This window comes from Amblyomma maculatum, chromosome 5 (assembly GCF_055883805.1).
Source record: "Amblyomma maculatum isolate TAMU_Amacu chromosome 5, ASM5588380v1, whole genome shotgun sequence".
Taxonomy (NCBI): domain Eukaryota; kingdom Metazoa; phylum Arthropoda; class Arachnida; order Ixodida; family Ixodidae; genus Amblyomma; species Amblyomma maculatum.
This window is the reverse complement of record NC_139348.1, coordinates 34,254,423-34,326,511: the sequence shown is the minus strand read 5'-3', so window position 1 is coordinate 34,326,511 and position 72,089 is coordinate 34,254,423. Positions and strand designations below refer to the sequence as shown.

At 42.4% G+C, this 72,089-nt stretch overlaps 1 protein-coding gene and 1 long non-coding RNA gene across 4 annotated transcripts; one reads left to right on the top strand and one right to left on the bottom strand.

The window, feature by feature from the left end:
- Positions 1-33,039: 33,039 nt before the first annotated feature.
- On the bottom strand, positions 33,040-42,304 carry LOC146187997 (uncharacterized). 2 transcript variants are annotated; one of them, XM_084603582.1, is made up of 4 exons: positions 41,756-42,304; positions 40,441-40,497; positions 36,822-36,896; positions 33,040-36,468 (listed from the first exon to the last, which is right to left on the bottom strand). In XM_084603582.1, the coding sequence occupies exons 1-4, from the start codon at positions 41,965-41,967 to the stop codon at positions 36,462-36,464; spliced, it is 351 nt and encodes a 116-aa protein (XP_084459708.1). In that variant the 5' UTR covers positions 41,968-42,304; the 3' UTR covers positions 33,040-36,461. The 2 variants fall into 2 exon arrangements, with proteins under 2 accessions (XP_084459708.1, XP_084459707.1); XM_084603581.1 differs by having other exon boundaries at positions 36,822-36,899; positions 41,756-42,294.
- A 1,920-nt stretch (positions 42,305-44,224) lies between these two features.
- Positions 44,225-59,940, top strand: LOC146187996 (uncharacterized). Of its 2 annotated transcripts, none has more exons than XR_014707459.1 (5): positions 44,225-44,512; positions 45,650-45,738; positions 46,448-46,502; positions 50,308-50,399; positions 59,793-59,940. It is a non-coding gene; the product is annotated as an uncharacterized LOC146187996 (long non-coding RNA). The 2 variants fall into 2 exon arrangements; XR_014707460.1 differs by having other exon boundaries at positions 44,226-44,512; positions 50,308-50,376.
- Positions 59,941-72,089: the final 12,149 nt, after the last annotated feature.

Below are 72,089 nucleotides of genomic sequence, written 5' to 3'. Positions count from 1 at the left end.
ATTAATAAATGAAACGAAATGAAATTGATGTCTAAACTAATTCGAGTATGGCCAATTCAGTGGGTATTTTTAAATCGGGATTGCTCACTCCCAAAATTTGGCCCCTTGTACACTGAAAATTTGACCTCGTCAGAAAGTGACCAAAAATTGATGTCTGAACTAATTCGGGTATACTCAATTCAGGGGGGATGTCTAAATCGGGATTGCTCACTCCCAATATTTGGCTCCTTGGACACCGAAAATTTGACCTCTTCAGAATGTGACCAAACTTGATGTCTAAACTAATTCGATATGGCCAATTCAGTGGGGATCTCTAAATCGGGATTGCTCACTCCCAAAATTTGACCCCTTGGACACCGAAAATTTGAACTCGTCAGAATGTGACTAAAATTGATGTGTAAACTAAATCAAGTTTGGCCAATTAGCTGGGGATCTCTAAGTCGGGATTTCTCACTCCTAAAATTTTGCACCGTGGACAGCCAATGTTTGACCTCATCAGAATGTGACCAAAATTCGAGTATGGTGTTGTGCCTCGCCAAAGCCGCCCAAAAATTCAGCCGGACGCCAAACTTTTTCGGCTAACGCCTCCTTCACAAATTATGGATTCTGCAAAGCACCAATGCACTGGAGGCGAGCCGTGGCAAAGGGAGAGAAGCGACGTGTTTCAACATGAGCTGAGCATCCAGACAGCATGGCGCCGTGGCCCTGACGGTGAACCCTTCTCGCCCCGCGCCATATTTGAAGCGAGAGCGCCGCAAGCTCTTCCATTGGCCCTGCGAAAGTGCTGCCGTCGGATTGGACCATTTTGAGCGTCAACGGTTCTCGGCGACGGAGTCTCAAGTGCTTCCGTTCGAGACTCCGAGTGTGAGTTCGTCACGAGCGTCTATCGGGAGCAGTTCGCCCCCTGACAGTGCGGACGAGGCGGAATCTCCCCGGCCGTCGCTGCGCGAGAACAGTCGCGTATGGCTATGTTACCTTTCGGCCCCAGAGCCGATCTTGTTGTGTAAATACCTGTAAATAGTGTATAAAGCCTTTTCTTCATCTCACCAACGCCGACTCGGATTCATCGCTACCGCCCAAGGAACTGACAGCCCTTGTTCACGAAACGGGTGACGAGCGCTGCGTTACCAACTCCTTGGCAGAACCCTGTGGACGGTGGGCTACTGTGTGATAACCCTACCGGAACAACAATGGCCAATTCAGTGGGGATCTCTAAATCGGGATTGCTCACTCCCAACATTTGACCCCTTGGACACCGAACATTTGACCTCATCAGAATGTGACTAAAATTGATGTCTAAACTAATTCGAGTATGGCCAATAAAGTGGGGATCTCTGAATCTGGATTGCTTACTCCGAACATTTCGCCACTTGAACACCGAAAATTTGACCTCGTTAGAATATGACTAAAATTGATGTCTAAAGTAATTCGAGTATGGCCAATTCAGTAGGGATCTCTAAGTTGGGATTGCTCACCCCCAAAATTTGACCCCTCGGACTCCGAAAATTTGACCTCATCGGAATGTTAACAAAATTGGTGTCTAAAATAATTCGAGTATGGCAAATTCAGTGGGGATCCCTAAATCGGGATCGCTCACTACCAAAATTTGGCTCCATGGACACCGAAAATTTGACCTTGTCAGAAAGTGACTAAAATTGATGTTAAACTTATTCGAGTTTGGCCAATTCAGCGGGGATCTCTAAATGGGGATTGCTCACTACTAAAATTTGGCTCCATGGACACCGAAAATTTGACCTCATCAAAATGTGACTAAAATTGATGTCTAAACTAATTCGAGTATGGCAAATTTAGTGGGGATCTCTAAATAGGGATTGCTCACGCCCAACATTTGACCCCTTAGACGCTGAAAATTTGACCTCATAAGAGTGTGACTAAAACTGATGTCAAAAATAATTCGATTATGGCCAATTCAGTGTGGATCTCTATGTCGAAATTGCTCACACTCAAAATTTCGCCCCTTGGACACCGAAAATTTCACCTCGTCTGAATGTTACCAAAATCGGTGTCTAAACTAATTCGAGTATGGCCAATTCAGTGGGGATCTCTAAATATCCCAAACTTTGGCCCCTTGAACATCGAAAATTTGACCTCGTCAGAATGTGACCAAAATTAATGTCTTAACTAATCGGGCATGGCCAATTAGCTGGGGATCTCTAAGTCGGGATTGCTCACTCCTTTGCACCGTGGAAAGCCAATGTTTGACCTCATCAGAATGTGACCAAAATTGATGTCTAAACTAATTCGAGTATGGTGTTGTGCCTCGCCAAAGCCGCCCAAAAATTCAGCCGGACGCCAAACTTCTTCGGCTAACGCCTCCTTCACAAATTATGGATATTTCTCTGCAAAGCACTAATGCACTGGAGGCGAGCCGTGGCAAAGGGAGAGAAGCGACGTGTTTCAACATGAGCTGAGCATCCAGACAGCACGGCGCCGTGGCCCTGACGGTGAACCCTTCTCGCCCCGCGCCATATTTGAAGCGAGAGCGCAGCAAGCTCTCCCATTGGCCCTGCGAAAGTGCTGCCGTCGGATTGGACCATTTTGAGCGTCATCGGTTCTCGGCGACGGAGTCTCAAGTGCTTCCGTTCGAAACTCCGAGTGTGAGTTCGTCACGAGCGTCTATCGGGGGTAGTTCGCCCCCTGACAGTGCGGACGCGGCGGAATCTCCCCGGCCGTCGCTGCGCGAGAACAGTCGCGTATGGCTATGTTAGCTTTTGGCCGCAGGGCCGATCTTGTTGTGTAAATACCTGCAAACAGTGTATAAAGCCTTTTCTTCATCTCACCAACGCCGACTCGGATTCATCGTACCGCCCAGGGATCTGACAGCCCTCGTTCACGAAACGGGTGACGAGCGCTGCGTTACCAACTACTTGGCACAACCCTGTTTACGGTGGGCTACTGTGTGATAACCCTACCGGCACAACATTGGTGGCAGCTGTGGGATCCACTGGCACAACATTGGATGGCAGCTACGGGATTGACCGGCGTCAGGCACCTCGGCGCGGTGAGTACCTGAAGTTTCCCTCAAACGCCAGACTTTATGACACACAAGGTTGCTTTGAGAAAGGCTGATCGTAGCATTGTGTGAACCTTGCGTATTTCAAGCCTACAGGAAGTGTTTTGAAAACCGAGGGATGCTGAGAGGGGAATCCGTGTGAGAAAGGTTTGCGCATCTCTTGCTAGGAGCGAGATAGCGAACGTATAGTACACTATTCTAAAAAGGCAAACAACAAGAGGCCGGTAAAAGATGGAGAGTTACAAGGTCAAAGAACTCCAAATTTGTGAGGAGTTGGGCATCGATTTGGGCTGAACAAAAAGAAAAAAGGAAATTCTTGAGATCATGCATGCAGAAGATGTGACGGTTCAGGAAGCCGCAGAGGCCTAGGCTGATATCAGTGAGCACCAGGAGGAGAAGGAACGTAGCGAGAAAGAGGAACGTGAACGTCACGAGAAAGAGGATCGTGACCGTATGTCGGCGCCATACTAGCTCCGGTTACCAGCACCTTGAAAGAGCTGGCACCAACAGAAAGAAAGCAAACATTCAAGTGCAGCCGCCGAAAATAGCGGAAAGGCAGGTGCATGAAAGAATGCTGTCACCGAAATGTGAGAAAACGCAAACGATCGCGAAAGGAAAAGAAGCGGCGATCCCAGCGGCACAAATGCACCCGTGCTACGAAAATGCGCGATTGGTGCACAAAGCGTAAGGAACGAGACAGATCCTTCAACATAACGAGTAACTTGTTCTCGTCATTTCTTTCACATTCAAAGTGGAAAGAAAGGTCTCGTAGAGAAATTGACAGCCGAAGCTGTAGCGGAGGGAGGAGAGCCAAACCGCCCGAATACAGCAACGCATTCTGCCGCTTGTGGAGGAGAGCAGCACAATGCGAACTCGAATGCTTAGAGTCATGCATTCACGCATTCACGCATGCATTCATGCATTACCTTCGACGAGCGTTTCGTCGCTAGCGGTAATTCTCTAGGCAGACTGGGAAAAATTAAAGGACCTCCTTGTTTCCTCAGTTATGGTTTTACTGTCCAAGTGATTTCAAGGAGACTTTTTCCATTACTGATTAATAATTTTCCTTGCTACTTAATGTATCTTTAATGTGCAAAATTGTTGTTTGAACCTTGTGTACTGCATATTATACACTTGTCTCTTGTAGTGCGAGCAAAAATGGGACAACAATTTAGCTAACTTAATTTGAAATTTTGCCTCTGTCTGGTGTTTTACGGGTGACCGAGGGTACTTGCTTGTGTTGGGTGTCGCATTTTGTCGGTCGGTTTTGCAAGCCGCAGAAGTCTGCCGTTACCAGCGGCGAGTGTCAAGGGCATCGGAGCGACCCGAGCGAAGTTGATCGGCGTGCCCCGGCAACAAGCCTGTCGGCAGAGATCCTGACCGTGCTAGTGGAACCCGAGACCCGTGAGGCTACCTGGCGCCCGAACACTGGACGGGAGCTTGGAGGAACCTGGCGAAAGGGCGCGCCCGGCATCCGAGCCACATGCGAGCAGCTCGTCTTCCCGGCGCATTGTCTGACGGCGGGGGTGCTGTTGTGCCTGGCCAAAGCCGCCCAGAAATTCAGCCGGACGCCAAACTTCTTCGGCTAACGCCTCCTTCACAAAATACGGCTACTTCTCTGCAAAGCACCATTGCACTGGAGGCGAGCCGTGCCAAAGGGAGAGAAGCGACGTGTTTCAACATGAGCTGAGCATCCAGACAGCACGGCGCCATGGCCGTGACAGTGAACCCTTCTCGCCCCGCGGCATATTTGAAGCGAGAGCGCAGCAAGCTCTCCCATTGGCCCTGCGAAAGTGCTGCCGTCGGATTGGACCATTTTGAGCATCAACGGTTCTCGGCGACGGAGTCTCAAGTGCTTTCGTACGAGACTCCGAGTGTGAGTTCTTCACGAGCGTCCATCGGGAGCAGTTCGCACCCTGACAGTGCGGACGCGGCGGAATCTCGCCAGCCGTCGCTGCGCGAGAACAGTCGCGTATGGCTATGTTAGCTTTCGGCCCCAGAGCCGATCTTGTGTAAATACCTGTAAATTGTGTATAAAGCCTTTTCTTCATCTCACCAACGCCGACACGGATTCATCGCTACCGCCCAGGCAGCTGACAGCCCTCGTTCACGAAACGGATGACGAGCGCTGCGTTACCAACTCCTTCGCACAACCCTTGACGGTGGGCTATTCTGTGATAACCCTACTGGCACAACAATGGCCAATTCAGTGGGGATCTCTAAATCCGGATTGCTCACTCCCAACATTTGACCCCTCGGACACCGAAAATTTGACCTCGTCAGAATGTGACTAAAATTGATGTCTAAAATAATTCTATTATGGCCAATTCAGTAAGGATCTCTAAGTAGGGATTGCTCACTCCCATAACTTGACACCTTGGACACCGAACATTTGACCTCATCAGAATGTGACTAAAATTGATGTCTAAAGTAATTCGAGTATGGCCAATTCAGTTCGGATCTCTGAATCGGGATTGCTCACTCCGAAAATTTCGCCCCTTGAACGCCGAAAATTTGACCTCGCCAGAATATGAATAAAATTGCTTTTTATAATAATTCGAGTATGATAATTGAGTGAGGATCTCTAAATAGGGATTGCTCACTCTCAAAATTTGACCGCTTGGACACCGAAAATTTGACCTCATCAGAATGTTACCGAAATTGGTGTCTAAACTAATTCGAGTATGGCCAATTCAGTGGGGATCTCTAAATCGGGATTGCTCACTACCAAAATTTGGCTCCATGGACACCGAAAATTTGACCTCGTCAAAATTTGACTAAAAATTATGTCTAAACTATTTCGAGTTTGACCAATTAGGTGGGGATCTCTAAGTCGGGATTGCTCACTCCTAAAATTTGGCACTTCGGACACCCAAAGTTTAACCTCGTCCGAATGTGACCACAATTAATGTATAAACTATTTCGAGTATGACCAATTCAGTGGGGATCTCTAAATCGGGATTGCTCACTCCCAAAATATGGCCCCTAGGACACCGAAAATTTGACCTCGTCAGATTGTGACTAAAACTGATGTCTAAAATAATTCGAGTATGGCCAATTCAGTAGGGATCTCTATGTCGGGATTGCTCACACCCAAAGTTTGACCCCTTGGACACCCAAAATTTGAGGTCATCAGAATATGATTAAAATTTAAGTCCAAACTAATTCGAGTATGGCCAATTCAGTGGGGATCTGTATATCTTCCAAAATTTCGCCTCTTGAACACCGAAAATTTGACCTCGTCACAATGTGACCAAAATTGATGTCTAAACTAATTCGAGTATTGTCAATTCCGTGGGGATCTCTAAATCGGGATTGCTCACCCCCAAACCTTGGCCCCGTGGACACCGAAAATTTGACCTCGTCAGAAGTTGATCAAACTTGATGTCTAAAATAATTCGAGTATGGCCAATTCAGTGGGGAGATCTATGTAGGGATACCTCACTCCCATAATTTGACCCCTTGGACACCGAAAATGTGACCTCTTCAGATTGTGACTAAAATTGATGTCTAAACTAATTCGAGTATGGCCAATGCAGTAGGGAGCTCTAAGTTACGATTGCTAATACCCAAAATGTGGCCCCATGGACACCGAAAATTTGATCTCATCAGAATGTTAAGAAAATTGGTGTCTAAACTAATTCGAGTATGGCCAATTCCAGAATATGACCAAAATTTATGCCTAAACCAAATCGAGTACTGCCAATTCAGTGGGGATCTCTAAATCGGGATTGCTCACTCCCAAAATTTGGTACCTTGGACAACCAAAATTTTATCTCATCAGAATGCGACCAAAATTGATGTCTAAACTAATTCGAGTATGGCCAATTCAACGGGGATCTCTAAGTTGGGATTGCTCACTCCCAAAATTTGGCCCCTTGGACACAGCTAATTTGACCTCGTCAGAATGTGACCAAAATTGATGTCTAAACTAATTCGTGTATGGCCAATTCAGTGGGCATCTCTAAATCGGCATTGCTCACTACCAGAATATGGCTCCTTGGACACCGAAAAAAAGACCTCGTCAGAATGTGACTAAAATTGATGCCTAAACTAAGTCGAGTTTGGCCAATTCAGTGGGGATCTCTATGTCGGGATTGCTCACTCCCAATATTTGGCTCCTTGGACACCGAAAATTTGACCTCGTCACATAGCGACCAAACGTGACGTCTAAAATAATTCAAGTATGGCCAATTCAGCGGGGATCTCTAAATAGGGATTGCTCACTGCCAAAATTTGACCCCTTAGACACCAAAAATTTGACCTCATCAGAGTGTGACTAAAATTGATGTCAAAAATAATTCGAGTATGGCCACTTCAGTGGGGATCTCTATGTCGGGATTGCTCACACTCAAAATTTGACCCCTTGGACACCGAAAATTCGACCTCATCAGAATGTTACCAAAATTGGTGTCCAAACTAATTCGAGTATGGCAAATTCAGTGGGGATGTCTAAATCGGGATTGCTCACTACCAACATTTGGCTCCTTTGACACCGAGAATTTGACCTCCTCAGAATGTGACTAAAATTTATGTGTAAACTAATTTGAGTTTGGCCAATTAGGTGGGGATCTCTAAGTCGGGATTGCTCACTCCTAAAATTTGGCACCGTGGACATCCAATGTTTGACCTCATGAGAATTTGACCAAAATTAATGTCTAGACTAATTCTAGTATGGTGTTGTGCCTGGCCAAAGCCGCCCAGAAATTCAGCCGGACGTCAAACTTCTTTGGCTAATGCCTCCTTCACACAATACGGATACTTCTCTGCAAAGCATCAATGCACTGGAGGCGAGCCGTGACAAAGGGAGAGCAGCGACGTGTTTCAACATGAGCTGAGCATCCAGACAGCACGGCGCCGTGGCACTGACGGTGAACCCTTCTCGCCCCGCGGCATATTTGAAGCGAGAGCGCAGCAAGCTCTCCCATTGGCCCTGCGTAAGTTCTGCCGTCGGATTGGACCATTTTGAGCGTCTACGGTTCTCGGCGACGGAGTCTCAAGTGCTTCCGTACGAGACTCCAAGTGTGAGTTCTTCACGAGCGTCCATCGGGAGCAGTTCGCACCCTGACAGTGCGGACGCGGCGGAATCTCGCCAGCCGTCGCTGCGCGAGAACAGTCGCGTATGGCTATGTTAGCTTTCGGCCCCAGAGCCGATCTTGTGTAAATACCTGTAAATTGTGTATAAAGTCTTTTCTTCATCTCACCAACGCCGACTCGGATTCATCGTACCGCCCAGGGAGCTGACAGCCCTCGTTCACGAAACGGGTGACGAGCGCTGCGTTACCAACTCCTTGGCACAACCCTGTTGACGGTGGGCTACTCTGTGATAACCCTACCGGCACAACAATGGCCAATTCAGTGGGGATCTCTAAATCCGGATTGCTCACTCTCAAAATATGGCCCCTAGGACACCGAAAATTTGACCTCGTCAGATTGTGACTAAAATTGATGTCTAAAATACTTCGAGTATGGCCAATTCAGTAGGGATCTCTATGTCGGGATTGCTCACGCCCAAAGTTTGGCCCCTTGGACACCCAAAATTTGACCTCATTAGAATATGATTAAAATTTATGTCTAAACTAATTCGAGTGTGGCCAATTCAGTGCGGATCTGTAAATCTTCCAAAATTTTGCCTCTTGAACACCGAAAATTTGACCTCGTCACAATGTGACCAAAATTGATGTCTAAACTAATTCGAGTATTGCCAATTCAGTGGGGATCTCTAAATCGGGATTGCTCCCTCCCAAAAATTGGGCCCGTGGACACCGAAAATTTGACCTCGTCAGAAGTTGACCAAACTTGATGTCTAAAATAATTCGAGTATGGCCAATTCAGTGGGGAGATCTAAGTAGGGATACCTCACTCCCATAATTTGGCACCTTGGATACCGAAAATGTGACCTCTTCAGATTGTGACTAAAACTGATTTCCAAACTAATTCGAGTATGGCCAATTCCAGAATATGACCAAAATTCATGCATAAACCAATTCGAGTACTGCCAATTCAGTGGGGATCTCTAAATCGGGATTGCTCACTCCCAAAATTTTGTACCTTGGACAACCAAAATATCTCATCAGAATGTGAATAAAATTGATGTCTAAACTAATTTGAGTATGGCCAGTTCAACGGGGATTCTAAGTTGGGATTGCTCACTCCCAAAATTTGGACCCCTGGACACAAAAAATTTGACATCCTCAGAATGTGACCAAAATTGATGTCTAAGCTAATTCGTGTATGGCCAATTCAGTGGGGATCTCTAAGTCGGGATTCCTCACTCCCAAAGTTTGGCCAATTGGACACAGTAAAATTGACCTCATCAAAATGTGACTAAAATTGATGTCTAAACTAATTCCAGTATGGCCAATTCAGTGGGGATCTCTATGTCGGGATTGCTCACTCCCAAAATTTCGCCACTTGAACACCGAAAAATAGACCTACTCAGAATGTGACCAAAATTGATGTCAAATTTAATTCGAGTATGGCCAATTCTGTGGGGATCTCTAAATCGGGATTGCGCACTCCCAAAACTTGGCCCCGTGGACACCGAAAATTTGACCTCCTCAGAAGTTGACCAAACTTGATGTCTAAAATAATTCGAGTATGACCAATTCAGTGGGGAGATCTAAGTAGGGATTCCTCACTCCCATAATTTGGCCCCTTGGACACCGAAAATGTGACCTCTTCAGATTGTGACTAAAACTGATGTCTAAACTAAGTCGAGTATGGCCAATGCAGTAGGGATCTCTAAGTTGGGATTGCTAACACCCAAATTGTGGCCCCTTGGACACCGAAAATTTGACCTCATCAGAATGTTACTAAAATTGGTGTCTAAATAAATTCGAGTATGGCCAATTCAGTGGGGATCAATAAATCGGGATTGCTCACTCCCTGTATTTGGCTCCATGGACACCGAAAATTTGATCTCGTCAGAATTTGACCAAAATTGATGTCTAAACTAATTCGAGTATGGCCAATTCAGTGGGGATCTCTAAATATCCCAAAATGTGGCCCCTTGGACACCAAAAATTTGACCTCATCAGAATGTTACTAAAATTGGTGTCTCAATAAATTCGAGTACAGCCGATCAGTGGGGATCTCTAAATCGGGATTGCTCACTCCCAAAATTTGGTACCTTCGACAACCAAAATTTTATCTCATCAGAATGTGACCAAATTGATGTCTAAACTAATTCGAGTATGGCCGATTCAATGGGGTTCTCTAAGTAGGGATTGCTCACTCCCATAATTTGGCCCTGTGGACACCGAAAATTTGACCTGGTCTCAATGTGACCAAAATTGATGTCTAAACTAATTCGAGTATTGCCAATGTAGTCAGATCTCTAAATCAGGATTGCTCACTCCCAAACTTTGGCCCCTCGGACATTGAAAATTTGACCTTGTCAGAATGTGACTGAAATTGATGTCTAAATTATTCGAGTATGGCCAATTCAGTGGGGATCTCTAAATCGGGATTGCTCACTTCCTGTATTTGGCTCCTTGGACACCGAAAATTTGACCTCGTCAGAATGAGACCAATCATGATGTCTACCTAATTCGATGCGGCCAATTCAGTGGGATTCTCTAAATCGGGATTGCTCACTCCCAAAATTTGACCCCTCGGACACCGAAAATTTGACCTCATCAGAATGTTACCAAAATTGATGTTCAACTAATTCGAGTATGGCCAATTCAGTGGCGGATCTCTAAATCGGGATTGCTCACTCCCAGTATTTGGCTCCTTGGACACCGAAAATTTGACCTCGTCAGAATGTGACCAATCTTGATGTCTACCTAATTTGATATGGCCAATTCAGTGGGGTTCTCTAAATCGGGATTGCTCACTCCCAAAACTTGGCCCCGTCGACACCGAAAATATGACCAAAATTGATGTCTAAACTAATTCGAGTATGGCCAGTTCAGTGGGGATCTCTAAATATCACTAACATTGGCCCCTTGAATGCCGAAAATTTGACCTCGTCAGAAGTTGACCAAACTTGATGTCTAAAATAATTCGAGTATGGCCAATTCAGTGGGGAGATCACTCTCATAATTTGGTCCCTTGGACACCGAAAATGTGACCTCTTCACATTGTGACTAAAATTGATGTCTAAACTCATTCGAGTATGGTCAATGCTGTAGGGATCTCTAAGCTGGGATTGCTAACACCCATAAAGTGGCCCCTTGGACACCAAAAATTTGGCCTCATCAGAATGTTAATAAACTTGTTGTGTAAACTAATTCGAGTATGGCCAATTCCAGAATATGACCAAAATTCATGCCTAAAACAATTCGAGTACTGCCAATTTAGTGGGGATCTCTAACTCGTGATTGCTCACTCCCAAAATTTGGTACCTTGGACAACCAAAATTTGACCTCGTCAGAATGTGACCAAAATTGATGTCTAAACTAATTCGAGTATGGCCAATTAAGTGGGGATCTCTAAATCGGGATTGCTCACTCCCAAAGTTTGGCCAATTGGACACAGAAAATTTGACCTCATCAAAATGCGACTAAAATTGATGTCTAAACTAATTGGAGTATGGCCAATTCAGTGGGGATCTCTATGTCGGGATTGCTCACTCCCAAAATTTCGCCACTTGAACACCGAAAATTAGACCTAGTGAGAGTGTGACCAAAATTGATGTCTAATTTAATTCGATTATGGCCAATTCTGTGGGGATCTCTAAATCGGGATTGCTCATTCCCAATATCTGGCTCCTTCGACACCGAAAATTTGACATCGTCAGATAGTGACCAAACTTGACATCTAAAATAATTCAAGTATGGCCAATTCAGTGGGGATCTCTAAATAGGGATTGCTCAGTGCCAAAATTTGACCCATTAGACACCGAAAATTTGACCTCATCAGAGTATGACTTATATATAAGTCAAAAATAATTCGAGTATGGCCACTTCAGTGGTGATCTATATGTCGGGATTGCTCACACTCAAAATTTGGCCCCTTGGAGACAGCAAATTTGACCTCGTCACAATGTGACGAAAATTAATGTCTAAACTAATTCGTGTATGGCCAATTCAGTGGGGATCTCTAAATCGGGATTGCTCACTACCAAAATTTATCTCCTTGGACACCGAAAATTTGACCTCGTCTGAATATGACTAAAATTGATGTCTAAACTAAGCCGAGTTTCGCCAATTCAATGGGGATCTCTAAGCCGGGATTACTTGTAATATTTGGCATCTTGGGAACCCAAACTTAGACCTCGTCAGAATGTGACAAAAATTGATGTCTAAACTAATTCGTGTGTGGCCACTTTAGTGGGGACCTCTAAATCGGGATTGCTCTCTCCCAAAGTTTTACCCCTTAACACAGAAAATTTGACCTCATCAAGATGTGACTAAAACTGATGTCTAAACTAATTCGAGTATTGCCAATTCAGTGGTAATCTCTATGTCGGGATTGCTCACTCCCAAAATTTCACCACTTAAACCCCGAAAATTAGACCTAATCAGAATGTGACCAAAATTGCTGTCTAAACAAATTCGAGTATGGCCAATTCAGTGGGCATCTCTAAATCGGGATTGCTTAGTCCCAAAATTTCGCCCCATGGACACCGAAAATTTGACCTCGTCAGAATGTGACCAAACTTGATGTCTAAAATAATTCGAGTATGGCCAATTCAGTGGGGATCTCTAAATAGGGATTGCTCACTCCCATAATTTGGCCCCTTGGACACCGAAAATTTGACCATGTCAGATTGTGACTAAAATTGATGTCTAAACTAATTCGAGTATGGCCCATTCAGTAGGGATCCCGAAGTTCGGAATGCTCACACCCAAAATATGGCCCCCTCGACACCGAAAATTTGACCTCAGAATGTTACTAAAATTGGTGTCTAAATAAATTCGAGTATGGCCAATTCAGTGGGGATCAATAAATCGGGATTGCTCACTCCCTGTATTTGGCTCCTTGGACACTGAAAATCTGACCTCGTCAGAATGTGACCAATCTTGATGTCTACCTAATTCGATATGGCCAATTCAGTGGGGTTCTCTAAATCCGGATTTCTCACTACCAAAACTTGGCTCCATGGACACCGAAAATTTGATCTCGTCAGAATTTGACCAAAATTGATGTCTAAACTAATTCGAGTATGGCCAATTCAGTGGGGATCTCTAAATATCCCAAAATGTGGCCCCTTGGACACCAAAAATTTGACCTCATCAGAATGTTACTAAAATTGGTGTCTAAATAAATTCGAGTACAGCCGATCAGTGGGGATCTCTAAATCGGGATTGCTCACTCCCAAAATTTGGTACCTTCGACAACCAAAATTTTATCTCATCAGAATGTGACCAAATTGATGTCTAAACTAATTCGAGTATGGCCGATTCAATGGGGTTCTCTAAGTAGGGATTGCTCACTCCCATAATTTGGCCCTGTGGACACCGAAAATTTGACCTCGTCTCAATGTGACCAAAATTGATGTCTAAACTAATTCGAGTATTGCCAATTTAGTCAGATCTCTAAGTCAGGATTGCTCACTCCCAAACTTTGGCCCCTCGGACATTGAAAATTTGACCTTGTCAGAATGTGACTGAAATTGATGTCTAAACTATTCGAGTATGGCCAATTCAGTGGGGATCTCTAAATCGGGATTGCTCACTCCCTGTATTTGGCTCCTTGGACACCGAAAATTTGACCTCTTCAGAATGTGACCAATCTTGATGTCTACCTAATTCGATATGGCCAATTCAGTGGGGTTCTCTAAATCGGGATTGCTCACTCCCAAAACTTGGCCCCGTCGACACCGAAAATTTGACCCTGTCAAAATATGACCAAAATTGATGTCTAAACTAATTCGAGCATGGCCAATTCAGTGGGGATCTCTAAATATCCCAAACTTTGGCCCCTTGAACACCGAAAATTTGACCTCGTCACAAGGTGATCAAAATTGATGTCTAAACTAATTCGAGTATTGCCACTTCAGTGGGGATCTCTAAATCGGTATTGCTCACTCCCAAAACTTGGCCCCATGGACTTCGAAAATTTGACCTTGTCAGAAGTTTACCAAACTTGATGTCTAAAATAATTCGAGTATGGCCAATTCAGTGGGGATGTCTAAGTAGCGATTGCTCACTCCCATAATTTTGCCACTTGGGCACAGAAAATGTGACCTCTTCAGATTGTGACTGAGATTGATGTCCAAACTAATTCGAGTATGGCCAATTCAGTAGGGATCTCTTAGTTGGGATTGCTCACACCCAAAATGTGGCCCCTTGACCCCGAAAATTTGACCTTGTTCGAATGTTACTAAAATTGGTGTCTAAACTAATTCGAGTATGGCCAATCCCAGTATATGACCAAAATTCATGCCTAAAATAATTCGAGTACAGGCAATCCATTGGGGATCTCTAAATCGGGATTTCTCACTACCAAAATTTCGCTCCTTGGACACCGAAAATTTGACCTCGTCAGAATGTTACTTAAATTGGTGTCTAAACTAATTAGAGTATGGCCAATTCAGTTGGGATCTTTGTCTGGATTGCTCACTCCCAAAATATGGCCCCTTGGACACCCAAAAATTTGACCTCTTCAGAATATGACCAAAATTGATGCCTAAACTAATTCGAGTACAGCCAATTTAGTGGGATCTCTCAAACGGGATTGCTCACCCCCAAAATTTGCCCCTTCGACACAGAAAATTTGACCTCATCAGAATGCGACCAAAATTGATGTCTAAACTAATTCGAGTATGACTAAATCAGTGGGGATCTCTAAGTCGGGATTGATCACTCCCACAATTTGGCCCCTTGTACACCGAAAATTTGGCCTCGTCAGAATGTGACCAAAATTGATGCCTAAACTAATTCGGGTATGGTCAATTCAGCGGGGATTGTAAATCTCCCAAAATTTCGCCTCTTGAACACCGAAAATTTGACCTCATCACAATGGGACCAAACTTGATGTCTAATCTAAATCGAGTATTGCCAATTCAGTGGGGATCTCTAAATCGGGATTGCTCACTCCTAAAACTTGGCCCCGTCGACACCGAAAATTTGACCTCGTCAGAAGTTGACCAAACTTGATGTCTAAAATAATTCGAGTATGGCCAATTCAGTGGGGAGATCTAAGTAGGGATACCTCACTCCCATAATTTGGCCCCTTGGACACCGAAAATGTGACCTCTTCAGATTGTGACTAAAATTTATGTCTCAACTAATTCGAGTATGGCCAATTCCAGAATATGACAAAAATTGATGCCTAAACCAATTCGAGTACAGCCAAGTCAGTGGGGATCTCTAAATCGGGATTGCTCACTCCCAAACTTAGGTACCTTGGACAACCAAAATTTTATCTCATCAGAATGTGACCAAAATTGATGTCTAAACTAATTCGAGTATGGCCAATTCAATGGGGATCTTTAAGTTGTGATTGCTCACTCCCAAAATTTGACCCCTTGGACACAGCAAATTTGACCTCATCAAGATGTGTCTAAAATTGATGTCTAAACTAATTCGAGTATGGCCAATTCAGTGGGCATCTCTAAATCGGGATTGCTCACTACAAAAATTTGGCTCCTTGGACACCGAAAATTTGGCCTCGTCAGAATGTGAATAAAATTGATGCCTAAACTAAGTCCAGTTTGGCCAATTCAATGGGGATCTCTAAGTCGGGATTACTCACACCTAAAATTTGGCACCTTGGACACCCAAAGTTAGACCTCGTCAGAATGTGACCAAAATTGAAGTCTAAACTAATTCGAGTATGGCCAATTCAGAGGGGATCTCTAAATCGGGATTGCTCACTCCCAAAGTTTGGCCAATTGGACACAGAAAATTTGACCTCATCAAAATGTGACTAAAATTGATGTCTAAACTAATTTGAGTATGGCCAATTCAGTGGGAATCTCTATGTCGGGATTGCTCTCTCAAAATTTCGCCACTTGAACACCGAAAATTAGACCTAGTCAGAATGTGACCAAAATTGATGTCTAAACTAATTCGAGTATGGCCAATTCTGTGGGGATCTCTAAATCGGGATTGCTCACTCCCAATATTTGGCTACTTGGACACCGAACATTTGACCTCGTCAGAATGTGACCAAACTTGATGTCTAAAATAATTCGAGTATGGCCAATTCAGTGGGGATCTCTAAATAGGGATTGCTCACTCCCAAAATCTGACCCCTTAGACACCGAAAATTTTACCTCATCAGAGTGTGACTAAAATTGATGTCAAAAATAATTCGAGTATGGCCATTTCAGTGGGGATCTCTATGTCGGGATTGCTCACACTCAAAATTTGGCCCCTTGGACACCGAAAATTTCACATCGTCAGAATGTGACCAAAATTGGTGTCTAAACTAATTCGAATATGGCAAATTCAGTGGGGATCTCTAAATCTGGATTGCTCACTCCCAAAATTTGACCCCTTAGACGCCGAAAATTTGACCTCATAAGAGTGTGACTAAAACTGATGTCAAAAATAATTCGATTATGCCCAGTTCAATGGGGATCTCTATGTCGAAATTGCTCACACTCAAAATTTGGCCCCTTGGACACCAAAAATTTCACCTCGTCTGAATGTTACCAAAATTGGTGTCTGAACTAATTCGAGCATTGCCAATTCAGTGGGGATCTCTTAATCGGGATGGCTGAATCCCAAAATTTCGCCCCGTGGACACCGAAAATTTGACCTCTTTACAAGTTGACCAAACTTGATGTCTAAAATAATTCGAGTATGGCCAATTCAGTGGGGATCTCTAACTCGGGATTGCTCACTCCCAAAATTTGGTACCTTGGAAAACCAAAATTTTATCTCATCAGAATGTGACCAAAATTGATGTCTAAACTAAATCGAGTATGGCCAATTCAACGGGGATCTCTAAGTTGGGATTGCTCACTCCCAAAATTTGGCCCCTTGGACACAGCAAATTTGGCCTCATCAGAATGTGACCAAAATTGATGTCTAAACTAATTCGAGTATGGCCAAATCAGTGGGGTCTCTAAATCGGGATTGCTCACTCCCAAAGTTTGGCCAATTGGGCACAGAAAATTTGACCTCATCAAGATGTGTCTAAAATTGATGTCTAAACTAATTCGAGTATGGCCAATTCAGTCGGGATCTCTATGTCGGGATTGCTCACTCCCAAATTTTCGCCACTTGAACACCGAAAATTTGACCTAGTCAGAATGTGACCAAAATTGATGTCTAATTTAATTCGAGTATGGCCAATTCAGTGGGGATCTCTAAATAGGGATTGCTCAGTGCCAAAATTTGACCCATTAGACACCGAAAATTTGACCTCATCAGAGTATGACTAAAATATATGTCAAAAATAATTCGAGTATGGCCACTTCAGTGGGGACCTATATGTCGGGATTGCTAACACTCAAAATTTGGCCCCTTGGACGCCCAAAATTTGACCTCGTCTGAATATGACTAAAATTGATGTCTAAACTAAGTCGAGTTTGGCCAATTCAATGGTGATCTCTAAGCCGGGATTACTCCTAAAATTTGGCATCTTGGGCACCCAAAGTTAGACCTCATCAGAATGTGACAAAAATTGATGTCTAAACTAATTCGAGTATGGCCACATTAGTGGGGACCTCTAAATCGGGATTGCTCACTCCCAAAGTTTTACCCCTTAGACAAAGAAAATTTTTCCTCATCAAAATGTGACTAAAACTGATGTCTAAACTAATTGGAGTATTGCGAATTCATTGGTAATCTCTATGTCGGGATTGCTCACTCCCAAAATTTCACCACTTAAACCCCGAAAATTAGACCTAATCAGAATGTGACCAAAATTGCTGTCTAAACAAATTCGAGTATAGTGAATTCAGTGGGGATATCTAAGTAGGGATTGCTCACTCCCATAATTTGGCCCCTTGGACACCGAAAATTTGACCATGTCAGATTGTGACTAAAATTGATGTCTAAACTAATTCGAGCATGGCCCATTCAGTAGGGATCCCAAAGTTGGGATTACTCACACCCAAAATGTGGCCCCCTGGACACCGAAAATTTGACCTCAGAATGTTACTAAAATTGGTGTCTAAATAAATTCGAGTATGGCCAATTCAGTGGGGATCTCTAAATAGGGATTGCTCACTCCCTGTATTTGGCTCCTTGGACACCGAAAATTTGACCTCGTCAGAATGTGACCAATCTTGATGTCTACCTAATTCGATATGGCGAATTCAGTGGGGTTCTCTAAATCGGGATTGCTCACTACCCAAACTTTGGCCCCTTGAACATCGAAAATTTGACCTCGTCACAATGTGACCAAAATTGATGTCTAAACTAATTCGAGTACTGCCACTTCAGTGGGGATCTCTAAATCGGGATTGCTCACTCCCAAAACTTGGCCCGGTGGACATCGAAAATTTGTCCTCGTCAGAAGTTGACCAAACTTGATGTCTAAAGTAATTCGAGTATGACCAATTGAGTTTGCAGATCTAAGTAGGGATACCTCACTCTCATAATTTGGCCCCTTGGACACCGAAAATGTGACCTCTTCAGATTGTGACTAAAATTGATGTCTAAACTCATTCGAGCATGGCCAATGCAGTAGGGATCTCTAAGCTGGGATTGCTAACACCCAAAAAGTGGCCCCTTGGACACCGAAAATTTGGCCTCATCAGAATGTTACTAAACTTATTGTCTAAACTAATTCGAGTATGGGCAATTCCAGAATATGACCAAAATTCATGCCTAAACCAATTCGAGTACTGCCAATTCAGTGGGGATCTCTAACTCGGGATTGCTCACTCCCAAAATTTGGTACCTTGGACAACCAAAATTTTATCTCATCAGAATGTGACCAAAATTGATGTCTAAACTAAATCGAGTATGGCCAATTCAACCGGGATCTCTAAGTTGGGATTGCTCACTCCCAAAATTTGGCCCCTTGGACACAGCAAATTTGACCTCGTCAGAATGTGACCAAAATTGATCTCTAAACTAATTCGAGTATGGCCAATTCAGTGGGGATCTCTAAATCGGGATTGCTCACTCCCAAAGTTTGGCCAATTGGACACAGAAAATTTGACCTCATCAAGATGTGTCTAAAATTGATGTCTAAACTAATTCGAGTATGGCCAATTCAGTGGGGATCTCTATGTCGGTATTGCTCACTCCCAAAATTTCGCCACTTGAACACCGAAAATTAGACCTAGTCAGAATGTGACCAAAATTGATGTCTAATTTAATTCGAGTATGGCCAATTCTGTGGGGATCTCTAAATCGGGATTGCTCACTCCCAATATTTGGCTCCTTGGACACCGAAAATTTGACCTCCTCAGATAGTGACCAAACTTGACGTCTAAAATAATTCAAGTATGGCCAATTCAGTGGGGATCTCTAAATAGGGATTGCTCAGTGCCAAAATTTGACCCATTAGAAACCGAAAATTTGACCTCATCAGAGTATGACTAAAATATAAGTCAAAAATAATTCGAGTATGGCCACTTCAGTGGGGACCTATATGTCGGGATTGCTCACACTCAAAATTTGGCCCCTTGGACGCCCAAAACTTGACCTCGTCTGAATATGACTAAAATTGATGTCTAAACTAAGTCGAGTTTGGCCAATTCAATGGGGATCTCTAATCCGGGATTACTCCTAAAATTTGGCATCTTGGGCACCCAAAGTTAGACCTCGTCCGAATGTGACAAAAATTGATGTCTAAACTAATTCGAGTTTGGCCACTTTAGTGGGGACCTCTAAATCGGGATTGCTCACTCCCAAAGTTTTACCCCTTAGACAAAGAAAATTTGACCTCATCAAAATGTGACTAAAACTGATATCTAAACTAATTCGATTATTGCCAATTCAGTGGTAATCTCTATGTCGGGATTGCTCACTCCCAAAATTTCACCACTTAAACCCCGAAAATTAGACCTAACCAGAATGTGACCAAAATTGCTGTCTAAACAAATTCGAGTATAGCGAATTCAGTGGGGATATCTAAGTAGGGATTGCTCACTCCCATAATTTGGCCCCTTGGGCACCGAAAATTTGACCATGTCAGATTGTGACTAAAATTGATGTCTAAACTAATTCGAGCATGGCCCATTCAGTAGGGATCCCATAGTTGGGATTGCTCACACCCAAAATGTGGCTCCCTGGACACCGAAAATGTGACCTCTTCAGATTGTGACTAAAATTGATGTCTAAACTCATTCGAGTATGGCCAATGCAGTAGGGATCTCTAAGCTGGGATTGCTAACACCCAAAAAGTGGCCCCTTGGACACCGAAAATTTGGCCTCATCAGAATGTTACTAAACTTGTTGTCTAAACTAATTCGAGTATGGCCAATTCCAGAATATGACCAAAATTCATGCCTAAACCAATTCGAGTACTGCCAATTCAGTGGGGATCTCTAACTCGGGATTGCTCACTCCCAAAATTTGGTACCTTGGAAAACCATAATTTTATCTCATCAGAATGTGACCAAAATTGATGTCTAAACTAAATCGAGTATGGCCAATTCAACGGGAATCTCTAAGTTGGGATTGCTCACTCCCAAAATTTGGCCCCTTGGACACAGCAAATTTGACCTCGTCAGAATGTGACCAAAATTGATGTCTAAACTAATTCGAGTATGGCCAAATCAGTGGGGATCTCTAAATCGGGATTGCTCACTCCCAAAGTTTGGCCAATTGGGCACAGAAAATTTGACCTCATCAAGATGTGTCTAAAATTGATGTCTAAACTAATTCGAGTATGGCCAATTCAGTGGGGATCTCTATGTCGGGATTGCTCACTCCCAAATTTTCGCCACTTGAACACCGAAAATTTGACCTAGTCAGAATGTGACCAAAATTGATGTCTAATTTAATTAGGGTATGGCCAATTCAACGGGGATCTCTAAATAGGGATTGCTCAGTGCCAAAATTTGACCCATTAGACACCGAAAATTTGACCTCATCAGAGTATGACTAAAATATATGTCAAAAATAATTCGAGTATGGCCACTTCAGTGGGGACCTATATGTCGGGATTGCTCACACTCAAAATTTGGCCCCTTGGACGCCCAAAATTTGACCTCGTCTGAATATGACTAAAATTGATGTCTAAACTAAGTCGAGTTTGGCCAATTCAATGGGGATCTCTAAGCCGGGATTACTCCTAAAATTTGGCATCTTGGGCACCCAAAGTTAGACTTCGTCAGAATGTCACAAAAATTGATGTCTAAACTAATTCGAGTATGGCCACATTAGTGGGGACCTCTAAATCGGGATTGCTCACTCCCAAAGTTTTACCCCTTAGACAAAGAAAATTTGACCTCATCAAAATGTGACTAAAACTGATGTCTAAACTAATTGGAGTATTGCCAATTCATTGGTAATCTCTATGTCGGGATTGCTCACTCCCAAACTTTCACCACTTAAACAACGAAAATTAGACCTAATCAGAATGTGACCAAAATTGCTGTCTAAACAAATTCGAGTATAGCGAATTCAGTGGGGATATCTAAGTAGGGATTGCTCACTCCCATAATTTGGCCCCTTGGACACCGAAAATTTGACCATGTCAGATTGTGACTAAAATTGATGTCTAAACTAATTCGAGCATGGCCCATTCAGTAGGGATCCCAAAGTTGGGATTGCTCACACCCAAAATGTGGCCCCCTGGACACCGAAAATTTGACCTCAGAATGTTACTAAAATTGGTGTCTAAATAAATTCGAGTATGGCCAATTCAGTGGGGATCTCTAAATAGGGATTGCTCACTCCCTGTATTTGGCTCCTTGGACACCGAAAATTTGACCTCGTCAGAATGTGACCAATCTTGATGTCTACCTAATTCGATATGGCGAATTCAGTGGGGTTCTCTAAATCGGGATTGCTCACTACCAAAACTTGGCTCCATGGACACCGAAAATTTGATCTCGTCAGAATGTGACCAAAATTGATGTTTAAACTAATTCGAGTATGGCCAATTCGGTGGGGATCTCTAAATATCCCAAACTTTGGCCCCTTGAACATCGAAAATTTGACCTCGTCACAATGTGACCAAAATTGATGTCTAAACTAATTCGACTACTGCCACTTCAGTGGGGATCTCTAAATCGGGATTGCTCACTCCCAAAACTTGGCCCGGTGGACATCGAAAATTTGACCTTGTCAGAAGTTTACCAAACTTGATGTCTAAAATAATTCGAGTATGGCCAATTCAGTGGGGATGTCTAAGTAGCGATTGCTCACTCCCATAATTTTGCCACTTGGGCACAGAAAATGTGACCTCTTCAGATTGTGACTCAGATTGATGTCCAAACTAATTCGAGTATGGCCAATTCAGTAGGGATCTCTAAGTTGGGATTGCTCACACCCAAAATGTGGCCCCTTGGCCCCGAAAATTTGACCTCGTTCGAATGTTACTAAAATTGGTGTCTAAACTAATTCGAGTATGGCCAATCCCAGTATATGACGAAAATTCATGCCTAAAATAATTCGAGTACAGGCAATCCATTGGGGATCTCTAAATCGGGATTTCTCACTACCAAAATTTCGCTCTTTGGACACCGAAAATTTGACCTCGTCAGAATGTTACTAAAATTGGTGTCTAAACTAATTCGAGTATGGCCAATTCAGTTGGGATCTTTGTCTGGATTGCTCACTCCCAAAATATGGCCCCTTGGACACCCAAAAATTTGACCTCTTCAGAATATGACCAAAATTGATGCCTAAACTAATTTGAGTAAAGCCAATTTAGTGGGATCTCTCAAACGGGATTGCTCACCCCCAAAATTTGTACCTTCGACACAGAAAATTTGACCTCATCAGAATGCGACCAAAATTGATGTCTAAACTAATTCGAGTATGACTAAATCAGTGGGGATCTCTAAGTCGGGATTGATCACTCCCACAATTTGGCCCCTTGTACACCGAAAATTTGACCTCGTCAGAATGTGACCAAACTTGATGTCTAAACTAAATCGAGTATTGCCAATTCAGTGGGGATCTCTAAATCGGGATTGCTCACTCCTAAAACTTGGCCCCGTCGACACCGAAAATTTGACCTCGTCAGAAGTTGACCAAACTTGATGTCTAAAATAATTCGAGTATGGCCAATTCTGTGGGGAGATCTAAGTAGGGATACCTCACTCCCATAATTTGGCCCCTTGGACACCGAAAATGTGACCTCTTCAGATTGTGACTAAAATTTATGTCTCAACTAATTCGAGTATGGCCAATTCCAGAATATAACAAAAATTGATGCCTAAACCAATTCGAGTACAGCCAAGTCAGTGGGGATCTCTAAATCGGGATTGCTCACTCCAAAAATTAGGTACCTTGGACAACCAAAAATTTATCTCATCAGAATGTGACCAAAATTAATGTCTAAACTAATTCGAGTATGGCCAATTCAATGGGGATCTTTAAGTTGTGATTGCTCACTCCCAAAATTTGACCCCTTGGACACAGCAAATTTGACCTCGTCAGAATGTGACCAAAATTGATGTCTAAACTAATTCGAGTATGGCCAATTCAGTGGACATCTCTAAATCGGGATTGCTCACTACAAAAATTTGGCTCCTTGGACACCGAAAATTTGACCTCGTCAGAATGTGAATAAAATTGATGCCTAAACTAAGTCCAGTTTGGCCAATTCAATGGGGATCTCTAAGTCGGGATTACTCACACCTAAAATTTGGCACCTTGGACACCCAAAGTTAGACCTCGTCAGATTGTGACCAAAATTGAAGTCTAAACTAATTCGAGTATGGCCAATTCAGAGGGGATCTCTAAATCGGGATTGCTCACTCCCAAAGTTTGGCCAATTGGACACAGAAAATTTGACCTCATCAAAATGTGACTAAAATTGATGTCTAAACTAATTTGAGTATGGCCAATTCAGTGGGAATCTCTATGTCGGGATTGCTCTCTCAAAATTTCGCCACTTGAACACCGAAAATTAGACCTAGTCAGAATGTGACCAAAATTGATGTCTAAACTAATTCGAGTATGGCCAATTCTGTGGGGATCTCTAAATCGGGATTGCTCACTCCCCATATTTGGCTACTTGGACACCGAACATTTGAACTCGTCAGAATGTGACCAAACTTGATGTCTAAAATAATTCGAGTATGGCCAATTCAGTGGGGATCTCTAAATAGGGATTGCTCACTCCCAAAATCTGACCCCTTAGACACCGAAAATTTTACCTCATCAGAGTGTGACTAAAATTGATGTCAAAAATAATTCGAGTATGGCCATTTCAGTGGGGATCTCTATGTCGGGATTGCTCACACTCAAAATTTGGCCCCTTGGACACCAAAAATTTCACATCGTCAGAATGTGACCAAAATTGGTGTCTAAACTAATTCGAATATGGCAAATTCAGTGGGGATCTCAAAATCTGGATTGCTCACTCCCAAAATTTGACCCCTTAGACGCCGAAAATTTGACCTCATAAGAGTGTGACTAAAACTGATGTCAAAAATAATTCGATTATGGCCAGTTCAGTGGGGATCTCTATGTCGAAATTGCTCACACTCAAAATTTGGCCCCTTGGACACCAAAAATTTCACCTCGTCTGAATGTTACCAAAATTGGTGTCTGAACTAATTCGAGCATTGCCAATTCAGTGGGGATCTCTTAATCGGGATGGCTGAATCCCAAAATTTCGCCCCGTGGACACCGAAAATTTGACCTCTTTACAAGTTGACCAAACTTGATGTCTAAAATAATTTGAGTATGGCCAATTCAGTGGGGATCTCCAACTCGGAATTGCTCACTCCCAATATTTGGTACCTTGGAAAACCAAAATTTTATCTCATCAGAATGTGACCAAAATTGATGTCTAAACTAAATCGAGTATGGCCAATTCAACGGGGATCTCTAAGTTGGGATTGCTCACTCCCAAAATTTGGCCCCTTGGACACAGCAAATTTGACCTCGTCAGAATGTGACCAAAATTGATGTCTAAACTAATTCGAGTATGGCCAAATCAGTGGGGATCTCTAAATCGGGATTGCTCACTCCCAAAGTTTGGCCAATTGGGCACAGAAAATTTGACCTCATCAAGATGTGTCTAAAATTGATGTCTAAACTAATTCGAGTATGGCCAATTCAGTGGGGATCTCTATGTCGGGATTGCTCACTCCCAAATTTTCGCCACTTGAACACCGAAAATTTGACCTAGTCAGAATGTGACCAAAATTGATGTCTAATTTAATTCGAGTATGGCCAATTCAGTGGGGATCTCTAAATAGGGATTGCTCAGTGCCAAAATTTGACCCATTAGACACCGAAAATTTGACCTCATCAGAGTATGACTAAAATATATGTCAAAAATAATTCGAGTATGGCCACTTCAGTGAGGACCTATATGTCGGGATTGCTCACACTCAAAATTTGGCCCCTTGGACGCCCAAAATTTGACCTCGTCTGAATATGACTAAAATTGATGTCTAAACTAAGTCGAGTTTGGCCAATGCAATGGGGATCTCTAAGCCGGGATTACTCCTAAAATTTGGCATCTTGGGCACCCAATGTTAGACCTCGTCAGAATGTGACAAAAATTGATGTCTAAACTAATTCGAGTATGGCCACATTAGTGGGGACCTCTAAATCGGGATTGCTCACTCCCAAAGTTTTACCCCTTAGACAAAGAAAATTTGACCTCATCAAAATGTGACTAAAACTGATGTCTAAACTAATTGGAGTATTGCCAATTCATTGGTAATCTCTATGTCGGGATTGCTCACTCCCAAAATTTCACCACTTAAACCCCGAAAATTAGACCTAATCAGAATGTGACCAAAATTGCTGTCTAAACAAATTCGAGTATAGCGAATTCAGTGGGGATATCTAAGTAGGGATTGCTCACTCCCATAATTTGGCCCCTTGGACACCGAAAATTTGACCATGTCAGATTGTGACTAAAATTGATGTCTAAACTAATTCGAGCATGGCCCATTCAGTAGGGATCCCAAAGTTGGGATTGCTCACACCCAAAATGTGGCCCCCTGGACACCGAAAATTTGACCTCAGAATGTTACTAAAATTGGTGTCTAAATAAATTCGAGTATGGCCAATTCAGTGGGGATCTCTAAATAGGGATTGCTCACTCCCTGTATTTGGCTCCTTGGACACCGAAAATTTGACCTCGTCAGAATGTGACCAATCTTGATGTCTACCTAATTCGATATGGCAAATTCAGTGGGGTTCACTAAATCGGGATTGCTCACTACCCAAACTTTGGCCCCTTGAACATCGAAAATTTGACCTCGTCACTATGTGACCAAAATTGATGTCTAAACTAATTCGAGTACTGCCACTTCAGTGGGGATCTCTAAATCGGGATTGCTCACTCCCAAAACTTGGCCCGGTGGACATCGAAAATTTGACCTTGTCAGAAGTTTACCAAACTTGCTGTCTAAAATAATTCGAGTATGGCCAATTCAGGGGGGACGTCTAAGTAGCGATTGCTCACTCCCATAATTTTGCCACTTGGGCACAGAAAATGTGACCTCTTCAGATTGTGACTCAGATTGATGTCCAAACTAATTCGAGTATGGCCAATTCAGTAGGGATCTCTAAGTTGGGATTGCTCACACCCAAAATGTGGCCCCTTGACGCCGAAAATTTGACCTCGTTCGAATGTTACTAAAATTGGTGTCTAAACTAATTCGAGTATGGCCAATCCCAGTATATGACCAAAATTCATGCCTAAAATAATTCGAGTACAGCCAATCCATTGGGGATCTCTAAATCGGGATTTCTCACTACCAAAATTTCGCTCCTTGGACACCGAAAATTTGACCTCGTCAGAATGTTACTAAAATTGGTGTCTAAACTAATTCGAGTATGGCCAATTCAGTAGGGATCTTTGTCTGGATTGCTCACTCCCAAAATATGGCCCCTTTGACACCCAAAAATTTGACCTCTTCAGAATATGACCAAAATTGATGCCTAAACTAATTCGAGTACAGCCAATTTAGTGGGATCTCTCAAACGGGATTGCTCACCCCCAAAATTTGCCCCTTCAACACCGAAAATTTGACCTCAGCAGAATGCGACCAAAATTGATGTCTAAACTAATTCGAGTATGACTAAATCAGTGGGGATCTCTAAGTCGGGATTGATCACTCCCACAATTTGGCCCCTTGTACACCGAAAATTTGACCTCGTCAGAATGTGACCAAAATTGATGTCTAAACTAATTTGGGTATGGCCAATTCAGCGGGGATCTGAAATCTCACAAAATTTCGCCTCTTGAACACCGAAAATTTGACAACGTCCCAATGTGACCAAACTTGATGTCTAAACTAAATCGAGTATTGCCAATTCAGTGGGGATCTCTAAATCGGGATTGCTCGCTCCTAAAACTTGGCCCCGTCGACACCGAAAATTTGACCTCGTCAGAAGTTGACCAAACTTGATGTCTAAAATAATTCGAGTATGGTCAATTCAGTGGGGAGATCTAAGTAGGGATACCTCACTCCCATAATTTGGCCCCTTGGACACCGAAAATGTGACCACTTCAGATTGTGACTAAAATTTATGTCTCAACTAATTCGAGTATGGCCAATTCCAGAATATGACAAAAATTGATGCCTAAACCAATTCGAGTACAGCCAAGTCAGTGGGGATCTCTAAATCGGGATTGCTCACTCCCAAAATTAGGTACCTTGGACAACCAAAATTTTATCTCATCAGAATGTGACCAAAATTGATGTCTAAACTAATTCGAGTATGGCTAATTCAATGGGGATCTTTAAGTTGTGATTGCTCACTCCCAAAATTTGACCCCTTGGACACAGCAAATTTGACCTCGTCAGAATGTGACCAAAATTGATGTCTAAACTAATTCGAGTATGGCCAATTCAGTGGGCATCTCTAAATCGGGATTGCTCACTACAAAAATTTGGCTCCTTGGACACCGAAAATTTGACCTCGTCAGAATGTGAATAAAATTGATGCCTAAACTAAGTCCAGTTTGGCCAATTCAATGGGGATCTCTAAGTCGGGATTACTCACACCTAAAATTTGGCACCTTGGACACCCAAAGTTAGACCTCGTCAGAATGTGACCAAAATTGAAGTCTAAACTAATTCGAGTATGGCCAATTCAGAGGGGATCTCTAAATCGGGATTGCTCACTCCCAAAGTTTGGCCAATTGGACACAGAAAATTTGACCTCATCAAAATGTGACTAAAATTGATGTCTAAACTAATTTGAGTATGGCCAATTCAGTGGGAATCTCTATGTCGGGATTGCTCTCTCAAAATTTCGCCACTTGAACACCGAAAATTAGACCTAGTCAGAATGTGACCAAAATTGATGTCTAAACTAATTCGAGTATGGCCAATTCTGTGGGGATGTCTAAATCGGGATTGCTCACTCCCAATATTTGGCTACTTGGACACCGAACATTTGACCTCGTCAGAATGTGACCAAACTTGATGTCTAAAATAATTCGAGTATGGCCAATTCAGTGGGGATCTCTAAATAGGGATTGCTCACTCCCAAAATCTGACCCCTTAGACACCGAAAATTTTACCTCATCAGAGTGTGACTAAAATTGATGTCAAAAATAATTCGAGTATGCCATTTCAGTGGGGATCTCTATGTCGGGATTGCTCACACTCAAAATTTGGCCCCTTGGACACCAAAAATTTCACATCGTCAGAATGTGACCAAAATTGGTGTCTAAACTAATTCGAATATGGCAAATTCAGTGGGGATCTCTAAATCTGGATTGCTCACTCCAAAAATTTGACCCCTTAGACGCCGAAAATTTGACCTCATAAGAGTGTGACTAAAACTGATGTCAAAAATAATTCGATTATGGCCAGTTCAGTGGGGATCTCTATGTCGAAATTGCTCACACTCAAAATTTGGCCCCTTGGACACCGAAAATTTGACCTCGTCAGAATGTGACCAAAATTGATGTCTAAACTAATTCGAGTATGGCCAAATGAGTGGGGATCTCTAAATCGGGATTGCTCACTCCCAAAGTTTGGCCAATTGGGCACAGAAAATTTGACCTCATCAAGATGTGTCTAAAATTGATGTCTAAACTAATTCGAGTATGGCCAATTCAGTGGGGATCTCTATGTCGGGATTGCTCACTCCCAAATTTTCGCCACTTGAACACCGAAAATTTGACCTAGTCAGAATGTGACCAAAATTGATGTCTAATTTAATTAGAGTATGGCCAATTCAACGGGGATCTCTAAATAGGGATTGCTCAGTGCCAAAATTTGACCCATTAGACACCGAAAATTTGACCTCATCAGAGTATGACTAAAATATATGTCAAAAATAATTCGAGTATGGCCACTTCAGTGGGAACCTATATGTCGGGATTGCTCACACTCAAAATTTGGCCCCTTGGACGCCCAAAATTTGACCTCGTCTGAATATGACTAAAATTGATGTCTAAACTAAGTCGAGTTTGGCCAATTCAATGGGGATCTCTAAGCCGGGATTACTCCTAAAATTTGGCATCTTGGGCACCCAAAGTTAGACCTCGTCAGAATGTCACAAAAATTGATGTCTAAACTAATTCGAGTATGGCCACATTAGTGGGGACCTCTAAATCGGGATTGCTCACTCCCAAAGTTTTACCCCTTAGACAAAGAAAATTTGACCTCATCAAAATGTGACTAAAACTGATGTCTAAACTAATTGGAGTATTGCCAATTCATTGGTAATCTCTATGTCGGGATTGCTCACTCCCAAAATTTCACCACTTAAACCCCGAAAATTAGACCTAGTCAGAATGTGACCAAAATTGATGTCTAAACTAATTCGAGTATGGCCAATTCTGTGGGGATCTCTAAATCGGGATTGCTCACTCCCAATATTTGGCTACTTGGACACCGAACATTTGACCTCGTCAGAATGTGACCAAACTTGATGTCTAAAATAATTCGAGTATGGCCAATTCAGTGGGGATCTCTAAATAGGGATTGCTCACTCCCAAAATCTGACCCCTTAGACACTGAAAATTTTACCTCATCAGAGTGTGACTAAAATTGATGTCAAAAATAATTCGAGTATGGCCATTTCAGTGGGGATCTCTATGTCGGGATTGCTCACACTCAAAATTTGGCCCCTCCCTTAGCAAAAAGAAGTACGTTTGGAATACACAGCGGCATATTTTTTACGCATTTTAAATGTAATTCGTATTCACGAATGTGCTCAAAATATGTGAAATATGTTCATCAAATTCCTTGCTGAATATTCAAAATGTATTTTTAAAATGTGTCAAAAATATCGTATCTTAAAGTACATTTCGAGTATAGTTCAAATAGGTGAAAAGATATGTAGGCATTTTTTACATACTTAAAATGAATTATATATGTACTTTTGCAAATATGAAATAAATTTGTCTGAAGTACACTTCAGGTATAGTAAATGGGTGGCCCTTGAAGATATATTTGCAGCACCCTTCAAGCATCCTTAGAAAAACCATGCTTAAAATCATATTTGGGGCAGCATCTTGAAAATGAATTTAAAATGTACTTTTGTAAATGTGAAAGCAATGTGCCTAAAGTATGCCTCAATTATGAAAATGGATATTCCTTGAAAATATATTTCAAGCACACTTCAAGCTGCCTTCAAAGATCAGTGCTCAAAATCATATTTGGGGTAGCATATTGGCAATGAACTAAAAATGTATTTCTGCAAATGTGTATTTAATTTGTCAAAATTACAATTTTAATAAACGGACACTGGGGACTAAATTTAATGATCATTAAACCTTGTGCAAATAAAAATGCATTGTAATGATGTAGATGTGGATGACAGCTCGTGCGGACTGGCCACACGTGCGCATCCGAACAGTGATGCCGTTGTTAGCTGGAACGGTCAGGTAACGTGGCCGCGTGAGACTGGCATTCGGCAACGCATCATGGTACCCTGCCAGCCGCCAGCCCGTATGTTATCTGACGCAAGCGCTCAGTGCTCCAAGCCACATGCAGGCGACGCACGCTGCTGTCCCACACCTCGCTGCCAGCCATTGGCATTAAACAATGCAATTCATGTAGGATGCTCTTTTTGTTTTGTTTTCCTGTCATTTTCGTTGCCGTCCGTGGGTCCACTACATTGCCATGTGTGTTCAAGCTGTCTCTGGCTCCTGGTGGACCTGGGGCCACTAACAATATCACAGACATTACACTACCTATTACCGCGCGAGCTTTTTTAAACACATAAAACAGTGCTTCGAATAGTGTCAGAACCCATATTCATTGCTCAACCCTTAATTCCTTCTTTGGATTATTTCAAAGGTAATGAAAGATATATTTTTTGCATATGCAACAAAGCTACATTCCCAGAAAGAGTGCTCAACAATTTCTGAAATTTTAATCCAGCAGAAAAATTGACACACACATAGGCGCTATTGCACTGTATGGTGACAAGCAAAAGACATAATGTTGCATTTCAAGAAGAGAGCTTTGTCGGGCTGGCTGGTTCATGTTGAATGGAAGGAAGGAAAAGCTCAAACGGACGGGACGTGTAGGAAGGCGAGACAGACACATGAGCTGCTCATGCGCCTGTCTCGCCTTCCTACGTCCGGTCCGTTTGAGCTGTTCCTTCCTTCCATTCAATGTTGCATTTACCCACAAGCTCCTGTTCCAAGAAACTGCCAAAAAGTTCTTGCACAAAGTGAGACCGAGCCGGTCGGGCTTTTTACTCATTCTGGAACACACTTTTTTTCCAACTTTTGCATGGTTTTAAATATTGATAATGTCAAACTGAGCTACATTCATCAAGCTGACCATCTTTCCCAAAATTTTTTCATTTAAAAGGGACTTCTTGCTACTGCGGGTCTTAATCTCTGGCCATTAATGAGCTGATGGCCAAGCAGCGCTGAATTAAGATGTGGGCTAAGGAGGCTGCGGCCCAGGGTCTTATCTCCGAAGATAGGAGGAGAGGGCCAATTTATTCTAACCTGCTTCATATATAGGACGGCAAATAACGTAACTTAGCAACAGGTATGAAGAGGAAAACTAAGAATGAGACGGGGTCCCTGCTTAATCCGACTGATTTGTTTAGCAACAGGAGAGACCTTGTCGAGCTGCAAAAGCAGGGATTCCCCACCATTCTCGGAGGCCCCTTTCATGTGAGGTGATCTGCACCTGCTTATATTATCACAGAAGTTTTAATAGTTTCCCCTCCATCCTGTGACATATATTATGTTGAGGCATGCAAAAGGAAAGAAAAATAAAGAGCCTCTGCCCGTGCCACAAAGTATAACGGGTTTCCATCCTGTGACAGTGGACTACATAAAAAAAATGTAATTGAAAGAGCTGATGCAAGTAATTTTTTTTTTACACCGCCACCTTCATCCCTATCACTATCGCCCTTCATCTCTCAAATAGTTCTGTCTGTTCTTTTCTGCTTCTTTAGGGGAGGAAAATGGGCTATGTCAGAGTGAGTGCCGGACTAGTCATGTCTGACTGTTAATGGCTTTGCTTCTGTTCTGTGTGGTGCCAAACTAATGCATCACTCTCGCACTAATTGCAATAATCACATCTTGTCCTTCTTAAATTTAATATATATAGAATAAAATGGGGCATATTGCAGAAGTGTAGGATAAAAGTGAGTAAGGACAAAAAAAAAAAGGGGGGGGGGGGGGGTTTAGGTAAGTGCTTTAGCCCAGGGCTATTTTTTAACTCTGCAAAAGACAGAAAATTCACGCTCAAAATCCAGTCAGGCTGAGCAAAATGTGGTTATTTTCATCATGGTAAAAGAAAACAGCTTTTCTTTATGCCCTCTAACTTTCCAAACAAGTGTTTGTTGCAATCTATAGTTGTTCCTTTCTGTGCAAAAAAAAAGGAAATCTCTTATCTGGCATCTTTATTTTAATGAATCTGCAAAAAGCTATGAAGTTTCGAGCTCTAGACTCGCTGCTTCATCAAGTAGGCATGGCTGAAATCATATTTAAACTATGTGTTGAAACTTTACGGATATATGGAAGCACAGAAAAAGTGGAAATCATGACTCATGTGTCCCTTTGCAACTTATGAGCTGCTCAGTGATGTATGTATCATTGTAGGACAATAATCACGAAGGTTGCAAGACATTCAAAAAATTTATTACACATTTTAAACCAACAAAGAATGGTGACTGCACAAAGAAAATAATAGAATCAAAATATAACAGCACCTGTTCTACAAAATGAAATGAGTGAGAATACGAGCCATCCATTAGAATCAGCCAAGTGACACCCGAAGAGCAATGGAGTCAAAACAATAAGCTTAGCCCATTCACGAAGCCGGAGACAACCACGGCTTCATCTTGCGTTATGAGCCTTTGTTTTAGCCATCCTATGTAGTTCCCTGTAACCCAGTTGTTTGAGCATCAAAAAAAAATAAAAAATTTAACAATCGAGTAAGACGTGCGAAAGCTTTTGTGCACAGGTGGCAGTTGATGGAGACGAGGACATCCAGTGCACAGTGCAAGAGTGTGTTGCAGTCTGCACATGGGGGGATCCACTGCAGTTATAGCTACAGCACTTCATACTTGCTTCCCATGAGTAATTCCTGGGTTTGAATCCACTATGTCCCCATTGTTTCTTTTTAGTGTGAAAGCACTACAAGCAGACACACAAGCATTAGACAATTTGGCTATGCCCTGAACCGCTGGATTAGTGCTAAATACATTCATGCTCACATAAGGCACAATAAAAGACACTAACTTCAAAGCATCCTGCCCATTCGTAGCTGACCATATTTGCCAAAAGCCTAGACAGTCAAAGCCTAAGAAGCTGATGCCCACCTGCCCCCTTTGCCCCATTACTGCTGCCATAACACTCAACAAATGGGAGGAAGCCGCTGGCTTGGTAATCGCTGAACAATATTGTTATGAAGACGAAATAATCTACAATATTCTTACTGATATTGCCGCCAACTGACCCTGCCACTCTGTCACTGACACAACAGCTCTAGCCAACTTTGGCACCGACCCTGCACAGAACATGCAAGTTCCAACTGTCGACTTTCAGAATCGGCAAGCCTCGCTGCCTCAAGCATTCACAAGAGCAGTGAATGTTATATGACCTTGCTGGACTCCTTGATTGTGACTTTCAATGGCAACAGAAAGCTATTAATTAATAGATGTCAAGATGAACATAAGTATACCCAACAGCTTGCCTTTTCAGATCACTTGCCCCCCTCTCTCCTGTTTTATATCACCCTTTCAAAGCATGATGCTCCAAGCCTTCATTACCATTTCAAAAGCTGATCAGAGTGGAAGCAAGTGCTTATAGTGCAGTTCGGCAAGCAACTTTTTCTTATAAAGGCAAGATCTTGTCAATGTGCCTGAGTAAGCCAGCAGCGAGGAATTCACTTCACCAAAGACAAGATATCTGGAACGTGCCCACTCTCATTAACTGACAAAGATATATTAGTAGCAGATTTAGGAGGAGGAACAACTTTTATTTCATTTATCTCTTTCTTCCCAAGTGGAGCCCTGCATTCAGTGCTCCATGTGCCACCACTTTCCTCCAGGCCCGTTAGACTACAATTGTAAGAGGTGCAAAAGAAAAAAAAGATGAAAGGCCAGAAAGTGAAAAAAAAAAAAAAGAAATATAGAGACAAAAAATAATGGGAAAAAGAACATGCACAGAGAACACATCCTTCACTACATCAGGTTTAAACTGTACCCAAATACTCGCCAAGCAGGCAAAATTAGGAAAGATGTATGAAAGGGTAAATGAAGCACAACTATAAATACATACCTCATAGAAGCCACATGACAGGAAAAAAAAACAAGCTTACTTGTAACAATGGCAAAACATTTAGCAGGGAGAAGGAAAATGTACATATATATATGTATGTATACAATTGGAAAAAGAATGAGCAAAAATGACAAATGTAAAAGTAATGGCAATAAAAAACTCGGTAAGCATCCATGACTGGAAAACTTCCAAAATGCATAAAGCTGCACAAGTGGAAACAAGGAGTGAAAGAGGAAACCGACACTTACTAAAGGTAATGCCTATTGCACCAATACTGCAGGCTTCTGGAGCTCAAGCCTCAGTGAATAACAGTGCACCACAGAGGAGTTATGAAATGTATCGACACAACTCTTGGAACTATTGTTAAAGCATCTAGCAGAGCTGGTTCAGTCTAAAGGAGTAACTCAGACCTGCACATCGCAGCACCTCCAGCAAAAAAATGATAATAATAGAAAATAAAAGAAATAATAATAAAAAGAAAGAAGTGGTATGCCCAAAGTACCTATTTGCTCGACAAAGAAGCAGGAGCCCTCCTCTGTACAGAGCATGGTAGGGTGTCTGCAGGGGGTCTGACACCTTCCAATTACCTAGCTCAGTCTTCAAACCTCATTGGGGTGCAGGTGATCTCTATTGGAGGTGAGATGGTCAACACCAGGCTATTTAGCTGAGTCAATTTGTATCTTTTCTACCAAGGGCAGTCATACTCGCTTTCTAGCCACAGTTTGAGTAACTGTCACATGACATCAAAGCAGGCACAATGCTGGTAATCGGGGATGAAACCATCCACCACATCAAAACGAGGTCACGGCAAGGCAAGGTCCCTTGACTCTATTAATAAACAGGCACTTAAGATGTGCCTTTTCTAGCCACTTCAATATGCTTCACAGCAGTCCTGCACACTGGAGCAGGATCTCAATATTCGTACGAAGAGCCCCCGGGGTAGTAACACCAGCCACACCCATAAAAGCCATTAAATTGTTTATAGTTTCCGACTGCTGAACGAATGGCATCCACTGAATATGCAGCTGCAAATACCCTTATTTGGACCTGTTCTCCATGTTTAACTAATGGAAATCCTAAGGAAAGCTTCTGTAGCTCCTTTGCAAAGAGTGTAAAAAGAGTGGTCATGTTTGGCTTTGAAAAACCAAAACAAATAGCAGGCATAAGCCTGTTCTGCTTTCAGACTGCAAGGTCCAGCTCAAGAATATCACACTGAACTGGCCAGATGTCAAACGTTAATTTTTAAAACACTTTAATTCTATCTGTATTCCACAATAGTGAAATATTGTGAGTTGAAAAATCAGCCGACAGCCTGGCATGTTCTATGTCATCCACTACGTCATCACACTTCCTCTGATTCTTTGCGGAAGCAACTTCAAGTTTTGCTGCCCAAGAATTCGTTGAAGCTGCTCTTTCAAAGGAATTACAAGAAAGGAAGAGCAAAAGGCTATGTCAATATCCCATTCACAGTTCTCGCAGTGAATCTCAATCTGAGCTGTACTACCCAAGTACCTGGTACAATCAAGACAATAGAAGTGGTTCTCAGCTTCAGGAATGTGTACACCCAAAGCTTTGAAAAGCAAGTATATTACAATTTTTTGAGCTTTTCCTGGGTACTAGATGATATTCAGCAGGTCCAGCGGGTCTGTCATCCCCCTGGTCGCTGACTTTATGGTGCATCACATAGGACATGAGAAGGGCTGCAACTTGTGTCCTCTCATCAGCAACTTGCAAAGTACTTTGTTGAGCTCTGCAGTCAGCATCTTAAAATAAATGAGATATTCCACAAATATTAATTGGAGGAAAATGTTAGTTCACATCAAATTTTCCTACAGTCCACTTATACATAAGTGCCAAATAGCAGAGTCTAACTGATACAATGACAGGTGTATTTTACTGACAAACAGTGCGATATGGTTCCTTGCATGATAAATTCCATTTTTTTACATTTGTTAGGGTCAGCATAAAGGTGAGCATGTACTGAACATGCAAGCCAGAGAAAGGTTATCTGCCCAAAATGCTTAACATTTGCACTTGATTCAAAGCTTTTGGTGTCAAGATGGAATTATCTGGCATTTAAATCTTCAGCATTTCAGAAAAAAAGAAACATGCTCACTTGAGGACCTCAGTCTTCATCAGAACCTGAGCTGTCTGCATCACTTGGCACAGGATAAGGTACTGGCACTTCTTCCTGCTTTGATAAAAAAAAATGTGAGTCCAGAGGAGAAAATCTTGCCTCACTCAATAAGAACTTAGCCCAGCTTTCCTTTCTGAAATTACTGAAGCTTAAAATATTCATATCATGGTAAGCTTCATGAACAGCACTGCACGCCACTTACAACTATTATATGACAGTAGCATATTAATCAATGTTGCATGGCAGTTTCATTAAACCAAAGAGGGGGAGCAGAAAAGTGGACACAACAGAACCAATTCTTTAAAAAAAGAGAGGATGGCCACTACATGCAATTCATTTTTATAATCAGTTTATGAGGCTCGATAAACGTTTAAAGAGACAATAGCTATCTCTGCTAGTTTCCTATTTAACTAAAATTTGTTCAATTACTTTTTAAATCTTCACATAAAGGCTGGCTCACATGCAAGCAATTGAGTGAACTCAGTGGTGAGCGGCATCGACACAGCAAAAAATTTCCAACAGGTTGGAACTGGAGAGCTCGAGCTGCCGTGACGGCTCAAAATAAGTTTTTTAGTTACTCCGGCAGAAATTGCTGGAGTTCTCACTTGCATGTGAAAGGCTTAAGCGCTCATATGGCAATTATAATTTTAAAAGCAACTGTTATAACTGAAATTGATTGAAACACCCACCTAAAGCCGTATATGTAAACGTAAACACTTTGGATGTTAAGGGGAGTCAATGGAAGGAAAAGGAGAAATGCTACATGGTGAACGCTGGAAGGCCAAGTTTGCTACATGGCCGCTTGCCAACTGCAAGCCAAAAAGTGTTCGTAATTTCAGTATCTGGAACGATATTCAGCCAGGAAGAGCACCTTTTTTAGTAGTCTTGGCGGCATTAGAGTTAAAATCAGCAATTCTCCAGAACTAAACATTTAAATAACTAAATGTACATTGGAAAAGTGTAAATCTTAAGCAACTACATTGCCATAGGTCAAGCACTCATCTTTTATGTCTTTTATGATAACCTGAGTCTCCTAACATTGTGGCATCCTATGGCAGACACGAGTAATTGTGTGCAGCGAGGGGTAATTATGGCGTGCTCTTGTTGCAGCAAAAACGTGAAGATGCACGTGGTAGCACTGACTGACCATGATTTTGCTTCTTCCAGAGCCACACATGGCTCCTCCTAATGGTCAGGCTAGATACGTACATGGATCTGATTCTGCTAAACAATATTTAAGTATATATTTAGCAATTCTTTGCTTCCACCTTGCGCAGCTGCTAAATTAGAGGAGAAAAGAGTAATTCAGGCCCTACCAATCTTGATGCATAGAAGGTGACAAAGCCCTGACTAAGCCTTGAAGCATATTTTTGTTTATCCACTTCCCTCCAAAATCACAGTGACATACCTCTCCAAGACACTGAACTGCTTTTTGCATAATTATCGCAGGCATTACTGATCACAGAATCTCACTCTTGGTAGCGCGAGTGACACTCAAGCTGAAAGAAAACTAAAAAACCATCAGCGTGGTGCATATCAAAGCCACATCCCTGTTTATGCAACAATGTGACCAGGGCTTAAAGTGCTGTTTTGTGATATGGGTCAGGTAATAAAAGGTGGGAAAGAAAAAAATAAAAAGTATCTGAAGAGCCACTGACTTTTCAGTAAATCCATACAACTATAGGTGTCATTGGCATTAAAATTATGATTTTAAAGTCATCAATAAAGCTTGACAGAAGCAAATTAACAGACTTTAGTGAGTGACCTTATATTTATTGATGACCAACCTCAGATAGGGTGTCCCCTAAGCATGGTAAACACACTTGATAACACTGTGTATTTTGGAAACTGCAACTTGGGGACATTGGAAACCCTGTCCTCCTACAGGTGCTCTCATTTTTCAGCTTTTGTCAAGCCATTTCCTTGCGTTAGCAGCAACTCAGCCACTAATTCCTGTTTCTTGCCTGAGGCTATCAGTGTTCAGAGCGATAAATGGATTTCAAACCTGCAAACCTGGTCCTTTCTCCATGAATATGAGCATAATACTATGCTTTCATACATAGTCATCTTAATTACTGCATTACGACTTGGGATTTCACATATCCTTCACACGTGACATCACACCACTACAACACGTACAAAACCAAGCTTTACGTATATTTACATTCAGCCCATACCGTGCCAATATTCCCAAGTTTTTTCAGCAACTTAACATTCTTCCCATCTCTGCCTTACTCACGTATAACTTAGGCACTTTCACATATTGTTTTGTTAGTAACAACGATCTTCTCTAGTTTATATATCGTCAAGATCTTACTGACCCCAATACCATTAGATTTTCATCAAGAAGTAATTTTCTCCTGCCAAGAGTGTGCACTAATTACTGTAGTTGGATTCACATCAGTCAAAGCATGGAATAACATACCTCCGGACATCAAATCAAGTCTTTTGCTACATTTGTTTAATGGCGCTCATTTTGTTCTTCAATTCTTCAATCATTCAGTGCCACCAACTAATGAAATACTTCATACACACTTCGTAAAAAGTTACTTTTAAAACTTGTTTTCTTGCACATGTTCACTTGTTTGTATTAATATTTGAATAATGGATACTTGTATTTTCTTGTATTACTTTACGCTATGCTGCTGTTCTTCCTTTCATTTTTTTTTATGATATGATACTACTTGTCGTTCTGTCTACGGCTACTTCTTTGTGGGGTATTCTATAATTTCAGAATGAATTTTTCTTCCTTGCCTCTATAACATTTATTTGTTATAGAGGCAAGGGAAAAAATTATTATTGTTATAACAAACTATATTTTTACTTTGTACATTTGCTGTAACCACTGCTCCCTTTCATAACTCGTTTTAATTAGCTGAGGAGGTCCCAGTACAGTACATTTCACTATGGGACTCCTTTTGTATTTATTTATTATGTATGTAATGCTATCATATATGAAGTGCAATAAACTTGAAACTTGACAAAAAAAAATTGAAATCTTGGACCCTGGTTGCAGTTTTAGTTTAGATCTTTAGACCTCAATCTTCTTTTTTTTTTTCTACTTGCAGCACAATAGGTTACAAAAAAAAAACAAAAAGAAAACAAGCACAAGAGCTACTGTAACGTTTCCATAACAAATTCTGGGACAGGCCAAACTAAAATGTTACAATTTTACATGCGCTGTTGCCGGCTGCTCCAGGAGAGTGTCATGCACATCTGTGCCTACTGGCAAGCAATATCTTGCTTTGGCCTGGTGTAAGAAAGGCAGGGTTATTGGTTATCACATTTATCACTTTTTAGCGGCAGCTCTAATAGGACACCAAGTTTCTCAACAGAGAAATAAAAGGTATTTTGAAACATCTCAAAATAAAGACCATCAAGGAAAGAATGCAGTGTGAGATGTCATGTGTAAACTATGCTAACTGTGCTTAGTTTGAACTGTGCTGAAAATTAGATACCAGATTATAAATCAAGAAACTTCGCACTGTGCGAATATGAAGTTCCTTGTAGTGGGGGCAACTGAAACAAATATGTAATTAAGCACTGACAACTTTGTGCCATGAGCATTCTCTTTCTCTGCCAAAAGTCTTTTTCATACCTGGCATCAATCCAGGGGCACCTCTCTATCCTCGTCTTCATCAATGCTCTGTGTAACCTGGTAACAAAGAGCATAGATGTTAGACATTAAATCAGCCGACTTCATGAAACATCGGGCACACCGTTAACATACATTCAAGTAAAGCTTCGAATGCAGAGCTCTATGCAACATGCTGAAGTGCATGTGCCCCCCCCCCTTACACACACACACACACACACACACACACACACACACACACACACACACACACACACACACAGCGGCCCTTCCTACTATGCTATATATCTAATAATGTAAATAATATATCCTGGTTCGTATGTTAACCGCATGGAACTAAAATAGTAGAGTTAGGGCAAGGGTGATGCATTAGTTTAATTTCAGCTCACAGAATCCAAGCACAAGCTATTTAACAATCAGACGTGGAGGTAATGCATAAAAGACTAGTCCTGGACTCACACTGATATGGCCTGTTTTCCTCCTCCAAAGCGGCAGAAAAACATTGATGGAACTATTTGAGAGATGTAGGGTAATTGTGACGGTGGTGGCAGAAAAATATTTTCCTCATTATCTCATTTATTGTGCAGTTCCATTTTTTCAATGTTGTCTATCACCACAGGACTGTGAGATTCACAGTAAACCATTAAAATCACTTCTCCAGTCACTAAGGAAGTGCAGATCACCTCAAAAAAAGTGACCTCCTAGAAATCCTGTTTTTGCATCTCGACAAGGTCTCTTAACAGCTAAACAAAGATTATGCGGTGTTCTGGTTTTCTCTCTAAGTGCCTGTTGCTGGAAGTTCCATTATTTGTGATTGCATATATGATGCAGCTTAAAACAAAGCCCCTTCCCCCCCCCCTCCCTCCCCCTCCTCCTACTCTCATAGGTTGCAGCCCACTGGGAGCAGAGAGCTTATTTAAGATGACACTTAGTCTATGAAGGTGCTGTACGGAATACCGTGCCAATTACTGTAAAAGGTCAGTAAACATGGCGTCAGTGTAATGTCCAGCGCCCAGGCAGTGAGAGATTCAAAGTAGCAACTTCCGGGATGTTTGGCGTACTTATACCCCCCCCCCCCCCCCCCCCTCCGCCACTTTTTTTTTTTTTTTTTTTTTTTTTTTACGAGAGATCTCGACTGCGCACACACTTATGCAAATGAGACGCTCCTCAAAGATCGCGCTTTCCGACCCCAGAACAATTATTAGACTCGGCTCTATGTTTTCAAATGAAATGAATTAACACCATGAAAGCAAGCCCAGATTTGAGTAAAGTCTGTCCGCGCGTCTTTAGCCAACCGAGTTCGAACGTATATATTTACCTCTCCGGCCGCCTTGTACTACTGCAGAGTGGTCGGTAGAACTGTCGTCGTCGTAGATCTCGCCAAACTGGGGGCGTCGAAGTCAGAAGCTCCACCGCTCGAAGAGGCATGAGAGGTCTCGGCAGCCATGTGCATTCTGAACCGCCGATTTTCTGTTTTTCTGTGCATGAGCACATATCTTGCTCAAGGTGGCGTTTGCACCTTAAAGGCATAGCGCGCGTCGTTCCACAGGTTTCACAGTCCCCCTTTTGTCACAGAACGCACATCGACGAACCAGTCCAATAAAACGTATCCAGAAATCGTACTGCCTTTACAGCTAGGCCTAGGCCTTCCCTTGGCAAAGCGGTGTGTGTTTGTCGATTAACTCTATGGATCTATGGTTTGGTGTGGTTGGTGTGGTGATTAAATAGATAACTGCCACATATCTGGTGAATAGTGTAGATCATGAACGTAAATGTACATACCACTGAAATTAAGTGGTACTATGCGCCACCTGCCTTTTGTATTTTGTGAAAACTACCTTGCAACAGTAGCCTTTAAGCCACAGAATCCTTGGCCTACATCGTTTTAATTCACTCGTTTTCATTCTCGGCATAAAAATTCAAACGCTGAAGAGCGTGAAGGACTGTCCGTTGAACATGCATGCATGGGTACATGAGCGCAGCCGCGGTATCCAAGTTGAAACGGACGTTCAGGGCACAAGATTAATTCCCGGGTCGCTCGAAATTGAATTTGGTTTTCCTGCAGTAACGCACTTGCACAATTGAACCGCTGAACGATTATGGTCTAATTGCTATAGTTTTTTTCTTCAAGGACCATATATAGTTATTTGATACTGCCCATGGTAAATTGCATGGTCTAATTTGTTTATAGAACTTAATTCCCAGTTGGTATATCTGGCTGGCTTATAGAAATTTCTTGCAAAAAGGGTCCTGGGTTCGCGCTGCAAGCTTTCATGCTCTACGTGCTTCCAGCATTAACACACGCTCGACCCCATGACTAGAGCACTGCACCTGATTTTCCGGTCCGGGCCCGGCCCATGCCCACCGTTTAAAGGCCGAGCCCAGCCCGGGCCCATAACTCCAAGCCCGGGACTGGGCCTGGCCCATGCACATATGAACCAGGCGCGTACCTGGCACGCGTTTCCAATATAGGCCCGCCCCAGGCCCGACAAAGTCTGCATGCGCAGGCGCCTTAAAAATGTACTGCTTACCGCCAGTACATAAAAATAAGCCAAGATGAGAAAAAAAAAAAAAAAAGAAACTTACAGTAATAATATTCTCAACAGAGAATTAAGGGCAGTAGTATCTGTAGAAGCAAAGGTTTCGTCGAGAGAGTTTTGGGAAGACATTTTACTCCTTTGTCTACAATACGCTTTCTTTTATTCGGCGTCAAATAAATCACCGGACCAAATTCAGCGGCAGGTTTCCTTCATTTCCGAAAGAAGCTGTATACACAGAAAGCCCCGGCCCGCGGTCCGTTCCCATGCAGTGTTCTACCGACCCCCTGCCCCAATCCCGATCACGTATATAACACAAGCAAATATACGGGACGTCGTGTCAGACACGTATGGCGAGCTTAGTACGGATCACACATATGCTCTTTCACATATGTATTACAATCAGCTGAATACGGCAGCGACGATGTCTTGCGATGTGTTTGCTAACACGTTGAAATGGCCACAGAGCGTAGCGTGGCGGAACGTCCGTGGCCACGATGGCCACGATGCCGATCTTCTCTGTCTCTTACTCAAGTGATTAAGAGGGACTCACGTATACCACTTTCAGGACTAGATCATACCTCCTAAACCTCCTGCGTCCCTTTTGTTTTCCTGAATACATTCGAGGGGTGCACATACATCATGACTGATGTTTTGTGGTCGTGTGCGCCTCTCAGCTAGCAGTTCTAGTGAAATGATGCCGAGACAGCGAGAAAGCCCTCTCGAACAATCGTCCTCCTAACGCTGCGGACGAGTTCTTCGTTAACTTCCGGGCAAAAGGAGCAACATGCAGTACGACTTGTCTGACGACGGCGACCGCTAATTGACAAAAAAATAAAAATAAAATAAGAATGGAGTTGATAATGAAATTGCTACGCCTTTGTATATGAAGCTGTACACATTATGGTGCGTTACAAAACCTAAGCAGACACAAAAGCAGATGCAGAAGGAGCTGTGTAAGAACATTGTGTGTGTCAATGTCAAGCGAGACAAAAATGTGTCGTGTAGGCCTATAAAATTTGAAAAATAAATATATAAAAAGGTTGCTTGTATTACGGCCTCCGAGATCACCGTTTGGTGATCTCGGAGGCCATGCTTGTATACATGGTAAAAAGATGTCATAAGTGAAAAAAAAAGTAAATGAGGAAAAAGATCGTTAAAATAGAATAACAAGGGCTATATTTGGGCTAAATGGTGTGAGTTACTACTAAAAGAAGAGACAGAAACATTATTTACTCCTTATAGGTGGCGGGTGCGACACACGTGCGATTAGGCCATTTTGGGATCCATTGGTGACATGTGATACCTTGTTCAAGTTCGCGCTGTTCCAATTTCCCGATGAGTCTTTTGCTGTAGAGTATGTTAATGTAATTCAGGGGCACGACGCAGTCGTCAAACGTAACTCAAGAACCTTGCCGACGTTCAGCGGCCCTTCACAGAAGGTCAATCGGATGAACGTTGCCTGGCTCGAGAGGATAAAAAACGGCGGGCAACTGGGTCATCAAAGCTGTTCGTCGCGCAAGCTGTCAAGTTCAGCCGTAAGTATACAGACTGTTATTGTATTTTTTGCAGATGTAGAACTGGCGCCCTTGCATTGAGCCAGATAGCGTTGCTATTTCGCTGTGGCGGTATGCATGCATGTTTATCAAGAAGGAGGAATAGACTTCGCCTATCTCCTCCACCCGCGTCTGGCGCTTCGCCTCGGATGCTGGCTGGTGCGCGTTGTTCTTCGGTCAGGTTGATCGCGCCCAGCTGGGTCTCAGGGTCAGAGCTGTGCAGGGTCTCCCAGGTTCTTTGGTTATTTATATTTACGGCCCTCCTTGGGGAGAAGGGGCATGCACGTAGTACTCAACATGTCGACAGTGCAGTAATTTTTTTTTCCCCAACGTTGGTATTAAGGGAGAAAAAAATACGATGTCACGCCACAGAAAGACTTTTGGCACATATCGCAGTTTCCGGATTTTGCAGTGACGTAAACAAGTGGAGCCATGGTTAAAATACTTTATGCTTGTTTCTGTACTCTGAAGGGACGGAAGAGGAAAGTTTTTCGTCAAGAACTGGTCCTAGATACCAAAAACCGGCGTTATTGGGTTTTTCAGATGCCGTAATTTTTTTACCGGCGAATGTTTATCAATGTTTTTTGCTTAGAACCGGAAAGTACATTGCCTGCTTGTGCCGTCTGTTTTTTTTTTTTTTTTTTTTTAACGATATTTACTGCCTAAGGGCATCAGTAGGGTATGAGATGAAGAATGAAGAAATGATTAAATTAATGGAAAAAGGTTGGGTGATTTTATGAAGTGAAGGAGTGAGCATGATGTCCCTCCGTCCAAGTGATATACGAGGCAGGATTGTTTGCTGGTAGGCTAGCTATCGCCAAGTGCCGGATTCGTGTCAATTTCAGTGCTGGGCAGTCCCACAGCAAGTGGTGAATGTCGGCTTCAACATTTTTGTTCTTGCATATCGGACACCGTGGGTGGGGATATAAGTGTCCCCGCCCAGGGTGTTCGATATGTAAAAACAAATATGAACGGAGTCATTGCTTTTTCAGAGCAAGAGCTCAATTTTGAACTGTGCCATTTGTATGTTAAGGCAAGTGATGTCATTCACAAGCCATAATATAGAGTGAAGCAAAGACGGGTATGAGAATGTCTGCTAATAGGTTTTCTTCTTCCTAGCTGTGCGCAGCAATCTGGAAATATTACTGAATGCAATGCTTGAGGAAGAGGAGGGATATGGTGATGCCCATCGACTGAAGACCAGCAAGGTTTCTGTCTTCTGTACCTTCCATTCGTGTGTTATAGGCCATAATGAGAAAATGTTTTGTATTGCTTTTTAGATTTCTGTAAAAATGTATTGTTTTCCTTCTTTGACAACAGCATAAAATGCTTACGTTTGCAATCTAATCCCTGAGACAGAGTCAGAAATTAAATAGATCTGCGGGCCATTAAGATATGTTTTAAGATCATCATGTAGCAACTTCCTTATTCAAGTTAGCAGTGTGCTGCAGACGCCTGTTTGAGCCAGAAATCCTGTACAGGGTGGTCGTGAACCCCATGTGTATCGGCCAGCTCCACAGCATCTTGGAGCTGGTAGATTGTCAAATTATTCAGCAGAAAGCTTTTTATGTTATTCAGTAAGTCTGGCACACCAATTTCAGCGAGTTTAACATGCAGTACATTGGCAAAATAAATTATTTTTCTGAGCTTTAATGGGCAGCTTGGTGGCATCACCTGTTGCCTTAGTGTTGATGCTAAGCTTTCACTATTCTCTTAAGTACCACAGCTTGCTATTGAAAATAATGTTCAAATTGCATTCTTCATTATACCATTAGTCTCTTTCATTCCTCCAGGCCTCTTATTGATGAATGACTGCTGCTTGTTAAAAGCTAGGAATCAGTTCTAAATTGTTTGTGTTTAAGCAGTTAAACCTCATTTTTGAAAAAAAAATTATGGTGTTTCTTTTTTGTATAATAGAAGCCAGGAAAAGGAAAGGGGGAGACAGCATCTTAGGCTGGAATTAGATCAAAAGGTAAGCAACTACATGTTTTTGGCTATGTTGAAGTAGTTAGAAGGCTTATCTATGCATAACTCATATTGAATAAAAAATTGTCATTGGCAATTTAAATACACTTTTGCAATATTATGATCCTCCACATAAATAAGAGTTAAAATCAGTCAAAAATTTTTCATATTGTGTCTACTGGAGAAATGAATGGCTTGTTTGCAATTTTAATGGCCTGGGAATGCATCATCATATTATGCATGTAGTGATCACACAGCCTCAGCTCTCTGTGTCAATTTCCACAGGTCATGTTACAGCTAATGATTACTTTTGTGAATGGGGAAGGATTTTCACGGTACAATTGAGTGTCACAATGAAAGGCCTGTGATCAATCATTACATGGCACTCTCTGGCACATTAAATGATTGGCATGGTGCATGTGCAGAATTAGACATATGGTGAGGAATGTTTTTCAATGCCTGTCCCAGTCCTATCTGCCATCACTGCAAATTTGTGACTGCCTGCAACCCAGTATTGATTTCAAAGCTCTGGCTTGACTTAGAAAGGGGTCCATTCACAGCTGGTTCATTTATTGCTATGTCTTGAAGCCGGTTAACCATTGGAGGGCCTGTCTAAGAGTGCACTGTCTTAGCTCAGCGAAACTAACAATAAACGAACACGCAGCGCAGTGCTAATACAGTGGAACCCCACTATAGTGAACTCGGATATAGTAAAATGAAACTGAAGTCCCAGTTCCTCTTCCATAAGTGACATCTTTTGCCTAAATGGTAAAAACATTTTTGGTAACAATCAGTTGTCGTAAAGTGCACCTGGCCACGGCGATGTACTTCCCTTGAAATTACATCACTGCACACGCACTACTTAGAATCGAAGGGCAGATATAAAAAAAAAAAAAAACTGCTTTTTTAATGGCTTTATCATCAGGCTCACCAACACTAAGGAGCCAACTTTACATAAGCCTTAGAGCCGTGAAGGAAAGAATGCAGTGCATAGGATAAAAAAGTAAAGGTGGCTATGAATATGGAAGGAAGGTGGTGCAGTTCACTCAGAAGTAAAAGAGCGGAAAAGCATAGCAAGAAGTAGGGAAAGAAAGAAATTTCCGAGCTGCAGGGCGAAACACAAGGGAGTGATGGCAAGAAATGTAGGCGCGGCATGTTCAGTTTTGCTGTGCTTGACTGTCACATACATTTCTCATCTATTGCCTTTTAAATGCCCTAAACAGTGGAGCGCAATGCCGTGTACATTCAAGGCTTTGGTTTTCACATGAAATCACTCAGTTGAACAATAATAGAGTAGAATGTTGAGCTAATTGGTGTAACATCTTGGAAGGAGGCAGCAGAGCAGGGGAACAAAACCGAAGAAGCGCACACAGACACAAGGACAACGCTGCACTGACAACTATATTGATCTGAACCCGCGCATCTTTTCTCCCTTCACTTTACCTCTGCAGCTAACTTATTCCTTATCTTTAACATCCTGCCAACAAGCGTAATCTGATTCCTTTTTCAACAGTACCACTGAAGGCGTGGTAACACACTGGTCTTCCGAGCTCCTGATTGCACGTGCTTCGAAAATTTTCCTTGTTAACCTGTCCTTATTCCTTCTCAAAACCTTCACATTGTGAAGGTCAGCTGGACATTTTTGGTCTTTGCAAATACAAATAAAGCAGCCTCTGCAGTGCACTACGAGGTTGGTGTCTGACTTCTCCGATATTGCTGCAGCGTGCTCTCTAATTTTGTCATTAATGAATCTTCCTGTTTGTGCAATGTACTGCTTGATGTAGGTTTTTTTTTTTTTTTAGCGCAAATAAAGACAAGAAAGGCGAGACGTTTGCGCTAAAAAAAAACAACCCTACATCAAGATGAACTACCAACTCGCCCAGCAGGAAGTTTTAATCAATGTATTGCTTCCCACAATGTAAGGGAATCTGGTAGACAATCCCCTGGATACAATCGGAGTACCTTGTCTGGTGCGCAGTTTGGCATCTAGACTTAAACTCCTGGTTATTCACTCGAGCAAACTTGCCTTTTGCTCTGTTTTATGTCGCAGGACACAATCCGGATGCCATGTCTGTGTCCAATCTTCATCAAATTATGGGTAAATCCATGAGTATATGGTACCACTGACCACTTATTTCTTTGTTTAAAGAAATAATGTAAAGGGCATCCTCGGAAAAAGGAGCCGTCCAAGCTTACTTTGCGTGCGCCTTTACTGCTGATTCTGATCACATGTCGGTGGCAGCACTTTGCAAAGTGTGGAGGCCACGTGCTCCTGTGTTCTCTCTTATATTGCTTCTAGCTGTACTATGTTGCATAATTACATGCCAAAGTTATTGGCACGAGCACAAGACTGCCTGTCTTGTTTGCGTGATAGAAAAAGTTATGCGTTCATATAACCTTTACTGTGTTGAAGAGCTGGAAAGGAGCAGACATTTTCTGCCAGCCAAATAGTCTGTCTCATCATCATTATCATCATCCTTTTCTATCCCTTAAAGGCCCCAAGTGGGGTATTACACTGGGGGGGGGGATCGATAACATATGTATCAGCGGTCAGGAAATGAAAAACGAGAACAGGCACTACAATGCAGTAATACAACAGCAATACAAGAATACCATAAATTGTACCTGAGCACAATTCAAAAACTCCTAAAACAGACTATGGCAGTATAAGAGCAAAAACAAATGCAACATAGACCACAATCGCATAAACTTGAAAGAATAAAAATTGCACAGAAAGGAAACCATTGTAGTTGTTCGTTTAGATCGGCAGCAAGTATAGCCATAAATTTAAATGTCATGCTTGGAGGCTATTGATTCGGATAATTTATTCCATGCTGCAATTGGTCTAGGAAAAAAGGACCTGTTGAAAGCATCAGTGTGACCATGAAGACGCTGAACGCTCATTGAATTATAATGGCAACAAGAAGTGCCTAGTGGCAACTCTAAGAGCAAGTTTGGTCAATGAGGACAAAGTTGTGCAATTTTCCGTCGGAATTTCCAGTGGGTGAAGGTCAAGGGAGGCTTTGATACCAGTTATGTGATCCAAATAATGTGGGCTAAAATGTTGTTATCTGAGCACTGTTGCGATACAGTGCTTGTCGTTCAGACTTAGCACTGTATGCGACTAACTTTTTTAGAGTACAAACATTTTCGTTGAATTGGGAACCAGAAATCTTGCATCTAGAAAGAAAAGTGCAAATTTTCTTGGGCTCACTCATTCAGAATGCACCTTGAATATTTTAATCTGAGTGCTCGCTTTGTCTGTTTCATCTGAGGCAGTTGAGACCATTGCGCATTATTTGAGCAAGTAAGTCCATTTAACCGAGCAGCTGGCGGGTGCGTATGTAGGCACACCTTCTTCCTGTAGGTATTGCTTTATGTACACTGGAATATGGACACTGCCTCCTTGCATTCCAATCTTATAGTTGGTGCTGTGCAGTGGTAGCTCATTCGGCGTTGGTTGTACAATACATAGCTGCCTTTTGTGGTGCCACCTCAAGGACGATTTCTAAACTCTGCAAGTGATACCTTTCTGATTATGTCTGCAGACCTTGTGCAGGAGCAAATGAAAAAAAAAAAAAAAAAAAAGGGTTATTTTCTAAGGCCCAGACAAAGGCAAATAAGTTTTACTCAGTAGCATTGTTGGTTGCTGCACGACATAGTGCAAATGATTTCTAGCTGAGTAGCATCTTTGTGTTGCTCTGTGCTGTCGGTAGTTAAATAAGTTTGCGAAATTTAAACTTCACCCATCTGAAGCTCCAATGTGCAGTGTTGCTCATGTTTTCTTTCTGTAATGTTCTGTTGTTTTATAGAGTTGCCAGAACTTGTTGACGTCTTCAATACTTCTGGGATGGCTGGTGCAGCAGCAGGAAATACTGGAGGTACTGAGTGTTTTGGCTGTCCTGTAAGTGTTGATCAACTGATGCAATGAAAATTAAGTTAACCTGTAGCCCTTTATAAGAGGCACCTATTCTGCATTATTTTTTTATACCCGTTGCTAAGCATTATTCTCTCAGAAAGTACTGTGTGTCAAGTTGGGTAGTGTAAATGCCTCATTGGGGCACTGAAAATTGACCTGACAGAGCTGCACAGTCGAAGCAGTAAGAAATCTAATCAGCCCAGATACACCTTCAGTTTTACTATGAACAGAAGAGTTTAACATCAAGTCTAAACAATGTTTGTTGCGCTGTTGGGACCATGAAGGTGGCACATCTATTAGATCAAAGTAGGGAATTCGCTTGTAGGATGAAAGAGCACTGAACAAGTGTAGAGGGGGAGCCTCAGTTAGCAAGCCGAGCCAACATTTCGACAAGGGGACTTGTCTTCGTCTGGGCAGCACAATTACTAGTGGAGGTTTTAAATACGGTTTTGCTTCCGAAGAAGACAATCTAGGGAGGGGGGGGGGGGGGGGGGAGAAAGAAGCAGGGCGAGAAGTGAAAGAATGTTTCCTTGGGTATGAATTTCTATGAGCATGGAACCAGTGCTTTCATCATCGCATGAAAAAAAAAAAAAAAAGAAAAGCAGCAGCAGCAAGAAAATTTAATATGCAAAGTAAACGATTGTCAGCACCTAAAGCAGGTTCGATGCTGACACGTGTTTCTTGAAAGGGGACAGGTAGAACGAAAGGAAGATGGTTTACCCGGTATGTAGAAGTACTGAACAATGGTAAAAGGGGTGCGCCTCAGTTCACAGGTCGAGCCAACTTTTCGACAAGTGGACTTGTTTTCGTCTGGGCAAAGTGATTATCACTGGCAAGGGTTTAAATATTCTTTTGCTTTCGAAGAAGAAAAGATTAGGAGGGGAAAGTGGGTAAGAAGAAAGTAGGTGAAGGAGTGTGGAGGGGAGGATGGGTGAGAAGGAAGTAGGTCATGCAGTGAAAAAATAAATAAATCTTCAGTATGTATTTCTCAGCCTGGAACCAGGGATCTTGGGGTGGCCTGCAAAAGAAGTAAAAGCAGCATACCAGGAAAAACTAAAATACCGGGTAGATGATTTGTCACCACTTAAGAGGGTTTGGTGCAGATACACCTGACAAAGGGACAGGCTTTGCAAAGGGCCCTGATAAGGAATATATCTAAGGGGGCCAATTCTTAAAACTTTCTGCAAAGCTGGTGGTGGTGGTGGGGGGGGGGGGGGGAGGTTAGTACAAAGTCACAGGATAATAACTGCACAGTGAACCACAAATGACATGCAAAAGAAAAAGTTTGAGGACAAACTCAAGCAACAAGTGATAAGGGGGAAATGTGTTTGGAGAAGCATGTACAGCTTATGCTATTGCAGAAGGGAATAGAGTGTACATGCGTTGTGAATAAACTGTACAATTAACGCTATGTGGGATTGTTTCCACGAATAGTTATATTGCATAGGGAATATACTTAAGGGATTCTCTTAAGTGGTGACTAATCATCTACCCGGTATTGTAGTTTTTCCTGGTATGCTGTTTTACTTCTTTTGCTGGCCACAGGATCCCTGGTTCCAGGCTGAGAAATACATACTGAAGATGTTTTTTTTTGTTCACTCCATGACCTACTTTCTTCTCATCTTCTCACCCATCCTCCCCTCCCCACTCCTTCACCTGCTTTATTCTCACCCACTTTCACCTCCACAGCTTTTCTTCTTTGGAAGCAACAGCGTATTTAAACCCCTGCCACTGATGATCGCTTTGCCCAGACGAAGACAAGTCCACTTGTCGAAACGTTGGCTCGACCTGCAAACTGAGATGTACCCCTTTTACATTTTAGGAAACGTAGCGCAAAGAAGACAAGGACAAATGCAAACGCACCAACTCACCCAATTCAGCATTCTTGTACCCCTTTTACCCTTGTTCAGTGCTCCTTCATACATTGAAAGGGACAAGCATTCCAAAGGGACCTGATGAGCAATACAGCTAGCTGCATGGGAACAGCTATCAAGAGGTTTTGGAAAGGGGAGAGAAGGACAAAAAAAATTAAAATAACAACAAAATAAGAGTATACTATACCTGCCAAGCATGGCATTATCTGAAACGATTCAAGGGGGAACCAAAGTAAGAAGTAATGAGAAACGAACATGTTTGAAAAAACACTTGGAGCTTTTGCTATTACAGGAGGGGGGCGGGGATACAGAGTATGTACAGGCTGTTTCACACTTAGGGGAAAACTCTGAGCGAGTGGCATCGCGATGCGGCGAGCGCTGCAATCGGGAGCCGCCAGCAGCTCGAGCATGCGCAGATGCTCGAGGGGCGGAGTCTAAGCCGCGTCGTCTGCTACGACTCTCGACGCTTGCCGGGAAGGGCACCACTCTGGGCAGTGCGCGGTTTTCGTTGTTTTGCGGCAACTAAGCCGATATGCTGCACTAAAATTTTGCGACGCCAGCCTCTTGGCCTTCATTTGCGAAACTGAGGTTGTGCACACTTCCCCTGACAGCATGCTTCTTTTTTTTCATCATCGGGATACTGACCGCGAGCAGGTGTATTTGTCCACTGTGTCTGCTGCAGTAATACGCCGCGACTAGAAAGAGACACAGAAACGTGTGCGCAGTGTGCTCAGTCTTTATTTAATCACGAGAGAAAAATTTAATAAATGAAAAACAGTTCCCAAACGGCTGTAGGAGTAAGACACAATGAAACAAACCGATACGAATGAAGGAAATATATGCTGACGGTGCTGCGTCTCGGCAATACTGTCTTACCCTCACACACCGGTGCCCGCCGGCGGGAAAAGGCGCACGTCAAGCTCCGAACTTAACTTAGTATCTCGTCATGTCTCCACCAGCAGCAATGACAGCGCTCATTCTGGATGGCAGTGAGGCGTAAAGTGACTCGGTAAGGGACTGGTTCATGCGCAGCGCTTCCCATTCGGAGATAATTGTGGACCAGAGCCTATCCTCGGACAGCCCATGCAGAGCGTGGCGCGCCAAAGATGCTTTTAACGATCCCCAAACATTTTCTATAATGTTGAGGTCCGGTGACTGGGGCGGCCACTCGAGCACAGTAACACCGCGCTCTTCGAGCAGCTCGTTCACAACGCGAGCGGTGTGGATGGGCGACCTGTCTTGCTGAAATATGTAGTCGCCTTCTGGGAATGGGCCGTCAAGAATGTAAGGAATCAAAACGTCGCCTATAATTCCCGCGTACTTTTCGGCGGTGAACTTTCCTTCGAGACGTATTAGCGGTCCAAGTCCATCTTTACTGATGCATGCCTAAACGCTGACACTTGTACGCCCGCTCGCCGCGACCCGTTGCAGATACTGAGACATGTAGCTGAAAAAAAAAAAAAGCGAAAAAGCGTCCATTGAGTTCCGATATTTTAAACCACATGCCTCAACCTTTCTTCGAATCTGGGCTAGCTTCACTTTACTGGTTCATGTTCACAGAACCGTTGCGAGTGCTGGTTCAAATCACAAGCTCATGCACCCTCCGTAGACTCGGTGATTAAATTGCAATACAGACTGAAATAAGTGATGCATTGCGGCGCTTTAGGTCAATTTAATAAGCAGTTCCAGTAACCAAATATATTTAAATATTTGTTAGACCAAGGACTATTTTCTGACGTTTTATGATTCATCTGCCGGATGCTGAAAAAATAAGGCTAGAGCCGTACCTCTTTAGAAAAACGTAAATATTATATGTTAATCTCCAGATTTAGCAAATGAATAATTAGTGGGTATACAGTAAAGACTATACTGTGTCTTGACAGGGCGCCACACTCGTGCTCTTTCGTCACCAGTGGTCGTAAAAGTGGATTCGTCACTGAAGACAACATTTTTCCACTCTTCAATGGACCACCTCTCATGTTCTCTTGCAAAACCTAGCCGCTTTGCCTTATTCTCATTCCGAAGCAGAGGTTTTTGAGCTGCCGCTCTACTCTTCAGGCCTGCTTCATTCAGTCTCCGCCTGACGGTAGCCTTCGATGCCTTCAGCTTCAAGCTTTGCTTTATTTCTTGAAGTGATGCGCGGGGGGCGTCTGCAGCAGCCGCAACTATCCACAAATCCTCATCTTCTGTTGTGGCCCTTGGCGGACGTCCACGGGGAGCATCCTTGATGCGTCCTTCTTTCTTGTATGCTTGTAAAATCCTGTTCACAGCTTTTAGAGATCTTCCCATAATATCAACTATCTTTTTTTGAGTATAGTCCCTGCAATATAGTTCTACAATTTTGAATCGCTCTTTCTCCGGAATACGGGCCATGTGCACAAGACAAAATTTGATCGCCGACGGTATAGTACCGCTCTTGTCAAATAAAAAAGCTGGAATGAGGCAGGGAAGATGAGCGTCGAGAGCAGTCTTCAATCTTTTAAAGCTACCGGTATCTTTATCGAGTCACGCCAGTATTTTCGCAGCAGTGACTGAAGGAAGATGACGAGGCTTGTTGGCTTTTCAGCACTATTTCTTTTGACCTTAAGCAGTTCAAAAAACGAAAATCACCAGTAGGTCCACCACTAATACCTCATGGCGCGTACTTTGATTTGAGGTCCCTGACGGAGACAATTTACACACTGCTGCCTTCTAGAATGAGCACTGTTATCGCTGTGGCTGGGGACATGAAGATATACTAAGTGAAGTTCCAAGCGTGATGTGTGCGTTTTCCGGCCGGCGGGCACGGCTGTCTGGGGGTAATAAAGTGTTGTCGAGATGCAGCACCGTCAGCATCCATATCTTCCTCTAGACATTTCTTTCAATCGTATCAGATCGTTTCATTGTATTAGACTCGTACAGCCGCATGGGCTATTTTGCGTTTAGTAATTTTTCATTTCGTGGTCCAATAAAGGCTGAACGCACTGCGCGCAGTTTAGTGTCAGTTCTTGGATTATTACGGGAACGCACACTGGGGATAGGGCTGCTCGCATTTAGTATCCTTGCCCTCCTAATAAAGAGAAAGTGACACATGCTCTGAAGGGAAGTCTTTACAGGCCCATTATTGGCAATGAAGGCCTACATGCTGGCGTCGCAAAATTTTAGTGCAGCATATCGGCTTAGTTGCCGCAAAACAACGAAAACCGCGCACTGCCCAGAGTGGTGCCCTTCCCGGCGAGCGCCGAGCGTCGTAGCAGACGACGCGGCTTAGACTCCACCCCTCGAGCGTCTGCGCATGCTCGAGCTGCTGGCGGCTCCCGATTGCAGCGCTCGCCGTTTCGCGATGCCACTCGCTCCGAGTTTTCCCCTAAGTGTGAAACAGCCTGTACATATGCTATGAATAAAGTGTACTCTTTACACTTTATGGAATTGTTGTCATGACTAGTTGTGGCAGAGAGGAAATATATTTAAGGAATACTAATGCTTCTTTCAAGATATTGTTGCAAGATAACGACAACGAAGTGTTTCCTTCACTTGCCTTTTGGAAGGGACAAGGAGATGACAACAAAGTGGGCCTGGTTCCATGTTGCTGCTCGCGGCTATGCTTGTTGAGGCTGTTGTAAATATACTGTAAATACATAGTTTCCACGTAACAATATTTGCTCCTGTTGGTTCCAATCTTCTAAATTTATGGATTAGATATGCCACCCTATATTTTGTGTCCCTTAAAGATTTAAAGCCCAACATGGAGAATAAATAAATAAATTTCAATAACCTTACGGCCCATCTGATTGAAATGCTGGGAAGCTGCTTTTGGGAGGTTTTTGCCTGTGTCTGCCCGATGTTCATTTACCCTTCTGTTCATTGATTGCCCAGTCTCTTTCGGACAAGTTCGGAGCCATAATTGAAAACCTGCTTGAAAAGCCATGCCCTTTGCTGACTGCAAATATCGCTCTGTAGGATGAGTAAATGAATGCGCTTCTTCGACTGCGATGGGCAAGGCACTGATGCGTGGGGTGCAGCACAGATGTCCGCACAGCTTCTCCGCACCTCCAGTTCCCCCAATTTACTGTATGTAACACACTGCTCCCCTGCAAGTCCACCGTCGTCTGGGGAAGCCATCGCGCAGGGCAAGCCACGAAACTTTCGCTTACCAGTGACGACTTGAAATGTGCCCATGCCACAAAAGTGTAATGCGATGATTAATTACAGTACTGGTACCGGCAGCTGATCAGAGTTATCAAAGCTTATGCTACGCCGCACGTTCAGACTATAAGGATGGTCGACTCTGGCAAAAAAAAAGAAAAAAAAAAAACAGATCTCCCGCTCCAAGCGGCCTGGAGTAGAAGTTGCAGTGAAGGCATGTCGTGAATGTGGCAGTTAGTCTTACCGCCATATTCACGACTGCGCCTTCACTCTAACTTCTACTCCAAGCGGCCCCCGAGGCCCGTTTTTCGTTTCAGAAAACAACCTCCACTCGAATAACTCCCAACAGTGGCAGAGAGAACTCGAGTTTTCTCAAGAATCTCTAGTCAGCGCCGCTGCCTTGGCGCCGCTCCTCGACCACTCCACTTGTAAACACTGAGGACATCACATCGTTTGCTCGCTGTGTGGACTTTGTTCTACCGGTATACCAAACTTCACGAAAGTGGATATGACGAGGATGCACCAAACCTTTCTCTAAAGCATTGGCTGAAAGTGACAGCGACCCAGGACATCTGGCACGTTATAGTTTTACAGGTGTGGCCGTAGCCTCTTGCTGCCCGTGCCGAGCTTTTATAACTGTGATCAGCCGCCGGTACCAGTACTGTAATTGATTATCGCATTATGCGTGTGTGGTGTGGGTACATTTCAAGTCGTTGCCGATGAAGTGAACAACTTTTCGGAGCCTACTGAGTGCAGAGTTGAGGCGCGCATTTCACGGTTAATGGTGAGCTTGCTTGCAGGTGGACTCGAGCTGTGGGGGAGGCGCACTCCTTCCATAGCTCGCCTTGTCTGATGAACGGCGGCAAACTTGTCGTGGGGGAACAGCATGTCACATGCAGTAAGCTGGGGTGCACCGAAGGCGCGGTGGGGCTGTGCGGACATCTGTGCTGCACCCCACGCATCAATGGCTTGCCTGTCACCTGAGGGTACGTAGTGCGTCTTCGGACGCGCGGCACTGTCGAGGGAGTGCATTGGTGTGCTTGTCCTACGGAAGGATATTCGCTGCCAGCAAAGGCATTCTCTTCAAGCACATTTTCAGTTAGGGCTCCGAATTCAGTGTGTATGCGCTGAAACGCACTGTGAAGCAGCATGCAGGTTTTCACCGTTTGCCCCCGAGCCCTCTGAAGGCCAAAGCCATGTTCATAGAAAGTGCCGGCTTTTACTTTTTTTTTTTTCAAATGTATTTTGATGTCTGTCAAAGCATGGCAATAAAAAAAAAAAGGCAAAGCAGCAAAGGGCGAGAACATCTCACACCAAACAAATAAAACTCTGTCACCAGCAGCGACTGTTGCCAGGCGCAAAAGCATTTTTGGTAGTTTTTCACAGCCACCCTTTTCATCTAGCCCACAAAACAAGTTCCACTATGCTCTTAACATCGAACTTGCTTGCGAAGGTTGTTGAAGACTCAACATGAAAAACTAAGCGTGCTACTTTAGCACACAGTTTTCGGGCCAAAAGTACGCCTTAATTTCATCCCCATACGCCATTTGCGCTGCTTCGAGTAGAGAGAGAACTTGTCAGAGGAAATGCCGAGTTGGATTCATGAATTCTAATTGGCCCTGAAGTGGAGGAGTGGCTGTTTTCTCCACTCCAAGCACTGGTGGTAGAGCGTCGAGTCGAGGCACGTTTACAATATGGGCGCTAGTTTGCATTCATGTGAGAAAACCATTGAGAACTTATAGTACAAGAATCAAACTGAACTTGGTGGTCTATATTGCAGAGACTTTCAGTTTGCACATCCCATTCCTATTATACCTGCAATGCAGTTGCAGGCTTTCAGGCACCGTTAAAACATTCACAGCGCCAATTGGTTTCGTATTGAGTGGGAGCACCCATTTCATGGCAGTTGTATCAACACATGAAGCTCATGATAATTTTTGATGGCAATGTTTGTACCTCCAGCCGTCAGTCAGGATTTTAATTGAGATGTCCCAAGTTTGGTCAAAAGGTTTTCTGTGGGTAAAATTAATGGTAGAGCACCTGTTTGGAGCAGCTTGGCTCCACAGAAAATTTCAACTGTACTGATATTTTGAGGTATGCAATTGTATGTTACCAAAGCTTTACTTGTTTCGTTTGCTGTTTCTTCCAAATTCGCTTGTATTATAGTCACAAATGCATGCATTCAAGATTAAGCGGAAAGGGAAGGGTTTGAAAACTTGGGTTTTGTATTTTCTACACCGCTAAAAGACAAACTGTTCATGCAGTGAAGTTCGTAATATAACAGTTTTTTTTTATATAAATGCTGCTGTGTAAAAACAAAATTTCGTTGTAAATTAGGATGGATTAGGGCGGACGTTAAGAAGCGGAGATTTTTTTTTTCTAGTTTTTTTGCCAGAGTCGACCGTCCTTGTCGTCTGAACGTGCGGAGTAGCATAAGCTATGGTGGATGCGAATGTTAAGAAGCGGCACATTTATCTTTTTTTTTTTTTGCGAGAGTTGTCCATTCTTGCATTTATAAATCAACGAAAGCATGCGGTCAGCTGTGATCATGACACCGGCTTTTAGAAGGGCGGTACTGGTATATCTAACCTGGCCAGATTTGGGCTGCATTTGAGAATTTTATTCACTTATTTTGCGTAAATAGGCGCTGCCATATTTGTTACAGCTTACAGTATTTATTATTTTGTTACAGTATTTGATTGTTTTAAATGTTAAAAAGAGGGCTTTAATTTGTGTCTTGTTTCCTTCCTCTTCAGTTCATGCGATGTCAAAATTTCCCCACCTACCTTACTCTATGGTCCAGAGTTTTTTTCGTCACAAATTCAACAATGCAGCGAGTGCATTGAAGAAAGCAAGTAAAGAATCATAAACAGGAAGGGTCAGGGTTCGGGCTAGTGGGTAATCTACATGAGGTTCCATAGTGCACATTAAAGAAGGGACAGAACACGAGCGCTCGTGTTCGGTCCTTTCTTTGATGCACGCTATGGAACCTCATGCATAAACGGGAAGTATGTTTCATTTCTCATTCTCTGATAAAAAAAAAATATGCTTCCAAGATTCTAACCCGCACTCCTTTATTCTGAAAAATGGAACTATTATATTCATGTCAGGATCAGATAAAAAAACAGAATGCCCTATTGTGGTTTCCATTACAGGTTGGTGGCTTTGCCATAGTCTACATTTCAAATACGGCGTTTCAGACATTGCGGTTTCCAACTCCAGCTCAGCTTTTTTACTTTTGTTTTGTCATCATTCATAACCATGTTAAGAAGGAACGAACCATCTGGTTTCTAAAGCTTGTTCTTGTAGCAGTATATGATTGTTAATTGGAATGTTAAAAAGCCTACTTTAATTTGTGTCTTGTTTTCTTCCTTTTTAGTCCACGTTGCGTCCAAAGTTTGGAACCTATCCAGATCTGCGGTCCGGACTTTCTACTTGCTTTCGTTTAGCACGAGATCAGTGTTTTGTTACTCTATATATTGGTGTATTGTAGCACTGTTTCTTGAAAATTAAACTCTGTAAATAGATATTGAGTGGCATAGGCGTATTTCTTTTCCATGGACTGTATTGTGATTTAATGTGTGATATGATATGGCCGAAATTGTTTGCTGTGAGTACTATGAAAGACCTCATAGTGGAGGGCTTTGGAAATTTCGACCACCTGGGGTTCTTTAATGTGCACTGACATTGCACAGCACTCAGGCGCCTTGCTTTCCACCTCCATCGAAAAGTTGCTGCTGCGGCCAGGATTCGATCCCACATCCTCGGGCACAGAAGTCTTGCACCCTAACCACAGCACCACCACGGTGGGTCATTGTACTCAAATGCTTCAAATAAAGATATAAAGGAAGTTGTGTCACATATATTCAGACTGGGTGGGTAAAATACGGACGGAAATAACGGTAAGTTAGCTTAAGTAACATTGACTTTTGAAAACTGTCAACCAAGGAGCATGAAAAAGGGTCATGACAATGGACACAAATGTCGCATTGAGGTGTTTCTCGGTATTGCCCTTCATTTATGTTTCTCGGTAGCTAGTTTTCAAAATGTCGGACGTATTTTCAGCATTTGGCAGCTATATTTTTGGTGCATTTTTGCAACATTTTTGTAATGCATCAAAAATATGAGCGCATCACATTTTTCATGTATTTTTAGTGCATTCCGAGAATGGTATAAATTTATGCTTTTAGTATATTATTAGTATATTTTTCTTGGTTTGGAAAATATAACTGCAACATATTTGTAATGCTCCAAAAAATATGAGCGCATCCTATTTTTCATATATTTTTAATCCATTCCAAGGGTACTTTCTCCCAGCATGAAAAATAGGTCAAGTACATTAGTAATACTTTCAAAGTACATTGTCAGTCTATCGGTGGAAGATTTTGTGAACCCTGCCAAGCTGAAGAAAGTACATTTTCAGTATGTTAGAAATATGCTCAATAGGCGAAAAGCATATTTTAAACATATTTATATTAAGATATGCAGTGTTGTACTCCTAGTATATTTATAACATATTTGTATGGCATTGGGACAAAAAAATGCGAAATTAATACGAAATAAATACAATGCGTTTGAAGTACATTTTTAGTGTGCCTGTTTTTTGCTAAGGGCTTGGACACCAAAAATTTCACATCGTCAGAATGTGACCAAAATTGGTGTCTAAACTAATTCGAATACGGCAAATTCAGTGGGGATCTCTAAATCTGGATTGCTCACTCCCAAAATTTGACCCCTTAGACGCCGAAAATTTGACCTCATAAGAGTGTGACTAAAACAGATGTCAAAAATAATTCGATTATGGCCAGTTCAGTGGGGATCTCTATGTCGAAATTGCTCACACTCAAAATTTGGCCCCTTGGACACCAAAAATTTCACCTCGTCTGAATGTTACCAAAATTGGTGTCTGAACTAATTCGAGCATTGCCAATTCAGTGGGGATCTCTTAATCGGGATGGCTGAATCCCAAAATTTCGCCCCGTGGACACCGAAAATTTGACCTCTTTACAAGTTGACCAAACTTGATGTCTAAAATAATTCGAGTATGGCCAATTCAGTGGGGATCTCTAACCCGGGATTGCTCACTCCCAAAATTTGGTACCTTGGAAAACCAAAATTTTATCTCATCAGAATGTGACCAAAATTGATGTCTAAACTAAATCGAGTATGGCCAATTCAACGGAGATCTCTAAGTTGGGATTGCTCACTCCCAAAATTTGGCCCCTTGGACACAGCAAATTTGACCTCGTCAGAATGTGACCAAAATTGATGTCTAAACTAATTCGAGTATGGCCAATTCAGTGGGGATCTCTATGTCGGGATTGCTCACTACCAAATTTTCACCACTTGAACACCGAAAATTTGACCTAGTCAGAATGTGACCAAAATTGATGTCTAATTTAATTCGAGTATGGCGAATTCAGTGGGGATCTCTAAATAGGGATTGCTCAGTGCTAAAATTTGACCCATTAGACACCGAATATTTGACCTCATCAGAGTATGACTAAAATATATGTCAAAAATAATTCGAGTATGGCCACTTCAGTGAGAACCTATATGTCGGGATTGCTCACACTCAAAATTTGGCCCCTTGGACGCCCAAAATTTGACCTCGTCTGAATATGACTAAAATTGATGTCTAAACTAAGTCGAGTTTGGCCAATTCAATGGGGATCTCTAAGCCGGGATTACTCCTAAAATTTGGCATCTTGGGCACCCAAAGTTAGACCTCGTCAGGATGTGACAAAAATTGATGTCTAAACTAATTCGAGTATGGCCACATTAGTGGGGACCTCTAAATCGGGATTGCTCACTCCCAAAGTTTTACCCCTTAGACAAAGAAAATTTGACCTCATCAAAATGTGACTAAAACTGATGTCTAAACTAATTGGAGTATTGCCAATTCATTGGTAATCTCTATGTCGGGATTGCTCACTCCCAACATTTCACCACTTAAACCCCGAAAATTAGACCTAATCAGAATGTGACCAAAATTGCTGTCTAAACAAATTCGAGTATAGCGAATTCAGTGGGGATATCTAAGTAGGGATTGCTCACTCCCATAATTTGGCCCCTTGGACACCGAAAATTTGACCATGTCAGATTGTGACTAAAATTGATGTCTAAACTAATTCGAGCATGGCCCATTCAGTAGGGATCCCAAAGTTGGGATTGCTCACACCCAAAATGTGGCCCCCTGGACACCGAAAATTTGACCTCAGAATGTTACTAAAATTGGTGTCTAAATAAATTCGAGTATGGCCAATTCAGTGGGGATCTCTAAATAGGGATTGCTCACTCCCTGTATTTGGCTCCTTGGACACCGAAAATTTGACCTCGTCAGAATGTGACCAATCTTGATGTCTACCTAATTCGATATGGCGAATTCAGTGGGGTTCTCTAAATCGGGATTGCTCACTACCCAAACTTTGGCCCCTTGAACATCGAAAATTTGACCTCGTCACAATGTGACCAAAATTGATGTCTAAACTAATTCGACTACTGCCACTTCAGTGGGGATCTCTAAATCGGGATTGCTCACTCCCAAAACTTGGCCCGGTGGACATCGAAAATTTGACCTTGTCAGAAGTTTACCAAACTTGATGTCTAAAATAATTCGACTATGGCCAATTCAGTGGGGATGTCTAAGTAGCGATTGCTCACTCCCATAATTTTGCCACTTGGGCACAGAAAATGTGACCTCTTCAGATTGTGACTCAGATTGATGTCCAAACTAATTCGAGTATGGCCAATTCAGTAGGGATCTCTAAGTTGGGATTGCTCACACCCAAAATGTGGCCCCTTGACCCCGAAAATTTGACCTCGTTGGAATGTTACTAAAATTGGTGTCTAAACTAATTCGAGTATGGCCAATCCCAGTATATGACGAAAATTCATGCCTAAAATAATTCGAGTACAGGCAATCCATTGGGGATCTCTAAATCGGGATTTCTCACTACCAAAATTTCGCTCTTTGGACACCGAAAATTTGACCTCGTCAGAATGTTACTAAAATTGGTGTCTAAACTAATTCGAGTATGGCCAATTCAGTTGGGATCTTTGTCTGGATTGCTCACTCCCAAAATATGGCCCCTTGGACACCCAAAAATTTGACCTCTTCAGAATATGACCAAAATTGATGCCTAAACTAATTTGAGTACAGCCAATTTAGTGGGATCTCTCAAACGGGATTGCTCACCCCCAAAATTTGCCCCTTCGACACAGAAAATTTGACCTCATCAGAATGCGACCAAAATTGATGTCTAAACTAATTCGAGTATGACTAAATCAGTGGGGATCTCTAAGTCGGGATTGATCACTCCCACAATTTGGCCCCTTGTACACCGAAAATTTGACCTCGTCAGAATGTGACCAAAATTGATGCCTAAACTAATTCCGGTATGGCCAATTCAGCGGGGATCTGTAAATCTCCCAAAATTTCGCCTCTTGAACACCGAAAATTTGACCTCGTCACAATGTGACCAAACTTGATGTCTAAACTAAATCGAGTATTGCCAATTCAGTGGGGATCTCTAAATCGGGATTGCTCACTCCTAAAACTTGGCCCCGTCGACACCGAAAATTTGACCTCGTCAGAAGTTGACCAAACTTGATGTCTAAAATAATTCGAGTATGGCCAATTCTGTGGGGAGATCTAAGTAGGGATACCTCACTCCCATAATTTGGCCCCTTGGACACCGAAAATGTGACCTCTTCAGATTGTGACTAAAATTTATGTCTCAACTAATTCGAGTATGGCCAATTCCAGAATATGACAAAAATTGATGCCTAAACCAATTCGAGTACAGCCAAGTCAGTGGGGATCTCTAAATCGGGATTGCTCACTCCCAAAATTAGGTACCTTGGACAACCAAAAATTTATCTCATCAGAATGTGACCAAAATTGATGTCTAAACTAATTCGAGTATGGCCAATTCAATGGGGATCTTTAAGTTGTGATTGCTCACTCCCAAAATTTGACCCCTTGGACACAGCAAATTTGACCTCGTCAGAATGTGACCAAAATTGATGTCTAAACTAATTCGAGTATGGCCAATTCAGTGGACATCTCTAAATCGGGATTGCTCACTACAAAAATTTGGCTCCTTGGACACCGAAAATTTGACCTCGTCAGAATGTGAATAAAATTGATGCCTAAACTAAGTCCAGTTTGGCCAATTCAATGGGGATCTCTAAGTCGGGATTACTCACACCTAAAATTTGGCACCTTGGACACCCAAAGTTAGACCTCGTCAGAATGTGACCAAAATTGAAGTCTAAACTAATTCGAGTATGGCCAATTCAGAGGGGATCTCTAAATCGGGATTGCTCACTCCCAAAGTTTGGCCGATTGGACACAGAAAATTAGACCTCATCAAAATGTGACTAAAATTGATGTCTAAACTAATTTGAGTATGGCCAATTCAGTGGGAATCTCTATGTCGGGATTGCTCTCTCAAAATTTCGCCACTTGAACACCGAAAATTAGACCTAGTCAGAATGTGACCAAAATTGATGTCTAAACTAATTCGAGTATGGCCAATTCTGTGGGGATCTCTAAATCGGGATTGCTCACTCCCAATATTTGGCTACTTGGACACCGAACATTTGACCTCGTCAGAATGTGACCAAACTTGATGTCTAAAATAATTCGAGTATGGCCAATTCAATGGGGATCTCTAAATAGGGATTGCTCACTCCCAAAATCTGACCCCTTAGACACCGAAAATTTTACCTCATCAGAGTGTGACTAAAATTGATGTCAAAAATAATTCGAGTATGGCCATTTCAGTGGGGATCTCTATGTCGGGATTGCTCACACTCAAAATTTGGCCCCTTGGACACCAAAAATTTCACATCGTCAGAATGTGACCAAAATTGGTGTCTAAAGTAATTCGAATATGGCAAATTCAGTGGGGATCTCTAAATCTGGATTCCTCACTCCCAAAATTTGACCCCTTAGACGCCGAAAATTTGACCTCATAAGAGTGTGACTAAAACTGATGTCAAAAATAATTCGATTATGGCCAGTTCAGTGGGGATCTCTAAGTCGGGATTGATCACTCCCACAATTTGGCCCCTTGTACACCGAAAATTTGACCTCGTCAGAATGTGACCAAACTTGATGTCTAAACTAAATCGAGTATTGCCAATTCAGTGGGGATCTCTAAATCGGGATTGCTCACTCCTAAAACTTGGCCCCGTCGACACCGAAAATTTGACCTCGTCAGAAGTTGACCAAACTTGACGTCTAAAATAATTCGAGTATGGTCAATTCAGTGGGGAGATCTAAGTAGGGATACCTCACTCCTATAATTTGGCCCCTTGGACACCGAAAATGTGACGACTTGAGATTGTGACTAAAATTATTGTCTCAACTAATTCGAGTATGGCCAATTCCAGAATATGACAAAAATTGATGCCTAAACCAATTCGAGTACAGCCAAGTCAGTGGGGATCGCTAAATCGGGATTGCTCACTCCCAAAATTAGGTACCTTGGACAACCAAAATTTTATCTCATCAGAATGTGACCAAAATTGATGTCTAAACTAATTCGAGTATGGCCAATTCAATGGGGATCATTAAGTTGTGATTGCTCACTCCCAAAATTTGACCCCTTGGACACAGCAAATTTGACCTCGTCAGAATGTGACCAAAATTAATGTCTAAACTAATTCGAGTATGGCCAATTCAGTGGGCATCTCTAAATTGGGATTGCTCACTACAAAAATTTGGCTCCTTGGACACCGAAAATTTGACCTCGTCAGAATGTGAATAAAATTGATGCCTAAACTAAGTCCAGTTTGGCCAATTCAATGGGGATCTCTAAGTCGGGATTACTCACACCTAAAATTTGGCACCTTGGACACCCAAAGTTAGACCTCGTCAGAATGTGACCAAAATTGAAGTCTAAACTAATTCGAGTATGGCCAATTCAGAGGGGATCTCTAAATCGGGATTGCTCACTCCCAAAGTTTGGCCAATTGGACACAGAAAATTTGACCTCATCAAAATGTGACTAAAACTGATGTCTAAACTAATTGGAGTATTGCCAATTCATTGGTAATCTCTATGTCGGGATTGCTCACTCCCAAAATTTCACCACTTAAACCCCGAAAATTAGACCTAATCAGAATGTGACCAAAATTGCTGTCTAAACAAATTCGAGTATAGCGAATTCAGTGGGGATATCTAAGTAGGGATTGCTCACTCCCATAATTTGGCCCCTTGGACACCGAAAATTTGACCATGTCAGATTGTGACTAAAATTGATGTCTAAACTAATTCGAGCATGGCCCATTCAGTAGGGATCCCAAAGTTGGGATTGCTCACACCCAAAATGTGGCCCCCTGGACACCGAAAATTTGACCTCAGAATGTTACTAAAATTGGTGTCTAAATAAATTCGAGTATGGCCAATTCAGTGGGGATCTCTAAATAGGGATTGCTCACTCCCTGTATTTGGCTCCTTGGACACCGAAAATTTGACCTCGTCAGAATGTGACCAATCTTGATGTCTACCTAATTCGATATGGCGAATTCAGTGGGGTTCTCTAAATCGGGATTGCTCACTACCCAAACTTTGGCCCCTTGAACATCGAAAATTTGACCTCGTCACAATGTGACCAAAATTGATGTCTAAACTAATTCGACTACTGCCACTTCAGTGGGGATCTCTAAATCGGGATTGCTCACTCCCAAAACTTGGCCCGGTGGACATCGAAAATTTGACCTTGTCAGAAGTTTACCAAACTTGATGTCTAAAATAATTCGACTATGGCCAATTCAGTGGGGATGTCTAAGTAGCGATTGCTCACTCCCATAATTTTGCCACTTGGGCACAGAAAATGTGACCTCTTACGATTGTGACTCAGATTGATGTCCAAACTAATTCGAGTATGGCCAATTCAGTAGGGATCTCTAAGTTGGGATTGCTCACACCCAAAATGTGGCCCCTTGACCCCGAAAATTTGACCTCGTTGGAATGTTACTAAAATTGGTGTCTAAACTAATTCGAGTATGGCCAATTCAGTAGGGATCTCTAAGTTGGGATTGCTCACACCCAAAATTTGACCCATTAGACACCGAAAATTTGACCTCATCAGAGTATGACTAAAATATATGTCAAAAATAATTCGAGTATGGCCACTTCAGTGGGAACCTATATGTCGGGATTGCTCACACTCAAAATTTGGCCCCTTGGACGCCCAAAATTTGACCTCGTCTGAATATGACTAAAATTGATGTCTAAACTAAGTCGAGTTTGGCCAATTCAATGGGGATCTCTAAGCCGGGATTACTCCTAAAATTTGGCATCTTGGGCACCCAAAGTTACACCTCGTCAGAATGTCACAAAAATTGATGTCTAAACTAATTCGAGTATGGCCACATTAGTGGGGACCTCTAAATCGGGATTGCTCACTCCCAAAGTTTTACCCCTTAGACAAAGAGAATTTGACCTCATCAAAATGTGACTAAAACTGATGTCTAAACTAATTGGAGTATTGCCAATTCATTGGTAATCTCTATGTCGGGATTGCTCACTCCCAAAATTTCACCACTTAAACCCCGAAAATTAGACCTAGTCAGAATGTGACCAAAATTGATGTCTAAACTAATTCGAGTATGGCCAATTCTGTGGGGATCTCTAAATCGGGATTGCTCACTCCCAATATTTGGCTACTTGGACACCGAACATTTGACCTCGTCAGAATGTGACCAAACTTGATGTCTAAAATAATTCGAGTATGGCCAATTCAGTGGGGATCTCTAAATAGGAATTGCTCACTCCCAAAATCTGACCCCTTAGACACCGAAAATTTTACCTCATCAGAGTGTGACTAAAATTGATGTCAAAAATAATTCGAGTATGGCCATTTCAGTGGGGATCTCTATGTCGGGATTGCTCACACTCAAAATTTGGCCCCTTGGACACCAAAAATTTCACATCGTCAGAATGTGACCAAAATTGGTGTCTAAACTAATTCGAATATGGCAAATTCAGTGGGGATCTCTAAATCTGGATTGCTCACTCCCAAAATTTGACCCCTTAGACGCCGAAAATTTGACCTCATAAGAGTGTGACTAAAACAGATGTCAAAAATAATTCGATTATGGCCAGTTCAGTGGGGATCTCTATGTCGAAATTGCTCACACTCAAAATTTGGCCCCTTGGACACCAAAAATTTCACCTCGTCTGAATGTTACCAAAATTGGTGTCTGAACTAATTCGAGCATTGCCAATTCAGTGGGGATCTCTTAATCGGGATGGCTGAATCCCAAAATTTCGCCCCGTGGACACCGAAAATTTGACCTCTTTACAAGTTGACCAAACTTGATGTCTAAAATAATTCGAGTATGGCCAATTCAGTGGGGATCTCTAACCCGGGATTGCTCACTCCCAAAATTTGGTACCTTGGAAAACCAAAATTTTATCTCATCAGAATGTGACCAAAATTGATGTCTAAACTAAATCGAGTATGGCCAATTCAACGGGGATCTCTAAGTTGGGATTGCTCACTCCCAAAATTTGGCCCCTTGGACACAGCAAATTTGACCTCGTCAGAATGTGACCAAAATTGATGTCTAAACTAATTCGAGTATGGCCAAATCAGTGGGGATCTCTAAATCGGGATTGCTCACTCCCAAAGTTTGGCCAATTGGGCACAGAAAATTTGACCTCATCAAGATGTGTCTAAAATTGATGTCTAAACTAATTCGAGTATGGCCAATTCAGTGGGGATCTCTATGTCGGGATTGCTCACTCCCAAATTTTCGCCACTTGAACACCGAAAATTTGACCTAGTCAGAATGTGACCAAAATTGATGTCTAATTTAATTCGAGTATGGCGAATTCAGTGGGGATCTCTAAATAGGGATTGCTCAGTGCCAAAATTTGACCCATTAGACACCGAATATTTGACCTCATCAGAGTATGACTAAAATATATGTCAAAAATAATTCGAGTATGGCCACTTCAGTGAGGACCTATATGTCGGGATTGCTCACACTCAAAATTTGGCCCCTTGGACGCCCAAAATTTGACCTCGTCTGAATATGACTAAAATTGATGTCTAAACTAAGTCGAGTTTGGCCTATTCAATGGGGATCTCTAAGCCGGGATTACTCCTAAAATTTGGCATCTTGGGCACCCAAAGTTAGACCTCGTCAGGATGTGACAAAAATTGATGTCTAAACTAATTCGAGTATGGCCACATTAGTGGGGACCTCTAAATCGGGATTGCTCACTCCCAAAGTTTTACCCCTTAGACAAAGAAAATTTGACCTCATCAAAATGTGACTAAAACTGATGTCTAAACTAATTGGAGTATTGCCAATTCATTGGTAATCTCTATGTCGGGATTGCTCACTCCCAAAATTTCACCACTTAAACCCCGAAAATTAGACCTAATCAGAATGTGACCAAAATTGCTGTCTAAACAAATTCGAGTATAGCGAATTCAGTGGGGATATCTAAGTAGGGATTGCTCACTCCCATAATTTGGCCCCTTGGACACCGAAAATTTGACCATGTCAGATTGTGACTAAAATTGATGTCTAAACTAATTCGAGCATGGCCCATTCAGTAGGAATCCCAAAGTTGGGATTGCTCACACCCAAAATGTGGCCCCCTGGACACCGAAAATTTGACCTCAGAATGTTACTAAAATTGGTGTCTAAATAAATTCGAGTATGGCCAATTCAGTGGGGATCTCTAAATAGGGATTGCTCACTCCCTGTATTTGGCTCCTTGGACACCGAAAATTTGACCTCGTCAGAATGTGACCAATCTTGATGTCTACCTAATTCGATATGGCGAATTCAGTGGGGTTCTCTAAATCGGGATTGCTCACTACCCAAACTTTGGCCCCTTGAACATCGAAAATTTGACCTCGTCACAATGTGACCAAAATTGATGTCTAAACTAATTCGACTACTGCCACTTCAGTGGGGATCTCTAAATCGGGATTGCTCACTCCCAAAACTTGGCCCGGTGGACATCAAAAATTTGACCTTGTCAGAAGTTTACCAAACTTGATGTCTAAAATAATTCGAGTATGGCCAATTCAGTGGGGATGTCTAAGTAGCGATTGCTCACTCCCATAATTTTGCCACTTGGGCACAGAAAATGTGACCTCTTCAGATTGTGACTCAGATTGATGTCCAAACTAATTCGAGTATGGCCAATTCAGTAGGGATCTCTAAGTTGGGATTGCTCACACCCAAAATGTGGCCCCTTGGCCCCGAAAATTTGACCTCGTTCGAATGTTACTAAAATTGGTGTCTAAACTAATTCGAGTATGGCCAATCCCAGTATATGACGAAAATTCATGCCTAAAATAATTCGAGTACAGGCAATCCATTGGGGATCTCTAAATCGGGATTTCTCACTACCAAAATTTCGCTCTTTGGACACCGAAAATTTGACCTCGTCAGAATGTTACTAAAATTGGTGTCTAAACTAATTCGAGTATGGCCAATTCAGTTGGGATCTTTGTCTGGAATGCTCACTCCCAAAATATGGCCCCTTGGACACCCAAAAATTTGACCTCTTCAGAATATGACCAAAATTGATGCCTAAACTAATTTGAGTACAGCCAATCTAGTGGGATCTCTCAAACGGGATTGCTCACCCCCAAAATTTGCCCCTTCGACACAGAAAATTTGACCTCATCAGAATGCGACCAAAATTGATGTCTAAACTAATTCGAGTATGACTAAATCAGTGGGGATCTCTAAGTCGGGATTGATCACTCCCACAATTTGGCCCCTTGTACACCGAAAATTTGACCTCGTCAGAATGTGACCAAAATTGATGCCTAAACTAATTCCGGTATGGCCAATTCAGCGGGGATCTGTAAATCTCCCAAAATTTCGCCTCTTGAACACCGAAAATTTGACCTCGTCACAATGTGACCAAACTTGATGTCTAAACTAAATCGAGTATTGCCAATTCAGTGGGGATCTCTAAATCGGGATTGCTCACTCCTAAAACTTGGCCCCGTCGACACCGAAAATTTGACCTCGTCAGAAGTTGACCAAACTTGATGTCTAAAATAATTCGAGTATGGCCAATTCTGTGGGGAGATCTAAGTAGGGATACCTCACTCCCATAATTTGGCCCCTTGGACACCGAAAATGTGACCTCTTCAGATTGTGACTAAAATTTATGTCTCAACTAATTCGAGTATGGCCAATTCCAGAATATGACAAAAATTGATGCCTAAACCAATTCGAGTACAGCCAAGTCAGTGGGGATCTCTAAATCGGGATTGCTCACTCCCAAAATTAGGTACCTTGGACAACCAAAAATTTATCTCATCAGAATGTGACCAAAATTGATGTCTAAACTAATTCGAGTATGGCCAATTCAATGGGGATCTTTAAGTTGTGATTGCTCACTCCCAAAATTTGACCCCTTGGACACAGCAAATTTGACCTCGTCAGAATGTGACCAAAATTGATGTCTCAACTAATTCGAGTATGGCCAATTCAGTGGGCATCTCTAAATCGGGATTGCTCACTACAAAAATTTGGCTCCTTGGACACCGAAAATTTGGCCTCGTCAGAATGTGAATAAAATTGATGCCTAAACTAAGTCCAGTTTGGCCAATTCAATGGGGATCTCTAAGTCGGGATTACTCACACCTAAAATTTGGCACCTTGGACACCCAAA

Excerpts from the sequence above, each read along its gene's own strand:
- LOC146187997 (XM_084603581.1), bottom strand. The coding sequence starts at position 41,967 with ATGCCTTTAAGGTGCAAACGCCACCTTGAGCAAGATATGTGCTCATGC. Across the intron at positions 40,498-41,755 it reads AGTACAAGGCGGCCGGAGAG|GTTACACAGAGCATTGATGA; the intron begins GTAAATATATAC and ends CTTTGTTACCAG. Across the intron at positions 36,900-40,440 it reads TGCCCCTGGATTGATGCCAG|CAGGAAGAAGTGCCAGTACC; the intron begins GTATGAAAAAGA and ends TTTTTATCAAAG.